The sequence below is a fragment of the Myodes glareolus genome, chromosome 22 (assembly GCF_982192425.1).
Source record: "Myodes glareolus chromosome 22, mMyoGla1.1, whole genome shotgun sequence".
NCBI lineage: Eukaryota > Metazoa > Chordata > Mammalia > Rodentia > Cricetidae > Myodes > Myodes glareolus.
In genome coordinates, this window is record NC_142047.1 from 17916771 (window position 1) to 17988859 (window position 72089).

The 72089-nt window shown below is 47.1% G+C and overlaps 1 long non-coding RNA gene across 1 annotated transcript; it reads left to right on the forward strand.

Annotated features, from left to right (window-relative positions):
• Nucleotides 1-5415: 5415 nt before the first annotated feature.
• LOC125395397 (uncharacterized) lies at nucleotides 5416-43611 on the forward strand. Its single transcript, XR_015735997.1, has 4 exons — nucleotides 5416-5591; nucleotides 5701-5827; nucleotides 11698-11785; nucleotides 43480-43611. It is a non-coding gene; the product is annotated as an uncharacterized LOC125395397 (long non-coding RNA).
• Nucleotides 43612-72089: the final 28478 nt, after the last annotated feature.

A 72089-nucleotide genomic window follows, 5' to 3' on the forward strand; every position in this document is an offset into this window, starting at 1 on the left:
GGAAGACTCTGGGATTTGAATACTTAGTCCCAGTTGGTGGCTCTTTGGGATAGATGATGAGGCGTGGCCATACTGGAGGAAGTATGTCACTGGGGGTGGCATGCTTTGAGGTTTAAAAAGACTTGTGCCATTTTGAGCTAGCTTTCTGTGCTTCCTATTTGTGGTTCCAGATGTGAGCTCTCACCTGCAGCCCCAGCTGTTTGCCACCTGCTACCTCCATTTTACTGTCATGGACTCTAACCCTCTGGAACCACGTGCCCCATATAGTGTCTTCTCTATGTCGCAGAAGCAGAGAAGTAACTAGTACAGGCCAACGACACCTTCAGTCACGGTCTTAGTGTTTCTGCTGCTGTCATTAACACATGGCCAAAAGCACCTGGAGGAGGGAAGGGTTTATTTGGCTGATAGTTCTGTATCACAGTCCATCACTGAAGGAAGTCAGGACAGGAACTCAAACAGGGCAGGAACCTGGAGGCAGGAACTGATACAGAGGCCATGGAGGGGTGCTGCTAACTGGCCTGCTCATCATGGCTTTCCCAGCCTGCCTTCTTATAGAACCCTGGACCCCAGCCCAGAGATGGCCCCACTCACTATGGGCTTGCCCCTTCCACATCAATCAAGGAAATGCCCTGTTGGCTTGCTCGTGGAAAGTAGAGACATTTTCTTAGTTAAGATTCCTTATTCTTAGATATGTCTAGGTTTATATCAAGGTGATAGAACACAGTCATCACAGTCACTAAATAACCTAGCTTCAATTGGTCCTTTCTGGTTGGAAGTTGTCTTTGTCATTTGTGTCCCCCTGTGAATGTGGGCTCTGAGTCTTGCCTTGGAGCCATTGCAGAAGCAGCCTTGTTATTTGCTTTTCCTTGCTCTTCTCTGGGGTCCTGATGCACTTCCTCCCATTTCCCTTCACCTGCTGCCTTTCTCCTTATTACACCAGCATAGGGACATTTTGCTGTGGGGACACAGACTTTGCAACTTTCCACGACATTTTCCTAACTGGATAAATGGACAATGAAGACCCGGGATATCCATGCTGCTCCCTCCCCAGATGGGTGAGGCAGGAGGCTCTTGCCCACCTTTGTCCATGACTACTTCAGTGGTTGCTGTCATTTATTCCAGTAGAAGGTGGCCCCCAGATCCCCTGTTAAGTTCAAAGTAAAGTACACCTTGGGAATGGACTGTCTGTGTCCATTGTATAAGTGAGCACTCTGGGTTTAGGGCCTGTGTCCCTCCTGCACAAGGACTGGTCTAGAGGGTATGCTTGATGACTGCTAAATGAATCACAGATGGTCAGAAGAAGGTTCTAGAAAGATTGGGGGCTACATGAGGTTTTGCCAGGTGGAGCCTGTGGAAGGCAGAGGGGAGATGAGGAGAGAAATGATGCTCAGAGGGCAGGGCTCTGTTCAGCTCACTGTGGGTGTCTTTCTTGGTTTTAGTTCCACTTTGAATTATGTGGAAAGGTCATTTATTCATTCATTCATTCCTCCATCCATCTATCCATCCATCCATCCATCCATCATCCATCCATCCGTCATCTATCCATCTATCCATCCATCCTCCATCCATCCGTCATCCATCCATCCATCCATCCAACATCCATCTATCCATCCATCAATTGAATCCATCTATTCATTCAGTGGGTTTAATTGGATGGCTTATATGGACCTGGCTTTGCACTAGGCACAAATTTCAGTCACCTACAGCTACAATTTTAGTGTGGAGGAGACAATACTCAAACTGTCTTCTAGCGTGTTGAGGGGTAAGAAGTGGCATGTGGAAGGGGTGGGCACCACTGCGACTGTGTCAAGCATGCCAGTCTTGTTTTTGCACCTTGTCACGAGGATCCCTGTTCCACATCAGAACCCTCTTGTGAAGTGCTGCAGAGAGTTAGGATGTTCTGAAGTCGACTTAACTGCATCCCTCATCCCCAGCCTGCTTCCAGGGATGATCTGCAGTCTCGGATGCAGAAAATTTGCTCAGCATTCCCTGGCCTTGGCAGGATTTGTTTAGCAACTGCACAGCTCCATAGGTATCTCCTGATCAAAGTCAGTAGTTCATCATCACGAATAAGCATCTGACAAACACCGGTGCATGGCTTCTCTTCACTAGATATGTTTCTGGGAGATGGTGTCAATTCAAATCACATAAATATGAAATACTTCCAAGGTCACAACATTTAGAGCAAGACCAGCCGTTTTCCCATCTTCTTGTTGGACATTATAATTTTTACCAGTCTGAGGGATAAAAACAATATTCAACTGTTATTCCCGTGGGCATGATTTACATTTGATTGCTGTTTTATTTTTATTGATGTTTTCAGTTGGTTCTCCTATAGACACGTTTAGTCATGTTCAACTTCCTAGTAACACTTCCCTACCTATTTGTGTGGGTTTTCTTGGGGAAATGTGAGCAAACATGTATGTACTCCAGATAGAGCTCTGGCAATCTGCCAGCGAAAGAAGTACACCCAAGCCAGGAGCACAGGTGAAGGGTGACTTACAAGAGTGTGGGTGATTCAGAAGCAGATTGGCCTGGAAAGCCAACCCTAGTGTGAATTCATGAAAGCCCAGACCCTGGAGTTCCCTGTAAGGATGACATCCCTGTAAGGATGGCATGCAGTTCCATTGGAGAATCCCTCTCTCCCAGCAACAGAACCCTGCTTATATAGTTTTGTGGAAAAGCTTTGGAACTTTGTAAGCTTCCCCATCTTGTGAGATTTATTCCTGAGTTCTATAAACTCGGTAGCTGAGACTCAACCTCCCTTCTCAGCTCAGGAAGGAATGATTTTACCAGAAGGAGGTGGCTGGCTGCACAACCACGTGTTTAGTAGTGCCCGCCATCTTGCTTTCTTGGACCTTCCTAGTGTTTGCCAGTGTCTGCTGCTGGAACACGTTTGTATCATGTTCCTGATTCACCAGCGCACTTTCTGAAGTGGATTTTTGTTTATAAAACAGAAACTAACCAGGTGCAGAGAGCATAAATAACATTCCCTAGCTGGCACAGCAGGTGCAGGGCAGAGCTGGCTCAGTATTCACTCCTGCGCAGGGCAGTCCATGCTTATAACCGCTGGGCATTTAGTGAGAGAGGAAGGGGGAGGGATCTGCTTGGCCTCAGAAACCTGCTTGCGTGGCACACAAACCTGTTGGTAGGGAGAGGAATGCAGGGCCACTCAGCAAGGGCTGGTTGGAAAGAGCTGCCTCTCCAAGGAACACAAATGCTTCCTGCGGCAAGGTGCTCTGCTAACTCTAAGGCACTTGCCCCAGACACGGGGTAGAGGGCAGGCAGGCCTCTGGTACCACTGCCCATCCTCAGCCTCAGCAACCACAGCTTGAAACCTGGTAGAAGTAGAACAGGGCTGTGTTTGTTCTTCTGCTCCTGGATTCTTTAACTTATACATGTCCAGCTTTATTCTTCTTAAAGGCTGAGTACCATTCAATTGCGTTGCTGGCCCCATTTTAAAAGTCCACTCAGTGATCATGGACACTGGAGTGGCTTCCACCTTGTGGCCACTGTGCTTACTGCAGCTGTGCGCAGGTCCCCACTCTGAGTTCTTTGGGGTTTGAACCCAGAGGAAGAATTGTTGGCTCCTTATGGTAATGCGATCTGGAACCTAGACGGTGTTTTCCATAGTAGTTAAGCAAGCGTTTCCTGGCAACACACAGGGCTCTGATTTCACCCTTGCTGCTTTCTGATAATGGCCCTTATGGCGAGAGTGGTGGTATGCCAACGTGACAGCGTAGGTTTTAATGTTTTTGTTTACATCGCAGGATTCACAAGCTGTGGTAAAATGTGAGGCTGGGTCACCTGGATCACTCCTACTGCTCTCTTAAGGGCCAGACCCCCGAGGAACCCCTTCTGCCCGGCGGTACAAGGGAACCTCGGATCTAAGAACCGAGGTGAGGAAATGGAGTAGGTGTTGTCCTGTGTGGGCCCAGACTCATCTCTTGCTCCAGCATGTGCCTGAGCCTCGGCTGGGGACAGTTACTGGAACACCTATGGTCTTTCTTCCTGTTTGGCTCCTTTGCAGCACGGCAGCTGGACTCCTCGGGAGGGAAGCCGGTGGGGCCAGCAGAGGCAGTACTCTCCTGTGCCCTGTGAAGTCACACGACGTCCTTCCTTCGGTGGGAAGAGAGACTCGGGGGAGCAGACTCCAGCTCCCCCAGCTAATGGAGCCCAGGGAACTGAAAATACTTAGAAATAGCCAACCTGCCACCCCTGCCAGAAGGTGGCGGTAGCGACAGTGAGGCCATTGGTGCAATTCTTTTCTAAACATTTGTCTTCGGGGTCTCATCTGCAATCTCCGTAAGCATCCTGTTGTGTGTACAGTAGTCACTTGTGCTGATGTGGGGGGGAGGGGCGGTAGACAGCCTGGCTTGGGGACAGATCTCTGAAAAAGGAGAGTAGGAAGGTCAGGGGAAGTGAACACGCAGAGGGTCGGACGGGGCAGGGATAAGCCCCCATTGTCTATATACCTCGATGAGGCTTTGGAGGGTGGCCCCGTCTGTGGCTGTGGTTGTGACTGGGGCTCTGTGTGGAGGACTGGCCGAATTGAAGGTCTCCTGGGCTGGGCAGGCGCTCCGCATGAAGGCTGGGGGAAAAGTGGTGGGCATGAGGAGACACAGTGGAGGCCATGAAGCTAAACTGGAACAGACGATGTCCTGCCGGGGCACTGGGGAGCCATCGCAGGTGTAAGAGCAGGGTTGGCCCCGATGTGCTTTCCTGTTCCGGAGGGGTAGTTTCAGGGTAGGAGAGAGCAACCGAGATTGACCCCTGGAAGGTCTAAAGTTAAAATTTTCAACTAAGCTTATATCTCTGTACATGTCCCTCTGTCCCTCGGGGGTCCAGAAAATCTTCGGTCTGCTTTAGATGTGGATCCCATTACTTCTCGGTAAGTTTCACCCGGACTTCTGTTTTCTGTACCCCGTGTGCTCCTGCCATGGCCCTCATCCTGGTTGTACCTTACCTTCTAACTGCAGTTCACACGCCAGGAGCTGTCAAACCCCCTGGGGCTGGGACCCAGTGGCCCAGCCATGGCTGGTCCCGCCTTCTCTCTCTAAATTCTCTCCCAGCTTAAGAACCTGGCTCAGGAAGTGACTTTCAGCTGCATGTTCCTTGTGGGCTCCCTCTCTTTCTTGGGAGACAATATACGTTGAGGTATATTGTCTGAAGACTTGCCTGTACGTGTATGGCAGACCATGTGACCCCAGGGGGTTAATCAAGAAGCTGCTAGCTGTCTAGAAACGGTGATTGGTCAGAAGCGCACATGTGATTGAAGGGCTGCCTAATGTGATTGGTCAGAAGCGCACATGTGATTGAAGGACTGCCTATTGTGATTGGTCAGAAGCGCACATGTGATTGAAGGGCTGCCTAATGTGATTGGTCAGAAACACACAGGTGATTGAAGGACTTCCCTTATGGGTCTTGCTAGGATGGGGGAGCTTCTGAAACCAGAGGTTGTGAGGCATGTGGTTAGATTGTGAACTGTCCCCCAGAGACTCCTGTGTTTGGACACTTGGACCCCGATTGGTGGTGCTGTTTGGGAAAGCTATAGAAGGTTAAGCTTCTGTGGAGGCAGTGAATGGCTCATGGTGAGAGCCTTGAGGTTTTATAGCGTGGTCCTTCTTTCTGTTTGCTTTTTTTACTTCGAACATCACGTGACCAAGCAGCTCATGCTGACCCTTCTGCTTTCTCCACCAGGGCAGCTTGTACCCCAGACCTGTAAGCCGAAATCAACCCTTCCTCAGGCTGATAACTTCTTCCCAGGTGTTTGTTCATATCAACAGGAAAAGTAGCTGGCGCAGAGACCACAGATGCCATCTTTCCGGTAAGTTGACCAAGCCGCCTGCTTGCGATTGGTGGGATTCAGACCAGAGAACAACAGGACGGAGTGGTCGCTGGACCGTCTGTGTCTACCCATGATGGGAAGTGGTGCAGGGCTCTCGCTCACCTGAGGCAGTCAACCTCCTTTGCATTGGGCCAGTGTCAGTTCAGAGTCCTGACGGCCCTAGGCCACATTTGGTGCCTCTCCTGCGTGGCCCACGGTTTCTGGCCCTTCCTTTTCCTAATCCAGTGTTTGTCCGCGTCCTGATCCTTCGCTTTGGTGCAAGCTCTTCATGTGCTTCCTTCTGGTGGCCACAGAATCTGAGAGGGGCTGAGGGGACAGAGTGGGTGCATTGTCAGGCCAGGGAGCTTGAGGACCAACAACCCCACCTGAAGCACCCTAAAAGCAAGCCCAGCCCCCACTGGCCTGTTTATTTTAAAGAAGAGAAAAGCAGGCACAGAGAAGTTAGGTGATTCGTTCAAGCTGCACAGTTAGGAAGTGGCTGAGGTCAACTGGGATCTGAGCCCTTTGTAAGCGACTGTTAGTAAACCTACTCACAAAACCTTGCCTGTCAGGAGGGAAGGGCTGGCTGTGACAAAGACTTGGCTCAAGGGATGGGAGACGAGGCCCTTGTTTTGCAGTAGAGTAGTGATGGCGGGGTGCATGCACACGTGTGAAGGTGCACACACACACACAGACACAATCACCCCACCACTCTCTCAGTCCTCATCCTGGCCCATTTTTGCTGAGGTCAGATAAGGGATGACTAAAACCATTCTGGGTGACAGGGCTGGGTGGGTTAGTTGCTTGGTCAGGTGCATAAACGAAGGCTCTTTGATAGAAAGCTTTTTTTTTTTTTTTTAAGAAGAAGGACTCTATGTGACTCCCACTGCCACTCAGGGCTGCTCCCCAGGGGCCTGGGGTTCACTTTAGCCCAACATCTCCTAACCACCCTCCACTCTCAGTAATGCCTGTCTACTGCCAGGACTTCCCAATTTATCACTTTGGGTGGCGGGTGACTGTTAGCTTCGTGCTGTGATCAATGGAAACATAGCTCTGGCTCCCACCCTGGCCAGACACCTCTACTAGTGTTTTCGGGGCCTTTGAGGATTAGTTCTAACTCAGAGGTTGATGGAAGCATCTCCTGCAGCTCTGAGCCCTTCCGGGTAAAAAACTCTTTTCTAGACCTGTCCCACAGTTCCACAGGTCTCCCTAGGGACCAGCCAGCTAGCAGGGTCATAGGCCCAGGGAACTCTTATCCCATTACTGTCCCTTCTCTGAGGTTCTGTACCTATCTCAGGCATTGCCATGCCTTGCAATACCCATCCATAACTTGCTCCCCACCCCCACCCAGCATTTCACTGTATAGCTCAGGCTCATCTCCAACTCATGAAGATCCTCCTGCTTCAGCAACCTGGGTGCTGAGATCTCAGGTCTGTGTGACTAGACCAGCTTTCCTGTCTGTTGTGTGGCTTCTGGAATCCCAGGGGCTAGCTGTTTCTGAGGTCCCCCTCTCTTCTCCCACCACCATTTGAAAATAGCAATGGCTTGTAGCTGCTGGTCTACCCCCATACTATCATCTGTCTTCCCCCTGTTATTGTAAGAAGAGGAAAGTAATCAGGATATGGTGGTATGGGTCTATCTGTAGACCCAGGACTTAGAAAGTAGGGGCCGGATGATCAGAGCCATCTTTGGCTACATAAGTCAGTTGGAGAACGGCCTGGGCTATACGCAACCCTGTGTCAAAGCAAAACAGCAAAACAAACAGAGGGGGAGGCACAGCACTTGTGGAGCCATCACACACCCACACTGGTGTCAACAGCCGCAATCCAGGCAGCCTGGCAGTCGGCAGACACTCAGCGCCCTCCCCTATACCTTGAAAGTCTGAACAATGAGGCCCTTTGTGGGCTGGTCTCTTCTGCTGGGCCCTCTGAGTCACCGCATATTTTTATGTGTGCAGTCACACAACGGTGTGACTCATTCTCCCACTTAGGGCATTTGGGGACTTGTTCTGTTTTACTTACAATTGCTGAAAAAAAAATCAGATATTACAGAGGTGACAAAATAAAATACAGCAAAGTCATACAAGCAACCTGTGCCTGTCCTAGGCTGGTGGGAAGAGCGCAGGCCTGAGGTCATTGCCAAGGGCTTCTGGATGTGGAGGTTGGGCCAATCTTGGCCCACTTTTGCCAAGGCCACATAAGAAGAGGGTGAACCATGTAAGAAAATCCATGGGAAAGGCAGAGGCAGTAGCTTTCTCGGAGAGCCAGCCGTGGCCCAGGAGTGCAGTCCGCTGTGGGGCTGCTCTCCAGCTAGACTACCATGGTGGTGGCCAGAAAGTGGAGTGTGTGGAGTTTCTTTTTACTCACATGGACCATGACCTCCAGTCTGCTGTCCCTCCAGAGCTGGGTCTCCGGGACTTGGTGGCTAACAAAGCCGATAATCATGGAGAAACCGAGTCACAGCTGAAAGGCTCCAGAGAGGTTACCTCATGTTATAAGGCCAATCCTTGACAGAAGTGGGCATCCCCTTCTCCCACCTGTGGGCCCCATGACTCTGTGGCCTCAGTGCCACACACCTTGGACAAATTGCTTCGACACTGTGGGCCCAGGACTGCTGCTGTGGCCTTGATCTAGCCGATTAACTGAGGCCCAATCGGCCCAGACTCTGTGCCATTTGTACCTGTGCCCTCTGGAGACTCTGGGTCTTGAAGGCCAGGATCCCAGCTCCAAGACTGCAGGTCAGTGGGGGAAGGGAGGGTGCGGGCGTGGCCAGGTACTGGGGCTTCACGGAATTGCATTCGGAGCACGTGTCTCCTCTCTGAGCTGCGGGGCCTGTCTCTTTCTATTAGTTTAACAAGCCCTGGTATTAATGAGATTGCTCTATAATTGAACCTTTTCACGGGTCCCTCGGTAATGAAATTATGCTAATTTGCATTCAGCACCACCAGGCATCCATCACGCGGGATCAGCCGGGAGCGGCCGGTGAGGCGGCGTGAATGCACCGCTAATTATCACCGAAATGAACAAACCCGGCAGGATTATGATTTCATCTTCTGCCCTTCTCACTACCGGCTCCGCCCCAGTCTACGTGCGTCTTTTCATGGAGATGGCTGTTGGTGGAAAGCGCTCAGGAGGCTGCGGCCATTGGCCGAGTGGCATCTCTGCAGGCACTTGCAGGCTGGGTGCTGCTGCTGGTGGTGGCCAAGTTGAGTGAGCAGTGTGGGAGCCCACTGCCTGCCTCTAAACTTATAGCCTGCTGTTATGTGTGTGTGTGTGTGGGGGGGGTGTTGTTGGATGGTGGGGTATTGTGAGTGTGTGGCTGGGTGTCGGGGTGTGAACCTATGTGTGTGTGTGTCCTCCTGCTGAGTAGCAGCAAACACTGCCTGCCTATGTGGGAGTGTGTATCTCACTCACTCTCTGGGCTGAGGGTGGCGCTGTGTGTCTAATGAGTGTTTGAGCCTATGTGCATGGCTTTGAGCCTGCGTGCTTGCCTGTTGGATACCTCGGCAGATATCTAGATATCTGAACCTCTGACAGCGGGTAGGTGGCCAGTGCATCTGTACTTCTGGTTGAGTGTGTGTGTGTGGGGGGGGCGGGGTATGGCTCTGCCACTGTCTGATTGTTGAAGTGTGTGGGGTCTGTACCAATGTGAGTAATTGCCAAAGTGCACACATCGGTGTTAATACTGTGTGGTAACATTTGTGCCTGCCTTTGACCATGTACTGGGGAGTGCTCTACTGCCCTGGTTATCTGGTGGCTCATGAATGGTGTCCTCTGATAACTGCTCCATTCAGAGACCCACTATGAAGCTGTAGGGTCACCACAATGGGACAACGTGAGGGCTCCCTCTTCCCATTGCCAGATCCTCAAGGCTTCTACCCAGCTCTTGGGGAGCTAAGGACAGTTGAGACTACTTTTCTGACCAGAACTGCAAGAAGAGGGCTTGGAAGGGATTCATGTGACTTGGCGTAAATAATACAATATTCCATGCTAAGCCAGGTGTAGGCAGTGAGTCATATGTCTTACCTGGAACAACATTTGTTGCTATTCCTTTATGTCAGGCTTTCTGGATGCTTAGGAACTGTGGGTGTGTGTGGTGGAACAAGGCCAGTGAGGTCCTCTCAGTGTCCCCTGCGGCTGAGATGAAGCTCACATGAGAACACGTGCCACCCATGCCCCTGGTCAGACATAGGCTTTGAACAGCACGCTCGCTTTCTCCGGCTTCTGTCCCCCCAGCTATGAATCAGGCATATGAGAGTCATTGACCACTGTGCTTTCTAGGAGGCTTGTACCAGTGTGTGGAATGTCAGAGTGCTGGGAGCTGTATGTTGGTGAGGTTCGCTGGAGCTGTGATGGGTAAAAGTCCATGTGTTTTACACACACACACACACACACACACACACACACACACACACTTTTCTGAGCTTCTGCCTCACTGTGTGAAACACATGTAGCAATCTGTGTTATGACATGTTGGTGTTGAAATAGAGACAGTAATATGAGAATGTACAACAGCTGACTTGGCGAGAACATATTGTAGCGCATTCTACAAAATCAGTAATTTACAAACACATCCTGTCTGACGCTTGTACGTTCCATACAGTCAACTGATTCTCCCAAGATGTTTACTGGCTTCTGCCACTTTTCTGCCCACAGACAGGCCGTGGGGGCAGCTGATGAATGGGTACAGTTCTGAAGTCAAGTTTGTTGGTGTTTCACTTTCATAAGTGAGGCTAACAGAAAGGGAAACAACTCAATCATATGCCAAAACTGCCAGTTTTCAGTGGTGTAAGAGGGTTCTTGTTCAACTGAGGAAAGGGTTTTGAATATCAGGAAAACACTTTCTGAATGCCTTGCCCTTCTTAGGAGTACAATGGCTTCGGATGCCACACACTTCAGTTTGAGAGGCATTACTGGCATTTTTCACTTTTTTTTAAGCCTAGGCAATCAATTAAACAATAAATTGGGTCCTGATTAGTGATGCTGGCTGATTTACTCCTCTAGTGACTGACTCTGAACTAGGAACGTGGTGCCATTGAACTGGGCAGTGACATACAATAGCATGCAAGAGAACAGTGACGTCGTGGCTTCATCTGGAGCTCCCTCCACAGGTTCACAGTCTGGATGCTAAGTCTCCAGCTTTCTGATGCTGTCTTGAGGGCTGTCGGACCTTTCAGAGATAGGGCCTGGCTCATGGAAGTTGCTCTCGGGCTAGGAAGGATACTCCCATCTCTGGTTCCACTTACCTTTTCTCTGCCTTCTGTCTGCCACCATGTGAAGCATCTCTGCTACACATTCCTGCAACCATGGATGAGGTTGTCACCGTGTCACCCCAGTGGTGATGCACCAAACCCCCTAAACTGTGACTTGAAGTAAATCCTTCCCTGCAGGGGTTGCTTCTGTCCAGTGTTTTGGCTTAGGGATCAGAAGAGCAGCTCACGCACCATGATGACCACAAAGATATTCTAGGTTAGTAACAGTGAGGGTCCAGATAACAAAATATGCAATTAGGAAGCGATAATGGGGATTTCTAAGTTGGTTTTTAATATGATCTTTTAACTATAATTTTATTATGTAATTTAGCTTTGAATAGAGAGCAATTAAGAGCCCGCTTGTATTTTCTCGGTAAATTTAGCTGGATCTTGCAAGCTGGATGTGCTGTCGCTAGTGAAAGAGCCGAGTAAGGTAGCATAACGCAGGGCCTTGTGTGCTTTGGTCACTCAACATAAAGCCGTAAACGTTCTTATTTATTCTCGCTAGTCGCGGTGCTGGCGAAACTTCTTCAGCAGTACGGGAAAGGCCACTTCTGCTCCACCAGCTCGTGCACTTGTTTGTCACCCGTGAAGCAGCTTGTACTCCATCATTTCCTAGAAGCCCGAGGAGGTGAAGTGCACGGAAGCACGGGGAACGCTGTTTGTCTTGGAAACTGAGCAGTCTCTGAAATATCTTACACAGAGCGGTAAGTCCCACCTTGAGTGTGGGAGGGCCTTGACAAATGTTTTCAGATGCTGAAGTAGAATGTCAAACACTGGAGGGCACAAATCTCAAAGCTGCACTTTGGGTTTGAACAGTGTCCCCCTCAGGCCCCACTGAAGGTAGATGGTCCCTGGCACTCTCTTCCAGTTCACCTTCAGCATGTACCATGGGTGACCCTTGTTCTGTTACCTATCAGTGTGGAGTCATTTGCCACTGTTAAACTTCTTGTAAATGAGACATGTGTGTGTAGTCTCGTGTGGTTGGTGTCCTCTGCTGACATGTGGGTAAGGCCCGTATTTACTGTAGACTGGAGGTCTGTTCATTTTACTTGCAGGCATGCCATCGTGTGCTTATGATTCTTTGTTTATGGCCATACGAGAGGGTTCTGCTTGGGGCTGTTGTAGTTTCCAGGAGCAGAAGTATGTAGAGGCTTGTAGCTGGGTCTGGGCAGACTCCGGTAGGTGCTGCTACTGCAGACACCTGTCTCCAATGCTGGCCCTGCTAGATAAAAGGGCACCACAGGTGCACAGAAGGAGCTGGAACCAAACTCCTGGAGACTGGCTTTGCTTGGGGAGTTGCAACATCTGTTAACCTACAGCCCTTGTAGGCCCTGAAGGGAAGAGCAAGTCTTCTAGTCTGGAGAGATCTTCCTCAGGAGACAGGAGTCACAGCTTGTTATGATTTAAGCTTTCCTTGGGCCTGTGTGTGTGTGTGTGTGTGTGTGTGTGTGCAGTGTGAATGTATGTGTGTGTTGTATGTGTGTGCGGTGTGAGTATATGCATGTGCTGTCAATGTATGTGTCTGTGCGTGTTCATGTGTATGAGTTTATGTGTGGTGTGAGTGTATGTGTATGGTGTGTTATGTGTTGTACATGTGTGTGTATTGTATGTATCGTGTGTGTGTTAACATGCATGCTGAGCTTGCAGCTTCAGTGGACAAGAAAACTGCAAGGCTGTAGTCGACTTGTTGATCAATGCTCTGTCTGGAGAAGGCTGCAGGGATTTGTGGCCTGTCTGGGGGAGAGGCAGCCAGAGGATCTGTGATCTAACATATTAGCCTACAGTCCCACCGACCAAAGGTTTCTGCCAATGTTTGGCGAAGTCTTTTTAACATCAGACCATCTCACTTGTGGTTTGAATTTGTGGTTTTAAAGTTTGATTGGTCTGGAGTTCAGTGCTGCTGAGCACTTTGTGTGTGTGCGGGAAGTCCATGTATGTTACCTTGTGTCAGCTCAAACTTTTGTGCCTGCTGTTTATTGGGCTGTTTGTGTCTTTATTATTGAATTGTTGATGATGTTCTTTATATCACAACAATAAGTTCTTTATCAAGTGTAGACTTTTCCTCCAGTCCATGGATAATGATGTCTTTTGAGGACCAGATTTTAACATTTTGAGATAGTCCCTCCCTCCCTCCCTCCCTTCCTCCCTCCTTCCCTCCATCCTTTCTTTCTGTCTGTATTATCTTCTCTAATAAACTATTGACAGCCCCAAGTAGAGATCTCCTCTTAGATGTTTGTGATGTTTGAACGTCCTCCATATGCTCATGTGTTTGAATACTTGGTCCCCAACAGGTTGCCTTGTTTAGAGAGGTTTAGGAGGTATGGTCTTGCTGAAAGAAGTGTCTCTAGGGGCTTGCTTTGAGGTTCCAAGTCCTCAAGCTGTTCCCAGTTCACTTTCTTCTGATGCTTGCTGTGGTTTGAGACGTAAATTGCTGCCCCAGCCATAGGCCCGCATGTGCCTGCTCCTTCCCAATGATGTGCTGGACTCTCACCCCTCTGGACTCATAAGCCCCAGTCAGCTCATGTCAGAAGCCGTTCCCTCTGGAAGCTGCTCTCGATGGCCATGGTGTTTTACTGCAACAATAGAAAAGCAGCGATGGATGAGCTTATTACCACAGCGTTTGCTTTCTTCACTATATTGTCTAGATGGCTTTATTGAGAGCCAAGTTCTTACAAGTGAATGAGGCCTTTTCTGGGCTCTCTGATATTCTATGATCAGTTTGCCTATGATTTTCATGACCGTACAGGTTTGATTACTAAATCTTGAAATCAATAATGTGTGTTGTCCCCTACAGGTTTTTTTTTTTTCTCTCTCTAGTTTTTTTTTTTTTTTTAACTATTTAAAGCCCTTTGAGCAGGTGTGGTAACACGTACATGCAAGTCCTAGTGCTGGGAGCTGAGGTACGAGTATATCTCAGGGCTAGCTTGGGCTACATAGAAAGACCCTGTCTGAAAAAGACAGTACTAACCCAAAACTCAAATGTAAAAATTCGTTTGCACTTATATATAAATTTTGAATCAGCATGTACATTTAGACAAAAAAATTTCTGACTGAAATTGTGTTTTATCTTTATTTTATTTGGGAGAGAACTTATACTTTGGTAGTATTGAATTTCTGATCCGTACACATACATCTCTTTATTTGCATTAAATTCTATTTTCATTTACAAAAACTTGTAGTTTTCAGTGTATAGACTTTATTTCTAATAATATTTATTAAAATGAGATATTTAAATGTTTTATTTTATAATTATAATACCTTTTAATACTTTCATAAAAGTATAAATTTGGAAATTATATTGGTATATAAATATCATATATTTTTAAAATACTCATGAAATGTTTATTTTGTACTTACAAAATAGAAACCCATCTTAAAATTTAAGTCTGTATGTAAAAATGTGGATGTTTCTCAAACATAGTTGCAAAAATATGATTGGTTTTTACATTTGATCTTATGTCACCTTTCTCAATTTACTTATTAATTTAGATAGCACTTTGGGGGGATTTGTTAGAGTTTCTCTAGGTGGGAAAGCATTGTCTGCACTCGTGCTGCTGAGGTCAAACACTGTTGGGGGGCTGCGTCTCAGGGTTCTCTTACATGAGGAAAGCAGTGCACCTCTGGGGGCTCTACTCACTCAGCGAACACTGTCTGAGGTTTCTGTAGCTGTGCCAAGCACCATGACCAAAAGCAACATGGTGGAGTTCCCAGTCCATCACAGGAGAGGAGCTGATGCAGAGGCCGTGGAGACATGCTGCTTGCTGGCTTGCTCCTCACGGCTTGCTCAGCCTGCTTCCTTGCAGCACGCATGACCACCTGTCCAGGGATGGCACCGCCCACAGAGAGCTGGACTGTCCTACATCAATCGTTAGTCAAGAAAATGTCCCAAAGTCTTGTCTTAGACAGGGTTTCTCTGTAGCTTTGGAGCCTATCCTGGAATTAGCTCTCTAACTCTTGTAGACCAGGCTGGCCTTGAACTCTCAGAGATCCACCTGCCTCTGCCTCCTGAAGTCTGGGATTAAAGGTGCGCACCACCACCTCCCAGCAGCCTCTTATGGAGGCAGATTTTTGGCTGAGGTTCCCTCCTTTCTGCTGACCCTCTAGCTTGGGGCAACTTGACAAAATCCAGGACAGGAACCTTGACATGGGGGCTCCACTTACACTATTCCACCCAGACCCAATCACCTCACACAGCCTTGTCTTCTCATATTATCACATTGAAGTTAAGGACGTCAACACATGAATCTGGTAAAGGCATAAACGTAACAGTCATGTAATCTGTATATAAATGCAGCATCTTCTCTCCTTTATTTATGTCTTTCTAGTCTACCTTACCTTTAAGGTAAGGTAATGCAATAATAAATGGCTCTAAAATGATATTAAGGAGAAATGTTGACAGCAGCCACCCTTGCCTTATCAATCATGGGGGAAATATTAATAATTTGCCTGAAATGTGATATGCTTGTTGTTCTCAAGAAAGGTTCCCTTTTTCTGAAAAGTTCCCTTATGTTTCTACTCTGCTTCACGGTTTTGAATGGGGGTTAAATTTGTCAAATGCTTTTTATGAACCTGTGAAGCTGATTATAACTTCCTCTTCAGTTTGCTAATGTAAGTTATATTGTTTGCCTTTCAAATATTACATCAATTGCACACACAGAGCTGGGTCCCACTTTGCTGACATGCATTATCCTTTTATACATTGCTAGATTACATGTTAGCATTTTGTCAATTATTTTGGCATTCATGTGCATGAAGGATATGATGTGTATGTTGTGCAATGTTCTTTCACTGTGGTATCTGTGTCTGGAGCTTTCTGTGGCTCCTTCCCACTTCTTTTTTTTTCATACTGGGGATTGAACTAGAGCTTAGTGCATGCTAGGCAAGTGTTGCACCAGTGAGCCAGATCTCCAGTCCTTGTGGCATTGTGTGTGTGTGTGTGTGTGCGCGCGTATCTCTGTGTGTGATGTGCATGTGTCTGTGTGTGATGTGTGTGGTGTGTCTGTGTGTGTGCGTGGTATGTATCTCTGTGTGTCTGTGTGTGTATCTGTTTGTGAGAATGTGTGTGTATGTATCTGTGTATCTGTGTGTGGTGTGTGTGTGTGTGTCTCTGTGTGTGTGTATCTCTGTGTGTGTCTGTGTGTGTATTGTGTCTGTCTCTGTGTGTGTGACTGTGTGTATGTGTCTATGTGTGTGTATGTCTGTGTATGTGTGTGTATCTCTGTGTATCTGTGCATGTGTGTCTATGTGTGTATCTCTGTATCTGTGTGTATGTGTCTATGTGTGCATATGTCTGTGCATGTGTGTGTATCTCTGTGTATCTGTGTGTGTATGTGTCTGTGTATATGTCTGTGTATGTGTATGTATCTCTGTGTATCTGTGTGTGTATGTCTGTATATGTGTGTGTATCTCTGTGTATCTCTGTGTGTGTGTGTCTGGGTATCTCTGTGTATCTGTGTGTATATGTCTGTGTATCTTTGTGTATCTGTGTGTGTATGTGTCTTTGTGTGTGTTTGTATGTGTATGTGTTTTACTGTGTGTATTTATGTCTCTGTGTGCATGTCTGTGTGTATCTCTCTGTGTGTATCTGTGTGTGTATGTGTCTATGCATGTGTATGTGTGTGTCGTGAACGACATATGACACATTGTGTATCATTTTGAATGCTTTGAGGAATGGTTTAGCATCAGTTAGTACAGGCTGTGTTTCTAGCTACCACTGTTGTCTGATTCTAGAATGTTTTATCACCTCCAGACCCCCATTTTTTTCTGCTTCCCTCTCTTAGAAACCAGTGGCCTCTGTGTCTGTGAACTTCCTTACTCTTGGTTTTGCCTATTTTTAGATTATTCATAAAAGTTAATTGTACAATATGTGACTTTTGTACCTGGCTTCTCCCATTTAGCACAGCAAGCGAAGCATCCATCCACCCTGTAGCAGGCACAAGAACTTCCTTCTGTTTTAAGACTGAACTCCATCCCATACATATATAAACCATATTTTGAATACCAATTCATTATTTTGTGACTGATTAGCAGTCATGCCTTCATAGCCATCATGAAAAGGACTTCTGTGAGCATTTGATCACAAGCCTTTGCTTGCTGGGTGTCTTGGTCACTGTTCTGTTACTGTGAAGAGACACCATGACCACCACAATCCTTATAAACGGGAGCAGTTATCTGGGGGCTGGCTTATAGTTTTAGAGGTTTAGTCTGACATCATCATGGTGGGAGCATGGCATGGCAGTCATGGTGCTGGAGAAGTAGTTGAGTGCTGTATCCTGATCTTCAGGCTGAAGGAGACACTGGGCCTGGTGTGTGCTTTTGAAACCTCAAACATCCCTCCTCAGACCCCACTTCCAAGGTACATTCCTCCAACAAGGCCAAACCTCCTAATTCTTCTCAAATAGTGCCACTCCCTGATGCCTAAGCATTCGCATATATTGGCCTGTGGGGGCCATTCCTGTGGGGGCCATTCTTACTCAAACCAGGACACTGGGACACTGACTTTAAGTTTTCCTGAGTATTTGCCTGAGAGAATTGTTAGGTCATATACTAATAGCAGGTTTAATTTGCTGGGGGAGCTACCAAACTGTTTTCCACTGAATATTCCCAGCATGTCTACAGGCACCAGCTTTGGTATGTCTTCATGGATATGTTATTTTCCATTCATTTTACTGTATTTAGGTTATACTGCTATAGGTTGTTGGTTTGACTTTCATTTTCTTTATGAAAAGTGCTGCTAAATATGACTCCACGTGCTTGTTGAGAGTTTTGTGCATTTGTCTACATTTCAATTGAATTATTTGTCTCCTGGCCATTTCATAAAAGCAGACATTAGATTTCCAAATCTTAGCAGATATGTTATTTACAACATTTTCTTAGATTTTGCAGAATCTTTGCTCACTCTCTTGATAATGCTATCAGTGAAATAAACTATTCATTTTTTACTCCTTGAGCTTTTGGTATCATAACTAAGAAGTAATGCCAAGGTCAAGGCCATGAGAATTTTGCTATTTGGTATCCCTCATTTAAGTCTTTGGCCCATTTTTAGTTAATGTGTGTGTGTGTGTGTGTGTATAGTATGAAGCAAGGATCCATCTTTAATCTTTGCCTGTAGATATGGCCCAAGGCTTCTGTAAAAAGACTCTCCCACTGAAGATACTGGCACCTTTGCTGAAACAATTGAACACAGATGTGTGGGTTATTACCATATTTTTATGTGAATGTGTGTACGTGACTGTTAATGTTCATTTGTATATGGGTGTGTACATAATCACAGATCTGTATGCACAAGTGTACATGTTTGGGTGGAGGTGAGAGGACAGCCTCAGGAATTTCACTAGTCTAGAACTTACCAAAGTGGTTAGGTTTGTCTGACTGGCAATTCAGGTGTTAGCCTGTCTCTGCCTCCACAGCACTGGGGTTATACTGACCACAGCACTGGGGTTATAGTGACCCCCACAGCACTGGGGTTATACTGGCCACAGCACTGGGATTATATTGACCATAGCACTGGGGTTATAGTGACCCCCACAGCACTGGGGTTATATTGACCAAAGCACTGGGGTTATAGTGACCATGTATTGGGGTTATACTGACCTCCACAGCACTGAGGTTATACTGACCACAGCACTGGGGTTATAGTGACCACAACACTGGGGTTATACTGACCCCAATAGTCAACTTTTTTTTGGCATGGGTTCTGGAATTGAACTTGTTTTTGGATTTGTGTGACAAGAGCCTTATCAACTGAACCACTGTCCCAGACCTCCATGTTTATGATTGCAAACAATTCATGGCTTTAGTCTATTTATCTGTAGACTCACTCTGCAGAAATATCTACTGTTAATTTCCAGCTCTATAGCTTCATATTGAAATTTTGAGACTGAGCATTCCAAAGCTACCTTTTTAAAAAAGATTGTTTTGGTCATTTAGGGGTTTTTACAGTTACCCACAATTTTTAAACTCACACTGAAGGTTTGCTTTGTTGCATAAAAGGACACTGGGATATTAACTGAATCTGTAAGTTACTTCAGGTAATTATGTGATGATATTGTCTCTTATCCTACAAGCACAAGATGGCTTCCCACTTATTTAAGACCTTTCTTATTTTCAGCCATGATTTATTGTTGGTTTCATTGCTCCTCTTGATTTATTTACCACAGAACACTTTATTTTTTATGCTACTAGACATGGGCTTATCTCTTATTTTCCTCTTTCAGTTGTTGATTCATTCAGTGTACAGCAATACCACTTGTTTTGTATGTTGATCTTTTTTAACCACAGTGTTGTTGAATTTTTATTTTTTAGATATTTTTAAAATTATACATTTGTGTATGTATGCATGCGTGCACATGAGTGCAGGTGCCTCTCTCTGTGTGTGTGCTCATGAGAGCAGGTGCCTGTGGAGGATAGCAGATGGTGTGGTTTTCCCTGGAGTTAAAGTTATAAGCAGTTGTGTGCTGAGCATTGTGGGTGCTGGGACCCACTTGGATCCTCTGGAAGAGCAGCATCTGTTGCTAAATTAAAAAAAAACACTACCATTTCATATTCTTATTAGAAGCTTTCTGTGTAAGACAATGCCATCTACAAATAGATATTTTTACTCTTTTTTCCCCCAATGCATATGGTTTTGTCCTATTTTTTTTTAATTAGTTCTGATAGACCTGTTTAGAAGTTAACAGAAAAGGCGAAAGTGAAATCCCAACTTGTCCCTGGTCTTTTGAGGAAAACCCTCAGCCACCTTGGCTTTTTCTGTCTTGCCACTGCTGACATCTCTGGGTGCCTTTGGGTAGGGGGAGCTCTTCTTATTTTGAATTATGAAAGGATACTGGGTTAAACCGAACGCTTTGTTCTGCATCCATCAAGACTGCTGTGTATTCCAGCAATACTGGAAATCAACAATGCAATCTGCTACCCCAACAGAGTGAAGGGTAAACCCACACAGTGGTCTCATATTTGTTGAGGGTATTTTCATCTATGTTAATAAGAAGTCTCAGCCTGTCATTTGGCTTTCTTGTGATTTCTTGGTCTGGTTGTAACAGTAGAACGGTATTAACCTCATAGGATAAATAAGGAAGTGTAACCTCCATATCCAAAGCCTCCAAGAGATATGTTGAGAAATACCAGGGCAAATTCCTTGGTGGAATTCCCCAGTGGATCCATCTAGTTCTTACCTACATTTGTTGGTTTATTTTGATTAATGACAATTTCTTAATTTTTCATGGATCTTTTAAAATTTCTATTTGTCATCCATCTCTATCCACCTCTATCTATCTCTATCATCCATCCATCTCTCTGTATATCTATCTATCTATCTATCTATCTATCTATCTATCTATCATCTATCTATCCATTGATCTATCATCTATCTCTATCTTTTTTGTTTGCTTGAATAATTTCAGGCTGTTATGTACTGGTCTATTTGTCCAGGTTACCTGTTGGCCTACAATTGCTTTCTTTTCACGTATTTCAGCTCATTTCTCTGTGAAGTCATCAGTGAGAGTCCCATTTCATTTTTATCTTAGTTCGTGTTTTCTTTGTTATTTCATGTGTCAGCCTAAGGTTTTTCAATTTTGTTTTATTTTCTAAGAATGAGTTTTTGGTGTTTCATTGTCAAAGCTCTCTTCTATCCATCTTGTTCTGTCTTTAGAGCTACTTCCTTTTGGTGTCATCTCTATGCCTGTTTTCTCCTCCTTTCTGCCTCCAGTGAGGAGGTTAAGATGGTGGTTTGGCAGGTCCCTTTTGTTTAGTCTCGGCATGATCCACATGTGTAAGTTTCCCTTGAGCCTGCTTCCCTGTGTCTCACAAACTTTGATGTTATCCCATATAGTTGTGTGTTCGATTTTACAAATTAATGATTTCCAGCTTTTTTGAGGAGGGGTGACTTTTGTTTTTTGTTTTTTTGTTGTTGTCATTTGTTTTTTTTTTTTTCTTTTTTGAGACAGGGTTTCTTTTAGTAGCTTTGAATCCTGTCCTAGAACTTACTCTGTAGACCAGGATGGTCTTGAAACTCAAAGATCTTCCTCCTCTGCCTCCGGAGAGCTGGGATTAAAGCATCACCACCATCCTGTCTGATTCCCAGTTTTATTCCATGTGGTTGAGGGTGCGTCGTATAACTTTGATTTTATTTGTTTGTATTGATTTCTTTTTTTATTGATTTCAATCTTCTTTAAATGGTTGTTGCTGCTGAATCTTTGCCTGGTTCCGTGGACAGACCTCACTGGGGAGGCAAGGGTATGAAACCAAGACAGACAGATGGATACTCAGAAATAGATGAGGTTGGTTTGCCTGTGCTCTCTGGTGGAGAAAACCCAGCACCCCAGAAATTTAATGTGTTTACTATATACAATTGAATAAACAAGGAGACGGGGTTATTATATACAGATGAACAAATATGTGAGGTCTATGGTGTACAGCTGGATCGTGGAGGCGAGTTTAGCTCATCTAGGTAAGAACAGTCTCTGCAGGGGAGTGTATAGGCAGAGGCTGCTTGTTCATTTCCCGGTTGCCCAGACCTGAAATATTTACACAGAAACTGTGTTAATTACAACACTGTTTGATCAATAGCTTATGCATATTTCTAGTTAATTCTTACATCTTAAATTAATCCATTTCTATTATTTTGTATTTTACCATGAGGCTCATAGTTTACCGGTAAGGTTCCTGGGTATCTGTTTCCTTTAGCAGCTATATGGTGTCTCTTTGACTCTGCCTTCTCTCTCTCTCTCTCTCTCTCTCTCTCTCTCTCTCTCTATCTCTATCTCTATCTCTATCTCTATCTCTATCTCTATCTCTATCTCTGTTTGAATTTTACACCTGGCTTTACTCTGTTAAGCTATTAGCTGAAAGCAGATTCTCTATTAACCAATGGCAACAAAACATATTCACAGCATAAAGAGGGGAATCCCACGTCAGGAGTGACCTTCAGACCATGTGTACCAGGGCACAGAAAGCTATGCTGGACATTTTCTGCACACACTGTCAACATTTACACTTGGACCAGAGGAAGTTTTTGCCATTTCCTTGAGGCTCACCCTGGGAGTTTCGCTGTTTTCTCATGAGTCTGAGGCTCTGAAGTCCTTGACATGGCTGTGCCCATGTCAACAGCACACGTTCACCCAGGACTTTACAGTCAGGGCTTCCTCCACTCCCTACATGTTTCAGTATTTAAAGTGTTCCTTTTGTAAGAACAGACTTGGCCTTGCTTGTCTGACTCACAGTGTCAGCATCAATTTTTTGACAGGAGTGTTTAGAACATTTCCGTTTAGTGTAATTATTGATATGTGTGGGCTTAATCCTGTCATTTTTATTTTTCTGTTTGATCCACCATTTCTTCATTCTGCCTTCCCTTTCTGCTTTACTTTGGGCATGTGTAAAACTTTCATATTCTATCCAATCTCCTGTCTTTTTATTTGTAGTTATCATGTTAATAATCTCTACTCCTAATTTATATTTTACCAATCCACCTAAAATTTAGAAAGCTAGAACACTTCCATTTTTTCCTGTTCTTTGTGCTCTTTCATGTGTATTATTTCTGCATATGCAAGAATTTTGTAAAGACAATGCTCTTATCTTTGCTTTAAATAATTTGTTTTCTATTAACAGAACTGAAGAGAAGGAAAAAACAATGATCTCAAAATCATTGTTACCATTTCCAGTGTACTCATTCATTTTTTTTAACATACTTGAATTCTCATCTATTTTAATTACTCCTTCACCAAAAGAATTTTTCAATGCATTTATTTTTTAAGTCTTTGAGGGGCAAAACTATTGGCAACAAATAATTTGAACTTTTGTTTATCTGAAACTGTATCTATTTTGTTCTTTCTAATAAGCCAGGATCTTGATGCATCCTGAAATGTTCAAACTAGCCTATGCTAGCCTGCAACTCTCAATTCTCCTGCCTCAGCCTCCTACTCCCCCTTATTTTTCTATATACAATTCTGAACATGTAATTTGTATATGCAGTGTATATACAATCCTGGTTACAGCTCTCTCCTCCCTCTCCATTTTTGAACATCAATATTCTTCTCCTGTATGTATTACATATTTGTCTCTGACTGATTTTATAGAGCTATATTTTATCTTTTTTGAAAATTAGCATATAGCTGTGAATGGGTGTCTTTTTAAAATACTGATTGCTTTTGCTCTTTGAGTAGGTTGAGCTCGGCTGTGCTGGTTAGGTTTTTGTCAGCTTGACAGGAACCTAGACATATTAAAAAGAGGAACCTCAGTTGAAAACATGCCTCCATCAACCTCTTCTGTGGGCATGTCTGTAGGATATTTTCTTAATGATTGATGTGGGAGGGCCAAGTCCACATGGGTGGTGTCAGCCCTAGGCAGGTGGCCCTAGGTTCTATAAGAAATCAGGTTGAGCAAGCTGTGTGAAACAGCCAGTAAGCAGTGTTCCTCCATGGTCTCTGCTTCAGTTCCTGCCTCCAGGTTCTTGCTTTGACTTTCTTCAGTGATAGAGTGTGTCTCAGTTAGGGTTTCTATTGCAGTGAAGAGACGCCATGGCCGTGGCAACTCTTATAGAAGAAAACATTAAATTGGTACTGGCCTACAGGTTCAAAGATCTAGTCCATTATCATCTTGGTGAGAAGCATGGCAGTGTGCAGGCAGACCTGGTGCTGGAGTAAGAGCCAAGAGTACTGCATCTGAATCTGAATGCAGCAGGAAAAGAGAGAGAGAGAGAAATGGGACGTGACTTGAGCACCTAAAACTTCAAAGCCCAACCTCAATGATACACTTTCTCCAATAGGCCACAGCTGCTCCAAGAAGACAGCATCTACTTCAACAAAGCCACACCTACTCCAAGCCACACCCACTTTAACAAGGCCACACCCCCAATAATGCCACTCCCTATAAACCTATGGGGGTCATTTTCTTTCACATTGTGTGACCTGAGAGTCTTAAGATGAAACAAACCTTTCCTCTCCATGTTGTTTTGGCCATGGTGTTTATCAAAATTCTATGAAATTTTGCGAGTATTTCTTCAAATACATTTTCCTGCACTATTCTCTCTCCCTTCTCTGTCTGGGATTCTAATACTGAGCATGTTGAACTACTAAGTATTACCTGACAGTTGCTGAGCTCCTGCCTATTTTTAAAGCGTTTTCTTTCTCTCTGGGCACTTTCAGCAGGTGCATCTCCAAGTTCACTGTTTTTTCTTTGTATTTGTTTTCATTTTTTTTTTCAACAGCATCTAGTCGGACTTCAAGAACACCTAGTGGCTATTTTATTTCAGACATAATGCCAGTTCTTGAATTTCTATTTTGTTCTCTTGGATTCCATGCTTCAGAGTCTTTGTATTTTCAATCATTGGCTCTGTTTTCTCTATATTTCCTTAACATATTTATGGCAACTGTTTCAAAATCTGTGGATATTAATCGCAACTTCCGAACCTCAAGATCATCAGCTCTTTCTTAATTTTTTATTTTTATTTTTGTTCTGTGTACTAATCTTTTATTCTATTCTGACTTTTTGTTGCCCTTAAGTGGTGTTGAGCCTTGTTCTGGCAAGAGCAGAATTCCTGGTGGTTTGTATTGGTTATCCTGGGCTGTGTCTGGTTATACTAGGCTGTGTCTGGTTATATTAGACTATGTATGGTTATATTTAGGCTGTGCCTGGTTATACTAGGCTGTGTCTGGTTATATTTAGGCTGTGTCTGGTTATCCTAGGCTGTGTCTGATTATACTAGGCTGTGTCTGGTTGTATATGGCTGTGTTTGGTTATACTAGGGTGTGTCTGGTTATACTAGGCTGTGTCTGGTTATATTAGACTATGTATGGTTATACTAGGCTGTGTCTGGTTATATTAGACTATGTATGGTTATACTAGGCTGTGTCTGGTTATATTAGACTATGTATGGTTATATTTAGGCTGTGTCTGGTTATTCTAGGCTGTGTCTGATTATACTAGGCTGTGTCTGGTTGCATATGGCTGTGTTTGGTTATACTAGGGTGTGTCTGGTTATATTGGGCTATGTGTTCATTACTTTTCTCATCATTGTGACCAAATATCTGACAAGAAACAACATAAGGGAACAGGGATTTCTTTGGGCCTAGAAGTTAAGGAAACACAGTCCATTATCATTGGGAAGTTGCGGGGGCAGGAGTAGCTCGAAGCTGTGGCGGCAGGACCATGAGGCTGCTTGTGCACATCTTGGTAGAACAGGAAGCAGAGAAAGCAGAGTTCCAGCGCCCAACCATCTTTCTGCTTCTTTACCATTTTCTTCAGTCTGGGCACCTCAGTTTATGAAATTGTGCTGTCCACATTCAGGATGATTTTTTTGCATCATGTAATCCTCTCTTGAAATGACGTCATAGATAACCCAAAGGTATTCCTCATTAACGTCCTGTGAATTCAGTGATGTCTCTTCATTCTGGCTGGATCAGCACTCCCACCACGTATAACTTCTTGAGTTATCAATAGCAGCGGCAGCGGCAGGGGCAGTCCTGGCAGAGGGCGGCAGCAGCGGTGGTGGCAGCGGCAGCAGCAGCAATGGGAGCAGCAGCCGCAGTGGCAGCGGCGGCAGCAGCAGCAACAGCAGCAGTCCCTCTTTGTCAGCCCTGTACACTCTTGCTGTGCGTGTGCACAGCACATCCATTGGGCAAGGATACTCAGTGAGTTGATTCCAGAGATGTCTAAGTCCTAGCCATTGAGGGTCTCCTCTAGTTCAGAGTCTGCCCTGAAAGCCTAAAGGGGTTCATGCTGGTGGAGTACCCACAGATCTTGGAAAAGGAGAGACATTAACTGCAACAGGCTTCCCTGATGTGTGGTCAGGACTGCTCATTTCTTCTCGCATTAGTTGCATTATCAGAAAAATGCAGACAATCATAGTATCTCATGAATAGGGTCATAGCGAGAATTAAAGAAGAGAATCCATGCAGTGCCTAACACGCAGTGTGTGCTGTTGGAAAATAAGACAGTTCAGTGGGAAAGAACACTTGCTGTGTAAGCAGAAGGACATGAGTTCCCATGTAAAATCCAGGCATGGCAGCACATGCCTGTAACCGAAGCACTGCAGAGCAGAGATAGATCCCAGAGCTTTCTGGCTAACCAGCCTAACAGAGGCAGGGGATTTTCAGTTAGTCGCGAGGCAATAAGGTAGGAAGATAGAGGAAGACACTTGATCCCTTGCCCTGGCCTCTGCAGGCATACCTACCTACTCATGAAAACAAGCAGGCAATCAGGCTACTGCTTTTCCCCTTGGCCCCCAGAGTTTGTCTGAGACTTATCTCTAGTATTTGAGAACAGGACTCTGTGATAAGAAACTTTTCCAAACTTCATGAGGAGTTCTCTGGTTACCTGTCAGCTATAACGATGTCTTAGTCTGTCTGTGCTGCTGTAACAGAACACCTGAGGCTGGGTGCTTTAGACAGTAGAAATTTGGCACAACTGGGAGGCCAGGCAGAAGGTCTGCAGTCTTAGAGACTCTGGTCTATGCTTTAGGATGGCTTCTTGCACTCTGCATTTTCCAGGGGCTATGAGTGCTGGGTCCCCACAAAAGAAACAACAGCAGCAGCAAGGACTGACTTCCCCATCAGTAAAAAGGCCTCCGCATATAGTGTGTGCATCTTTTAAGGACTGTGTCTCCAACGTGGGGGCACTGGGGATTAAACTTCAACATGGCTCTTGGAAAGGAACAAAAACATTCAAACTTTGACAGACGGAACCTTACCCTGTAAGAATTCTACTGTATGACTGCGCTCCTCACCAGTGAGGTGACTGTCTTCTAGAGAGACTACAACTGTTCCCAAAGCTATCCTCAGGGTCACTACTTTCAAGAAACCCTCTCTGATTTCACCAGTCAGGCATGGAGAGGTAAGGGTCAGGCCCTTCCCACTCTAGCAGTGGAGGAGTGTTCCCCTTACTCCTCGTCCTCTCCAGCATAAGCTGACATTAGTGTTTTCAATCTTAGCCATTCTGGCTAGTGTAAGATGGTATCTCAGAGTTGTTTTGATTTGCATTTCCTTGATGGCCAAGGATGTTGAAGGATATTCTTTAAGTGTCTATTGGCTGTTAGATATTCTACTATTGAGAATTCTCTCTTTAGGTCTGTACCCCATTTTTAAATTGGATTATTTGTTATTTTGATGTCTAGTTTCTTGAGTCCTTTTTTAAAAATTTATTTATTAAAAAATTCCACCTTCTCCCCACCTCCCTTTTCCCTCCCCTTTCCCCCCCACCCCTCCCTCTCCAGTCCTAAGAGCATTCAGGGTTCCCTGTCCCATGGGAAGTCCAAGGTCCTCCCCCCTCCATCCAGGTCTAGGAAGGTGAGCATCCACACAAACCAGGCTCCCACAAAGCCAATCCATGCAGTAGACAATCAAAACCCAGTGCCATTGTCCTTTATATATTTTGGAGATCAGCATTCTGTCAGATGTGGGGTTGGTGAAGATCTTTTCCCATTCTATAGGCTGCTGTTTTGTCTCATTGACCGTGTCCTTTGCCTTCAGAAGCTTTTCCGTTTCAGGAGGATCCATTTATTGATCTCAGTGTCTGCACTACTGCTACCGTTCTATTCAGGAAGTTATGTACTGTGCCAATGCATTCAAGACTCCTTCCTACTTTCTCTTATATCATGTTAAGTGTAATTGGATTTATGTTGAGGTCTTTGATCCATTTGGACTTGAGTTTTGTGTAGGGCAATAGATATGGATCTATTTGCATTCTTCTATGCTCTGACACCCAGTTATGTCAGCACCATTAGTTGAAAATGCTTTTTTTTCCATACAATTTGGGCTTTTTTTTTTTTGGTCAAAAAATCAGGTCCTCATAGGTATGTGGGTTTACATCAGGGTCTTTGATTCATTTCCATTGATCCACCTATCTGTTTTTATACAAATACCATGATGTTTTTACTGCTATAGCTCTATAGTAGACCTTGAAATCAGGTGATACAGGATTTTTGTAGCTACCCTGATTTTTTTTGCTTGTTTGTTTGTTTTTCAAATGAAGTTGAGTATTGAGCATTGAGTATTGTTATTTTGAAGTCTGTGAAGAATTGTGTTGTAATTTTGATGGGGATCCTGCATTATCTTCTGTTCTTAAAGTATGCTTGTAGGGGCAAGTTCCACTTCTGTAGGGGTGTGGGAGTGCACGTATGTGTGTGCATATGTGTAAAAGTATACACGTGGATGTGCATGTCTATGTATGCAAGTAGGTGTGGGAGTGCATGTGGATATGGATGTGCATGTGTGGGGTTGTGCATGTGAGTATGGATGACTATGCATGTGTGTGGGCTGTACATTAGAGTATGGATGAGTATACGTGCATGAGGGGCTATGCATGTGAGTATGGGTGTGTCTGTGGGTGTGGGCATACTTGTGAGTATGGATGAGTATGCATGCATGAGAGGCTATGCATGTGAGTACGGATGTGAATGCACGGTGAGAGACAATGCATGTGGATGTGGGTATGCATGTGATAACAGATGTGTATGTGTGTATGTGTGTTGCATGCATCTGTTTCGGTTTAACCTTTCAATTTTCAAAATTGAAAATAGTTTTTTATACTATTTTCATATATTTTGACTATGGTTTCTACTCCCCCAATTCCTAAATCACCCCAACTCCCCACACCTATATCCACAGCCCTCTTTTTTATTTCTCTTTAGAATACAACTAGGCATCTAAAAATAATATAATGTAAAATAACATGAAATAAAAACAAACAAGCCGTAACAGGACAAAACAAACAAACTACCAGGAGAAAAGCACAGAAACCCACAGAGATGCAGAACCACACACATTCACACATGCAGAAATCCCATAAAAACACAACGCTTGAAACCATAATATGTACACAAAATACTTGTTTAAAAAAAAGAAAAAATGAACACAGAAAAGTAAGAAAAGTAAACAAGCAAAGAAACAAACAAACAAAAAAACCCAAAAACAATGCCCTAACAAAGCACTATGAGACCAGGAACCTCCAAAAAGCACCAATGAGTTTGTCCTGTGTTGGCTATCACCTACTAGGTACGGGCCTTGTCCTCAGGAGGCATCCTGTGTCCCCAGTGAGATCCTGTGGGAGATAGTAATTTTTCCATTGTAAGTGGCTATCAAGAGGAGATAGTTTCAGGATTAGGGATGGAGGCTTGTATGCACCTCTCTTGGCTGTGGGACTCTACCTGGCTTAGACACACACAGGTCTTGTGCATGCCACCATAGGCATACATGTGTCAGTTCTGCTGTGTCTTGAAGGCCTTGTTTTCTTGGTGTCCTTCATTACCTCTGACTCTTGCAATCTTTCTGCTCCCTCTTCTACAGGGTTCCCTGAGCCCCAAAGGGAAGGATTTGATGGAGATGGCCTATTTAGGACTGAGTGTTCTAAGGTCTTTCTTGGTCTGCACATTGTCCAGCTGTGTGTCTCGGCATTCATTATCATATTATTCAGGAACAAGTATCTGTGATGATGACTGAGCAAGAGTATTGCGGAATGTCACTAGGAGTCACTTTATTGCTCCGTCCCCCTTAGCACCTCAGTAGTATTGGGTTTCCTCTTAGGTCCCTGGCCTATCTAGTCTCAGGTTCTTGGCTCCCCAAGCAGGGTCAGTTATGGGTTCCCGCTCATGGAACAAGCCTTAAATCAAATCAGAGAGTGGTTGGTTACTCCCACAAGCGTAGTGCCACTATTGCATCAATGTCTTGCAGGCAGGTTACCATTGTAGACTGAAGGGTTTGATCTTTACCTTTCTCCACTGGTAGCATGCAGAGTATCTTCTAGTACCATAGACACTAGTTAGTAGAGGTGAAAACACTAAGAAGGTACCAACTTGACTTCTCTGTGTTCAGTGAATTGTGTGGGTGCCTTCAGCAATAGGACCTTCCAATCAGTTTGTGGAGAGCATTCAATAACCTTGGCAATAGCCTGGTTGTTTATGATGTCCAGGGGGCCCCTTTAGCTAACAATTCAATGAGGTGTAACCTATTCCTAGAACTCAAAGTATTATTTGGCGATGAGAGATATTTAGTTGGGGCTTTACTTTTTATTTGGTGAAAAGAAGCTTCTGTTGTATTGGGTTTCCACGTGACCTCTGAAATTGCCCTTAGTTTTAACTATATCCCCTTCCTTACCCCCTTTTTTTCTCTCCTTCTCCACCTGATCCTCTTGGTCCTTGCCTTTGCCTACTCCATAACTATCCCTTTTCCTTCCCCCCTTTGTCACTGTCTCTGTACCTAACCACTGCGAGTATACGTTTTATGGCCTGTTTACTGAAGACTTAACAGCTATCATTCCCATATAAGCAAATACCTTCCTGACTAACAAATACATACCACTCAGGTTGATTTTTCTAGATTCATCCATTTACCATTTTAAAAATTTCATTTTTTAACAGTTGACTATTTCCTTGTATAAATGTATCACATTTTCTTGTTCCATTCTTCCACTGATAGATATTTAGGCTCTTTCCAATGCCTAGCTATTAATGAGTGGAGCAGTAATGAACATAGTTGAGCAAATGTCTCTGCAGTAGGATGGATGTAGAATCCTTCAGGTAGATGCACAGAGTGAATAGCTAGATCTTGAGGTCAGTCTGTTCCCGGCTTCCTGAGCAACAGCCACACTGATTTCCATAGTAACTGTACAAGTCTGTACTTTCACCAGCAGTGGATGAGTTTTCGTTTTTCCTCACACCCTTGCCAGCCTGAGCTGTCACTTGTTTTATTGATCTTGGCCATTCTGACTGGTATGAGATGAAATCTCAAAGTAGTTGATTTACATTTCCTTGATGACTAAGGATGTTGAACATTTCTTAGTGTTTCTCAGATATTTGTATTTCACCTTTTGAGAATTCTCTGTTTAGATCTGTACCCCATTTTTAAATTGGGTTATTTGTTTTCTTGATGTTCTGTTGTTTGAGTTGTTTATATATTTTAGACATTAGTATTCCTTTGAATGTGGAGTTGGTAGAAATCTTTCCATTCTGCAGGCTGCCACCTGAATAACGGTGTCCTTTGCCATATAGCTGCTTTTCAGTGTCATAAAGCCCTGTTTATTAATTGTGGATCTTAGTGCCTGTGCTAATGGTGTTCTGTTCAGAAAGCTTTTCCCGTGCCAGTTGAGTTCGAGGTTATTCCCTACATACTCGTATATCAGTCTCAAGGTATCTTGTCTTATGTTGAGGTCTTTTAATTCATCTGCAGTTGTGTTTTGTGCAGGGTTGTAAGTATGGATCTTTTTGGACTCTTCCACATTCATTCACCCAGTTTGACCATTTATTGAAGATGCTGTCTTTTTCCAGTATGTATTGCTGGGTTCTTGATCAAAACTCAGGTGTCTGTAAGTGTTTATGTCTGGGTCTTCAATTTTGATCCTATTGATCAGTGCGTTTATTTTTGTGCCAATACAATGCTGTTTTTATTGTTATAGTTCTGCAGTACAGCTTGACATCAGGGATGGTGATACCTCCAGCAGTCTTATTATACAGAATTGTTTTAGTTACCTTGTGTGTGTGTGTGTGTGTGTGTGTGTTTTCATATGAAACTGAAAATTGTCCTTTCAAGTTCTGTGAAGAATTGTGTTGGAATTTTGATGGAAATTGTGTTGAATCTGCAGATAGCTTTTGTGCAGAAGACTAGCTGTGGAGTGAGCCTCCACAAAACCGAGCAGAGAGCCAGAGGCCCTTGGAGGTCATTGTGTCCAACACTCTTGTGTTAGCAAGTGGGGAAACTGAGACCCTGACACCACGCTGGACAGAGTCATCAATTGTTTGGCTGTTCTGGGCTTAGGGCTCCCTGGGAAGCTGCATTTAGGGTCAGTGGAAGATTCTGAGCCCGACTTGTGAAAGCAGAGCCTTTGAACTGGGACTCGATATCTCCTCAAGTGGCTCTCGCAATGGAAGCAGAGGGATCTCAGAGCGGGGTAGGTGGGACAAGGGTAGGGATGCCCAGCACAAAGGCCTTTCTCCTTCCCCAAGGCAGCTGCTGCGTCTGTCTGGTTTACTGTTCCTTGCTTCTGTTTGGATCTTCCACGTCCCTTGGGGCTCATGTGAGGAAGGAGAGTCTCCAGCAGATAGCACTGTTGGGAGGTGGTGAGCCTGTAAGACCACTGGGGTGTGTCCTCAAAGGTGCCATCCTGTCTTGGATTCCTGCCACTGTGAACTGAGCAGCTTTGCTCTGCAAAGGCTCTGTCCACCATGTCCTACCTGACTGCAGGCCTAAAGCAACAGGCTGACCGACCATCTCTGAGATGTGGGCCTAGCCAAGCTTTCTTTCCCATTTGAAGTAATTGTCTCAGTATCATGCACCAGTGAGGCAAAACCGACACACTCATAAAAATACCACCTGCTCGGTGAAACAGGGCCCCGCGGCTTCTCTGCTCCCCAAGGGGAGAAAGAAGTGCCTGCTGCAGCGTCAACACACTTGGGACCACGGGCACCCAGTCCCGCCTGCCTCTGGCGTTGAGTGCCAAGTCTTCAGCCCTGCTAGCCAGCTTTCTCTCTGCGCATGCGCAGCTGGCTCCGGCTGCAGGCGGGTGTCCCTGCACCCTGCTGCTTGCTCTGGGCGCTGTGGATTATCCAGCATGACTGGTGGTCACTGGGCAGTTTAGTATTAAGATAATGTAGGGGACTGTGAGCTGGGGAGGGGAGGGCAACTGACGTCTAATTAGCCTTCATTTGAATCTCCACGCAGCAATTACGACTTCTGAGCAGTGGGCGTTGTTATGGAGGGTCGCCTGTGAGGCGCGCCTAATTATTATAATCACTGTACGCCTAATGATGCTAATGGGGCGCAGTGTGGCTGCACACCCCGGTCAGTGGCAGGCCACAGAGGGCGGAAAAGGAAGCTACTAGAAGGGACAGGCTGCAGCAATGGCCTTAAAAGAGGACTTTAATTCCTGTCAGGCACTGCACACAGGTCACCTCGCCTGCCCTTCTTCCAAAGATCCCCGCAAGTGATTCCATCATGTCTGCCTTCTCGCTGAGTCTTGTGCTGTAGGATGCTGTGACTGAGAGGGAAATGCCTGGCCAAGGAGGCCCAGCTGAGACACTGCAGAGCCAAGATTAGCATTCAAGCAGCTTGATACTCTCTCTGCAGGCTCCCTCTCTTCCTTTCTCCCCCCTCCCTTTCCTTTCTGACCAATATTTATCAACTGGCACATGTCGGGCACAGGCCACTGAAGATCACACTCCAGCTGGGGGAGGCCAAGCAAAATCAAATGAGTGGCCATGCATGCACACACATACACTCTCTGTCTCTCTCTCTCTCTCTCACACACACACACACACACACAGATACGAATGCACTCACACTTATAGAGGACTCAAAATGGACCAGACACTTTACTGATTCCATTTAATTTTACATTTAATATGAGCCACAGCAAGGTTTCTTGTGGGAAAGCAGGGTAGGGAGATGGACCGCAGAAGGGTGAGAGAGGGAGTGATCTATTAGAAGAATAGGTGGACATATCAATTCCGTACAGGACGAGCAGATATGACTGGAGCCAGAGGAGGAGCTATGTAGGACTTTCCAGAAACTGTTGCGGGAGTTAACGCCCTGCTGGTGCGAGGGCAGGGAAATGTAGGCAGTGGAGAGAGCAGAGAGATGGCGCAGGTGAGCAGGGAGAGGATGAGACGAGGGGAGGCCAGAGCCATGGTTGGGGACAGGGCTCTGTAAGGTTTGTCATGGCAGTGTCTTGGCGTTTTATTCCAAATGTGTTGGGAAGCCATAGGAAGGTGAGACTGGGTGAGGAAATGGTGCAACCCCTTCCCCCATTATCTGGACCAGATGCTAGTGTGGCAGATCTCATCAGGGCCCCGACAGAGGGCTGCTCCCTGCAAAGCTCTGTGGCTCTGCCCAGGGTTGACCTTGTCACCTGATCCCCTCTCTCACCCCCTAACTCTATTATATCTCACCAAAACCCCCAGCAGAACAAACTCAGAGCCTCTGTGCACAGACACACTGTACTGATCTGCATGTCTCTGGAGAGGGATTCTGATAGGCTCATTCTGGGCTAGGTGACTCCTCCCCTTCTACAAGGTCCCATCCGTGGAGGCTGGAAGTTGAGCCCAGCTAGTGAGTCAGGTCTTCTCCACCGCAGGTGGGGCTCCCGCTCCCGGTGACCCTGTCTAGTTTCTATAGGTCCTCCCTCATTCATCGAGGTTCTGACTTGACTGTCCAGTACTTAAGCTGGGCCTGGTAGACTGGGTGCTTAGCAGAAGTTTAACGCAGATGACCTCGGTGCCTGTCTACTCCTCCACCTGCCAGATGGACGGCCGGGTCAACCACCTGGTTCTCTGTCCTCTTCCAGTCTGCACGAGAACAATAAACTATTCTCCTGCAGTTGGCAGGAGGAGGCCTCCCATTGGCGACTAAACAACAGGAGGCTGGTATACTGCGCCCGTAGGAAGAGATAGAGCCTGTTCCATCACCTACCTTCTGGTACCATGAGCTGTCCTCCTCGCTGTCACCCCTGTCCAATGTCAGGAGCCAGTTCTCTCCCTGTCACGTGCTTTCTAGTGTCAGGAGCTGACTCCTATCTTGTCACTGGGGCTGGAACTTGGTGGTGGGACATTAACCTAGCTTGTACAAGTCCCTGTGTTCACAGCCCCAGAATAACAAAGACACAAAGCCCCACCCCTGTCATTTATTTAAAATTTTTTGTTTTTGTTTCTGTTTTTCGAGAAAGGGTTTCTTTCTGTAACTTTGATTGTCCTGGAACTAACTCTGTAGACCAGGCTGGCCTCGAACTCATAGAGACCCACCTGCCTCTGCCCTCCTGAGTGCTGGGATTAAAGGCATATGCCACCACTGCCCGCCTCCTCTCTCTCTCTCATTCTTAAATGGATTTTTGTTTTGTTTTGTTTTGAAATACTAGATTTTTCAAGGCTGGTCTTGCCTTTTATAGTGTAACCCTTGGTGAAGGCCATCCCCTGTGGGAGGGACAAAGGCTTATCCATTCTCCACAGGCCCCACTGGTTCCTATTCCTTCCTGCTATGCTCTGTACCTTGCCTAGGCGCTGTATAGGCCTTCGAATCTGTGACACCGGAGGGCAAGTGCCCTGGGGGTGAAGGGAGCAAGGTCTGGCTTCAGGAGCTGTGGGTGAGTCCCCTCCCTGCTGTCTCTTCCTGCGCTTGGCTCCCAGGCTGCCTGCTGAGGAGGCATCTCAGCAGGGGAGACCAAGGCAGGGCACCCGTGGGGACGCTTCGAGGAAATAGAAAATATTTTCCCAGACAAAGTCAACACTGCTATTTATTTTAGTTGCTTAAATTATATGTGTTATTTATTTTTTAAGTGGTCTGTCATTATTGGTGAATGGGGAAGGCACCGGTCTCACAATGCAACCAAAATTCTCAATATTGCTATGTAGTCATTAACAAATGAACATCTCATCTTTGCGAAAGCTCTGTGCGTGCGGCCCTGGAACTGGGAGTCTTGTTATTGGCTAATTACAGCCATGAAGAGGGCATGACTGGGAAATTGGCTTGGGGCGTTGCTGTATTTGCTGTACCTTGTCTCCCCGGTCCATTTGTGTTCATACGGTCATTCAAAAATACACCTAAGCACCGAGGGAGCTTTGGCAGTATGCGCGCCCAGCTTGTGAAAGCTCTGGACCCTGAGCATCCTACATTGTACTTTACGTGCCTGTTGAAATGTCACACTGAAGCGTCCGGCTTTGCACTACTCAAGCATAACAACATCTTCAGAAAACTGCGTGTATCAGGTCCTCCGCGGGAAGTGCTAGTCCAGACAGAACTGAGAACAATAAAATGAAGAGGGAGAATGAAGCACTTCCAAGATGTTCGCTGTTTAACAGGTACCGGTAAGGGCTCTGTGCCGGTCAGCACACCCCTCCAGACAGCCCTGAGAAGCTGAATTAGATGTAGATGTGGAAACTGAGGCACAGAGGCACACAATATGCAGGCTTCCAGTAAGAATGAAAAGTTTCTTGTTTAGAAACTTTTCTTGTCAGAGGTCCAAGATAAACAGGACCTGGGAGAGGCCAGCAACAACTGGCTGGATGACCAGGAAATGCCGCCGAATGCATCCCAGAAAAGTCCTAGGAAAAGAAGAGCATGTGTCAAGGTCCTGAGGTAGAATGAACGTGGTGGAGAGAGGTGGGAAGGGATAGGAAAAGAGGGGAGGTGGGTGGGTGAGTGGGGGTGAGTAGGCCTTTGCTGTAGAAACCTGATTGAGCTGTGATTCCGGTGCTCCCCAATGGAGGTTGGCAGGGGTGGGAGTGGGTGATCCCCTTAGATGCTTGAATTCAATCTTGTGTGTGGATGTCTGACTAAAGAAGTGTTTGGATGGAGGCCGGGTTTCTCAAAGCAGAGGTGAGGCTGCCATTCCTTCCTACTCCTCTATCTTCCGTGGTGCCTTCATGCACACACAGATGTTAGAAGTTTGGTCCCCAGTTGGTGACACTATTTGGGGAGGCAGGGCCTAGATGGAGGGAATGGGACACAGATGGCATGTCTGTAAGGGTCATCCCAGATCTCAGTCCCCTCCTTTCTCTTAGTTTCTTCCTCCATAGATTTCTGCCACCATTGAAGCATTCCACCCAAGCACATCCAGCCGCACCTCCATGCAATGACTTCTGAAACCAAGAGTAGCAATAATCTTTCCTTGTCTACAGCATTTCCTTGTACACAGTAGTCAGGGAGAGGACAAGATAAACCAAGGAGCGGAGACTCCCATGTCTTTATGACGGTGAGTGCCTGGGTGCGGAGTCATAGGATTCCCGTTCCAGTGGGAGTCACAGGATGCAGCAGCCCAGACCTCCTGAAGAAAGGTGAAGCTGGGTGGTGGCACACACCTTTAATCCCAGCACTCGGGAGTCAGACACAAGAGGATCTCTGTGAGTTCGAGACCAGCCTGGTCTACATAGAGAGTTCTAGGACAGGCAGGGCTACACAGTAAAGCCCTGTCTCAAATCCCCTCCCCAGCAAAAAAAGAATTTCAAGTCAATGGATTGTTAGAGCATGTGAAGGGATGGACCTACAGATCCAAAACAGCAGGATCAGAACACAGGACAGCAATGAGACAACCATGAGGAGCCCAGTGAGAGCTCAGTATTGGTGGTGCAGTCAGACCAGTGACTCCTGGCAATAAACACTAACAAGTAAAGCTGACTAGAGGGTGAACTGTGTGACTCGATGGGCCACACAACGCTGCCATGACAAGACTTCTCTTTATGGTTCATTTTCTTTCTTCTAAATTTTTTTTTTTTTTGCATGGGAGGTTGCAAGGGCAGAGGGCAGATGGGAAGAGATGGTCAGAACGCATGATGTGAAACCCACCAAGAATCAACAAGAGTTAAAAGAAAGAAAGAAAAGTGAAGGTGGCATCCTCTTTCTGTCTAGGTCAGGGCCTGTTCAGAGGGCTCCTGGCATCCAGGATTTGTATATGGGACAGTTCATGGTAAGGTGACCAGGCTAGAGACGCTCTATGCCTTGGGATGTTTAGTGACAGTTTTGGTCTAGAAGACATTTGAAGCTGAAGTCGCCTCCTGCAGCAATGTCTCTAGAAGGGAAGGGACATCTGCCGGGCAGCTCGACATGCAGAACTCTGACCCTGGGACCCAAGCCAGGACGATTTTAGTTCAACACACGAAGGAGTTTGTAAAGGTGGGGTTGACTGACAGCTAGTGATGGAGATGTGCACGGGGTGGACAGGGCAGGGCCTTTCTTCTTGGTCATCAAAGCGAGGATGAGGTGAGTTTATCTGTGGAAAGCACCAGAAGCCTGCTGACTGACACACGCTCGATGTCACCTGTGCTCTCTCTAGTCTTTGCACTCACACGGGAAGGACTCAGCCAGTCAAGGCTGGGAAACTCCTTCAGTGACAGAGCTGATGCCAGTGCTCTCCAATGTTGACTTGAGGAGCCTTGGAAACCGCTTCTGCCTTGAAGTGCTGGTCTCATTGGTTTGCCATTGGCTTAGGATGAAGAGGCAATGTCTCTATCCCAGGGTCACTTAGTGCACTGTCATGGCAGTGTATGTGTGTAACATGAAGGGGCCTGCTTGGTGGGGTTTCTGTCCCGCCCGGTACCCCACAGCCGGCAAGCTCCAGAGAAAATCACACAGAGATCTCCATAAGTTATAAAACTGATTGGCCCATTAGCTCAGGCTTCTTGTAGCTTATATTAACTCATTATTCTTGTCTATGTTAGCCACACGGCTCGGTACCTTTCTCAGTGCGACAGATTACATCTTGCTTCTCAGTGGTCTGGGCAGTAATGGGAGGAATCAGCTTTCTCTTTCTTAGAATTCTTCTGTTCTCATTGCATCACCTCTACTTCCTCTCTGGTTTTACCGCCTATACTTCCTGCCTGGCCAATCAGCGTTTATTTAAAACATGATTGACAGATTACAGACAATTCTCCCGCATCATGTGTGTATGTATGTGTATATGTGTGTTACTGTGTGTATATGTGTGTGTGTAAGTGTGTGTATATGTGTGTGCATATGTGTATATATGTGTGTAAATGTGTGTATATGTGTGTTGTGTGAATGCATTTTCTTAGTTGGTTACATATCACCATGTTCCCTTGAGCTCTTTCACCTTTGGCAAAGGATATGCCATGAAGAGAGATAATGTGGGCTTTACTGGCACCAAAACTCTCTGAGGAACACTGAGACTGCGTGTCTTACTCCATGATCTCTCTGAGGAACACATTGAGACTGTGCTTTCATCCCTGAGCACAGCTGAAGCCAGTTCGGTCTCCGGAGACCTGGGGGTGACGACTTGACCAAGTGCTGAGGATATCAGTGAAGCACGTTTGTTGGGAGCCAAGCAGCCTAGCTTTGGCCCAGCATATGAGTACTTGTCCAATGGGTCTCCAGATGAGGCAAAGCCCAGGGGGACAGTGTCACTCGGCAAGGACCAGTGGACTTTGGGGACAGTGCAGAATACAGTGGGGACTGTATGCTCTTTCCTCTCTTTTAGTGATTAACGATCCTCTTTGCGACAACAGAGTGAGAGCCTAAGTAAGCATTGAGACATTCCAAGGGAAATGTCCTTTTCTTCCCCAAGGTCACACTGCTGTGTTCTTGGTAACTCCCCCTTTCTCAGCGCTGGACCATGAGGTGGTGATAAACACTGGGTTTCAGCTGAGATTGCTTGTATATATATATTTTTTCCTTTCTTTTCTTTTTCATTTTTTCCCCCTGTTCCCAACTGGGCTCTCTCTTGAGACCCCGGTGTTAATGAAATCAAACAAAATGAAAATGGGTAAATTATTGCATGGCTTGGAACACCTCCGAGGGCCATGGCTCACTAGTTTCCAATAGCACCTCATTTGGGAGGCTGCGGCAGAAGCCAAAGCAATTCGGTCCCATGGGCGAGGTGGTGGAAGGAAGGGGACAAAAGAGACAAGATATTGCAATCAGGGGGTCAGTGACCCAGGCTTTTGTATAATTATAGAATTTCATTTCGGGCCAAGCAGACTGACGCTGGGACTTGTTGGCAAATTAGCGGTGAAAAATAAAGCGACTTTTAGCAATCCTTGAAAGGGTCTCCACCCATTTGGGTGCCAACAGCCCAGAGAGCCAGGAACGGGCAGGTGGAGAACAGCGACCCTGGCTGGAGGTGGAGAGTTGGTCTCATCCATATAGCAGGAAAGGTTTTTATCTGGGATCTGGGACAGTGTGTTCCACTGGGGCAAGATTGTGGCCCACATCAGCCTCTTCCTAGAGGGCAGGGGATTCCCTTTTCCCAGGCAGCAGCCAGTCCAGCCCACCGGACACACCTGGCTTCCTTTGGGCCCCTTTGCTCAGCCTGGTTTTCTGTAACGTTCATCTCTTGAGAGGACCGTCCACCCCGCCTGTCACTGACGACTCTGAGCAGCGACTGAGAGTTCGTGCTCCTGCTATTACTGTTTTCACCAAGCTCGCATGATGAATGTTGCTTTTAATTTTTCACGGCTAGACTTGAAAATAGATTTTGCTCTTTGTGTTGCCTCCATCCGTTTCATTTTACTTATTTTCTTGTCCTGTCTTCCCGCGTATTTAACTGTGCAGTTATGGGTGTGGACAGTTTTTAGATTTTCCTATCTTATTTTATTTTATTTCACTTAGATACTCCTTCTGGTTTTATGTCAGACAAGCAAACAAATGCGGATCTAGTGTGCCCGTTACATGTTTTCTAAAGCAGGTAGAAATGATCCGCTATCATCTAAACTAAACGCCTATTTCATTTTCTCGGGTGTCACTCAAACCCTGTGACAGAGGGATTTTACCCTACCTGGGTCTGATGATCCACACATCCAGGCACCATGGGTTTGCCATGTGAGACTAGCGTGTGGCCTCCAGTGCGTGCTACGTGCAAGGCGAATAGTTCTGTGTCCTGCTGCGAGCAGCGAGTCCCCTGTACGTGCACTTGGCTGCTCTGGCAATTCTAATTCTTAGCTCCTAAATGTTCACTTCCGTTTCTGAACTGTTCTGCCACAAATTTTCCCAGAAACTCTGGACCAACACTATCTCAGCTAGTTGGGCAAACCCTCTGGGGAGCATTGACCTTGCAGAGTAAGGGTCATAAGAAGAGGCAACAGATCCCGTCCACGCTGCTTTGTGGCTCCTTTGCTTGGTCTGCCCATCTGTACAATGGGTTGGTTGAGGTGATGCCTTCACAATGCTCCAGCCTGCTGGCACTCTCTTGAGTCAAGGACCCGGCTCTTCTCGGCAGCCTGTTGTTGAGGGGTCCATTGTAAGGGCTGAGCGAAACAGTGTGTGAAGCCAGTGCACTGCATGGGGGGGAGGGAGATAACACGGCGAAGATTTATGAGATATTTGCGGAAGTTTTCTGGCTGCTCCCAGAAAAACACTGCTTCTAGCCCGTAGCAGTCTCAGGGCAGCCCAGAACTCCTTAGGACAGCTGGGCAGGTGGTGGTACATGTAAAGGTTCTTCTCCCTGAGACATATGATGAGAGCAGATAAGGAGGGAGCGTGCACAGGAATCCCCCACCCTGTCTGTTTCTGTGGGCTGCACAAGTAGCAATGGGTAGTTTATAGCCTCTGAATCAGGGTCTCTGGGTGACTGAGCCTCTCTTGGGTGGGGGCACATCTCCTGGGCAGGATGCCAAGCCTACCTGTCCTACATACCAGCTCTCCACTCAGTGACTGTAGGGTTAGTTGTCTGATCATCAGAGAGTGGAGGTGAAGGATACTGAGCTGAGTGTGATGGAAAACCCAGGAGACTGGGTTAGGAGGATAGCTCAGGGCTAGCCTGGGTTACATGATGTGTTCCAGGTCAGCCTAGCCAGGGCAGCAGCACCCTGCTACAGGACAAAACACATGAAAGAGGCTGGATTTTGCCTGTGAGAGTCAATTTCAAAACCTCCCTGGAAACTTAGTGGATCTTAGAGGGCCGATAGAAATGGCAGATGGTAGTGGTCCTGCTCTTAATAAACCCGCTTTGGAGAAAACCCTCCTGAGACTGGACTGGTATAAGACTCGTCTATGGACACCTAGCCAGGTGGTGAGAGCCCCATGACACGACACTGAAAGGAAGGGAGACGCTAGAAAGTCAGGTGACCTGGGACCTCTCTGGGAGAGGCGAGACTTGATCAGAGATTTGGGCAAAGGTGCTTCAGTCAGGTGCGAAGACCAGAAAGTCATTTTCAACTTGGTTAAAGGAGAGAGAGTATTCTTCTTGTTGTTATTGGTAACTTGCCCCTAGGAGATACAGCTTACTGTCCTGAGTTCTCTGGCTATGATCAGTGCACTGTATCTTTGTATGCGTTTCTCAGCTTTGCATCCCTTTGGGTTGCATGGTTTATTGAGTATGCTCCTTAGAGAGCTGGCAGTTCCAGCTTCAAGGTCCTTGCATCCTGCATCTCAAAGTGTGGGAATTTAGCCTGTGAAGTAGCTGAGTTGTGAATGAAGAGGCGATCGTCATGGAAGAAAGATTCCAATTGTCTTTCCTACAGTTCTTGGAATGGCAATGAGACATGCTACACTGTGCAGGATCCTTGGGGAAGCCCTGTGTTGGTCTCAGGCAGGAGGAACAACAGGAGAGTCTAGGGTCTCCAGGGGAAAGCAAGACATGTAGCGAGAGGATGGATAAGTATCTGAAGCTGAGAATTTTCTAGTTTGGATCATTCTGGTGACTTTGGGTTGGGGGCTCACCTAGTATTTGGGGAGAAAATTGGTGGAAGGTGAAAGTTTGATGAAGGAGACACTCAGAACTGGCTGACTTGTATGTGGTAGAAATGGACAAGTTCTCTCTGGTCTCTAGAGGCCTGCTAGTCCTGGGGGAGCATGTCTGAGTCTCATCACATAGCATAGATACACAGCCCCAACATCAGTCAGATATGTCCCCGGCACCACAAACAAAACACTAAAACAAAATCAATGTTAACCTTAGAAAATCCACTACCACAAGAAAGAAACAAACAAACAAAAACAAACAACTCCCTCCCTACACTGAAAACCAGAACAGAAAACGAAAGTCAAGAAAAAATATATCCAATGTGATTGGCCTGCTGAATGGAAGCCAAACAGCTGAATAAGGAATCTCTAAAGACACAGGACACCCTGTGAATTACTCTTCCTTGAGTGCTCTGGTAGGGCAGAAACCTCTAGTTGGTGTCCTGAGACATGTGCTCTCCCCGGCAAGCTAAGCATCCCCCAGGAGGTGCAGGAGCAAGTAACCATAGCAACCATAAAATGGGCAGAACGGTGCTCTGCTCCGTGTGGAGTCAGAAAGAAAGTTCCTCCTTGGGACAGAACATAAGGTACCTTGGAGCTGGGGTAGAGGAGGCAACCCTCACCCAGAATTGCTTCTGATTCTTGTCCCCTGTTCTTTGCTTCCCAGTCTTAATTTTCCTGATAGCGTTGGTGACTGACTCATTCCTAGGTGTGGAAGTGTCAGCTTGGGTTCTGTGAAAGTCCATTTGCAGCCTGTTCTTGTTGCCTTCCCTTTGCTGATCATAGACTGACGGGGTCAAATGCACATGGGAGGGGAGCAAGGGAGTACACTGTCTGTCTCTGTACCCCACCTTTCCTCCTTATCCTCTGCTGCTGGGTGCCCTGTCTTCTGTGTATGAAGCCCCAGATGGGAACACGCCATAGCCAATAGGCTGCTTATAGGGTAAGCACAGGTGCTATCGGAGAGTGGTATTTAGTTGATTTTGATGGACATTGTGGCTCCCCCAGGAGGGACCTCTGCTTGATCAAGTTTCTGGATATGAGCTGTGTCCTCTCTGCCTGACCCCAAGACTCTGTGGTGGTTTGAATAAGAATGGCCCCCATAAGATCATTTATATGAATGCTTAATTACTAGGGTGTGGAGCCATTTGAAAGGATCAGAAGGATTAGGGGTTGTGGTCTTATTGGGATAGGCGTGGCTTTGTTAATGGAGGTGTGTGGCTGGGGCCCTGAATCTTTCTCTTCCTGTTGCTTATGGATCTGAAGGTAAAACTCGCAGCTACTTCTCCTCTTCCTTGCAGGACACCACAAAACTGACAGAAATAGTATCTACAAAGAACCTTGAGATGGCCCCCTCCCTTGACTTGTACTTGACCCAGAAGAAACCCTTTGTTACCCTGAGCCGAGGTAGGATGTTCTGCCTTCTGATGCCCTGTCTCCACATTTGGAGGTAAAAGGTGGTCTAGCCTGTTTGTCTCAGTTTGACCAGAGCAGAGATAGCCCTGAGCCTGTGTGTATGCATACAATGTTGCAGGCATATACCTTAGCCTATAAAATACCCCAGGGCTGTACCTTGCTTCCTGGGGATTTCCTTTGTGCTAATGGTTTAGCTCCCAGTGGCAGGGGAGTTGACACCACTGGGAGGAGCTCTCGACCAAAGAGAGACAGAAATTGATGGATTACCTGCCAGCACCCTTGCCTACAGGTAGGATAAGATGCTTGTATGATGCCCATGGGACCGCCCATCTGAGATGGTGTCCTGCGGTTCCGGAATGTGTTCAGGACCTTAAACCCTATGCTGTGAGAGATTCAGCTCAGAACTTGAAAGACCCCAAGTTCCAGTTTGTAACTGATACACAGACCTAGCAATTCCACTTCCAGGCACGTACCAAACGGCAGCGTGGCATAATCAAACACATGTACAAGAGTGTCTGTAAAGCAGTGTTGTTTCTAATATGGCAAAACCAGAAAGGCACCAATGTCTACAAAGAGTAAAAGAGATGATTAAAGTGTTGTTATACAGTGGGTTACTACACAGCAGTGAAAATATGTAAATGCCATGTGACAATATGGATGTGGCTCACAGGCATGAAGTTGTGCCAAAAAAGACATACAAAGGAAGATGTTCTGTGTGGCTCAATTGGCATTATGTTCAAAACCAAGTAGAGTTATCCAGTGACACAGAAGACAAGCTAGTACTTAATCTTACAGGGAAGGGAGTGATGGAGAAATACCATGAGGAAGCTTCTAGAAAGCTGCTCATATTCCATTTCTTGGTCTGGATGATGGCTGGGTGTGTTCACACCATGAGAATTAATGCATCTTTACAACTTGGAATTTGCGTATCTTACTATATACAACAGGCTTCAGTTCCTTTATAAATATGTCAACACCGTCCCAGTATAAACCTGCTGGGGGCAATGGGAAGAGAGAAGATATCATGTTCTGAGGGGTATATTAGCAAGTGTGTGCTGGTGGGAGCCGGAGAGGAACCCGAGGATAGGATTTTTAGAGTGTCTGGTCAGGGGAAGCACAATTTATGACTGAGCGAGCGAGCATTCATTACGGGCACTCTCCTGGAACAGAGGGACTTTGGCAAGGGCCTCGACAGTGACTGCTCTTAAAATCTTAAAGAGAGCTAGGGTCTGCATGAAGATGGAGCAGCGCTATTGCAACAGATGGCAGAAGAAAGAAACTGTAGATGAAAGTGGACAAGCAATCATGAAGTCAGGAGAGTCGTCCGAGGATGATGGTTTTAGTGAGAGATGCAAGCATGGCTGTTCCCTGACGATACTGGGAACACACGGGGGAAGCGCACCAAGCATTCTAATGCTTTCAGGGCTTTCTTTGCCTTGCGTTCGAGGCTGACAGAAAGAAAAGTGTCAGTGGAACGGGGCTCACTGGCACATCCGGGAATAAATCAGAAGCTGTACTGATTGCCGCGACTGGCAAAACCATGTGGCTTGATCTGAAGGGAGTCCCTAAGGCGAGTCAGGGATCCTGGGGTCCCTGAGGCAACTTTAGTCAGGCAGATAATAAGAGAGGAACAGCTCTGAACTTCTGGCCCTAGATAAGATACAGCAGTAAGCTTTAGATTTTCTCTTGGCTGGTATCTGTTGGCTTCTGAGACACCAGAGTAAAAGCAGCAATGGGTAAAAGATTCCTGAGAAATAGAAATCGGATGTAGGGAGCCATGTGTTTGTCCCTGCTTCCTGTCACTGTACTGGAAGAGGAAACTCAGATTGATGTTCAAAAGGAGAAAACGGGGTTGAGAGTTGGGGGTCTAAGCTAACTGGTTAGTAGGGTGGTGTCCTGGAGGGGAGGGAGATGCAGAGAGGAAACTCTGGAGCTATCCTGAGGAGTTTTTCAAGGGCATGTATGTTCCAGTATGTGAGGGCCCAGCCTCATACTGTGGGAGAGCCTGAAAGGTCTGTAGAGAACAGAAGGACTTCCAGACAGCAGCACTCTTCCTGGGAAGAGCGTTAGACCCTATCATACAGTAGAAAACCCTGGGATACCTGGGAGAAGACTCTGGAGCCAGGATGCGATGGGATTGAAGAGATTACCTGAGGATGAGTGGGGCTTAGCTCCTGCCTAGCAAATCCCAAAAGCATCAGCCCCAGAGAAGCAAACTGCACCCCACAACTTAACTGAAACAAAACTGAGGAATGTCAAGAGCTCGCTGCATAGCGAAGCTGATATTTCTACTTGGCTGGGGAGGGAACGTAGGGGTCGAGTGCTTGCACAGCATACACCAAGCCCCCTGCTCAATCACAGGAGCCCCTCAACTCCCCAGATCTGTGTAACATAAAAACCATGAGAACAATTCTCACCATGGGGAAAGGAACCTGTCAAATGAAGCCGACCTGAACAAAGAAGTTAGTGTTGGTAGGCAAGGTCATTAACTTGTCATTATATTTATAGTCTTCGCATTTAAGTGTTTAGCAACTGTAAGGCAAACACGAAGAGGGGCCAACTTGGACTTCTGTGTCTCACAGAGTGTGAGATGAAAATGCAGTATGTGGGAAGAATGGTAGGCTGTGTATTGCAGAAAAAAGAACAGCTAGTCCTCTCAACCAGAGGCTTATTTTCTATGTCGGTTACCTGTGGCTAACTGTGGCATAAAGGCATAAATAAAAAACTTGCAGAGATGAACTCTTCTTAATTGGATTAAAGGATTCTGTTACTGTTTTCCAATTTCATTTTTAGAAAATTTTTAGAAACTAGATACCAAAACTCTAATTAACCCAATTAAAAAATGGGGTACTGAACTGAACAGAGAATTCACAACAGATGAACTTCGAATGGCCAAAAGACACTTAAGGTCATGCTCAACCTCCTTAGAGATCAGGGAAATGCAAATCAAAACCACTTTGAGATACCATCTTACACCTGTCAGAATAGCTAAACTCAAAAACACCAATGATAGCCTATGCTGGAGAGGATGTGAAATGAGGGGAACACTTATCCATTGTTGGTGGGAATGCAAACTTGTGCAGCCACTGTGGAAATCAGTGTGGCGGTATCTCAGGAAACTGGGAGTCAACCTCCCTCAGGATCCAGCAATTCCACTTTTGGGAATATACTCAAGAGAGGCCCTATCATACTACAAAAGTATTTGTTCAACTATGTTCATAGCTGCACTATTTGTAATAGCCAGAACCTGGAAACAACCTAGGTGTCCCTCAATAGAAGAATGGTTTAAAAAGGTGTGGAACATATACACGTTAGAGTTTTACTCAGCGGTAAAAAAACAATGACATCTTGAATTTTGCATGCAAATGGATGGAAATAGAAAACGCTTTACTGAGTGAGGTAACCCAGACCCAAAAAGAGGAATATGGTATGTACTCACTCATAAGTGGATTCTAGCCATAGTTAAAGGTCTTTGAGTCTATAATTTGTGATCCTAGAGAAGCTAAATAAGAAGGTGAACCTGAAAAAAATCATATAGTTATCCTCCTGGATATTAGAAGTAGACAAGATTGCCAGGCAAACTTGGGTGCATGGGGGGGGTGGGAGGGTGGGGGGTGGAAGTAAGGGGAGATGGTTAGGGAGAGGGTAGAGGGGGAGGATTGGGGATGGCTTGGGGGAATGGGGGGGAGGAAGGATGGTTATGGGAGCAGGGAAGTTTATATCTCAACTAAGGGAGCCATTTTAGGGATTGCAAGAGACTTGATTCTGGAGGGGTTCCCAGGCCCAAGGAGAGGCCCCCAGATTGTTCCCTGGGCAGCAGAGGAGAGGGTGCCTTAACTGGCCTTGGCCCATAACCATACTGATGAATATTTTGCATGTCACCACAGAACCTGCATCTGGCAAAGGATGGACATAGAGACAGAGACACATATTGGAACACTGGACTTAACTCCCTAGGTCCAAATGAGAAGCAGAGGGAGGGAGAACGTGAGCAAGGAAGGCAGAACCAGAGGGAACCTTCATCCGACAATGGATGGAGATAGAGACGAGACCCACATTGGAGCACTGGACTGAGCCCCCAAGGTCCAAATGAAGAGCAGAAGGAGGGAGAACATGAAAAAGGAAGTCAGGACCGCGAAGGGTGTGTTCACCCACTGATACAAGGGGACTGATCGAATGAGAGCTCACCAAGGCCAGCTGGACTGAGACTGAATGAGCATGTGATCAAACCGGATTCTCTGAATGTGGCTGACATGGGGGCTGACTGAGAAGCCATTGACAATGGCACTAGGTCTTGTTTCGTCTGCATGGACTGGCTTTTTGGGATCCTGGCCTGTTTGGATGCTCACTTTCCTGGACCTGAAGGGAGGGGGGAGGAACTTGGACTTCCCACAGGGCAGGAAACCCTGACTGCTCTTGGGATTGGAGAGGGAGGAGGAGAGGGAGTGGGGGGAGCGGAAGGGTATTGGGAGGAGAGGGAGGAAGTGGAAATTCTTATAAATAAATAAATAAATAAGGAAAAAAAATTTTAGAAAATCCGTCTTTCCTGCGATGGTTTTGCAAGTTGGGCTTCGTACAGGTATGCATTAAAACCACAGCATGAAGCCGGGCGGTGGTGGCGCACGCCTTTAATCCCAGCACTCGGGAGGCAGAGGCAGGTGAATCCCTGTGAGTTCGAGGCCAGCCTGGTCTACAAGAGCTAGTTCCAGGACAGGCACCAAAAACTACAGAGAAACCCTGTCTCGAAAAATCCAAAAAAAAAAAAAAAAACCACAGCGTGCTCCACTATACAGAGGATCCTCAGGGTTCCTAGCATGTGGACCCCGTGGGTGAAGGAGGGATCCCAGAGAGACCCTGAAGACACAGTGATAGAAGCCATCTAAATTGAATCATGTTGGAAAGAACAGGGACAAATACAGCACCAGGAATCTGAGGGGACATCAGGCAACCAAGAACATGCGCTCCCAAAGGAGAGAAGACATAGAAAGGGATTTATGCATTCTTTTGAAGAAATAAAAAATAATATATTTTTCAAATTTGAAGAACTCAGAGGCCCACAATGCTCAACTGGATCTAGCAAAGCCCTAGAACCAGGAAGACGTCCATGCCAAGGATGCCGGCTGGCCACGCTTGATTAGTAAGATGAAAATTTGAAGCTAGAGGAGGAAAAGTAAAGGAGGGAAAACTAGATGAAATTTTTGTATAAATAAGGACAATGGAGGATTTCTTCTTAGAAACAATGTAAGAGGAGAGATGGGGGCATTTTAAGAAATCAAAATGGGGTTGGGGCTGTGAGCTTAGAAACATTCTGGAAACTTATTTGAAGTCTTGGGCAGAGGCCGTGGGCAGCGCCCTGTAAGGAGAGAACTACAAAAAGGAGGATGTAGTAGAGACCCAAGGAGACATACGGAACAGCAAACACCCTGAACACATTTCAGAGACTTCCCTGCCTGGAAATCCCACCACAGCAGGGGACTGAGCACCAGAGTGGATGGGATGACTCTTTACCCTTTACCCCTGACCACCAAGTAGAGGGGGGTCACAGTTGCCTGTGAGCGATGTCATAACTGTGGAGATGAAGGCTGGTACAGGTTCTGTCTCAGGAATACTATCACAGAAGGGCACTTCAGTTACTGCTGCCCCTGGAGGCCTGGCTGGCTAGCACTGAACTCCTTGACTGCACTATTCTTCTGGAAATCAATATACCACTGGTGGACAGTTGTCTGTAGCAGGTCCCTTCTGGAAAGACCAGTGGTTCCCTTATAGGAGTAGATTCCCATTGGAAAGTGAGTCTGCTGTTTCTGGGTGCATCAGACTCTGGATGCCCAGGGACAGTGGGCAAGGGAAGTGCTGTGGTGGCAGAGCTAGCTGATCACAGCTCAGAAAGGGCTCAGGCTACTGTTACACGGTGGGGGTGCAGGGACACATGGGTGGGAGTGGGTAATGTATCTTCCTGCCACACCCTTACCGTACTGTATCTGAGAGGATAACCAGAGAAGCCCAAATATGCATGGTTGTCAGTGGCCCTGACTCTTCAGTAGTAAAGGGTTTGCTTGTGGCACCAAACAAGCCCCACACATTGACAAGCATGAACAAAAGTGAAGGGGAGAACTTGGGAGGTGACTTGATGGTTAAGGTGCTTTTTGCACAAACACAAGGACCTAAGTGTGGATCTCAGACCCATGTAGATTCCAGGTGGAAACATGGGATCCCCAGAGCAAGCTAGCTATTGAGACTGATTCCATCCGTGAGCTCTGGGTTTCTGGGTTTGAGTGAATAAATGAATAAGATAAGATAGATGAACAAGCTGATACGATTCCTAACATCAACCTTAGACCGCCACATTCATGGGCACACATGCATGCATGTACGCACACCACACACACACACACATGCACACACACACACATACACACACACGCACGCTCACATCACATTCATGAGTCACGTTTTATATTGCTGTGAGAAAATATCTCACAGAAGCAGCTGGTCACAGGAAGTTTATTTTGGCTCCTGACTTCAGAGAATTGCAGTCTGTCGTAGTGGAGAAAGAACAATAGAGCGCCCCCCCCCCCCGGGCTTGATCTGTGGTTTTAGAAGTGTGCAGCAGAATTTGTTCATACAGTAGCTGGCCAGGAAGTCACGCATGCAGACTGGGACCAACGGATGTATAACTATCACAGGTTGACCTCTTGGGGCTACTTCTTCCAGCCACGCCCCTCTTCCTAAAGACAGTCTACAAAATAGCTCTGCAAGCCGGGCTCGTCAGGTGCTTAATACAATAGCCCATGGGTACATTCCAGATTCAGTGCACAGCCTAGAGGAACCCAGCCACCTAGTGCAAGCTTGCTTTTCCCTGAGAGGGGACACCTTTGTCACTGTCATCACCTGTGGGCACCAGCTGTAGCTCACCCTGGTGACTGTGCAGGTTCTCTAGATCTCAGCCTTGGGCTGGACTGCATTCCTCCTTTGGGGCATCCAGCTTCTTGGGCTGGGCTGCCAATCTTTGACTCTCCAGCTTGTAGAAGGCCATGATGGGACTGCCCGGCCTCCCATTACGCGAGCAAGCTATGCATTCTCTTTTATAACTATATACACTTTGTTAGCTCAGTTCTTCAGAGTTTTTCAGCTCAGCTCCCCAGCTGCCCTTTCTTTTTCTCTCCTTTCTCGGGCATATCAGGAACGTGCTTGGACCTGAAGGTTTGGCTCTCCTCCTCCTGTTCCTTTCTTTGTGAACACCCCCGCCCCATAAACTCTCACCCATCCTCTCTTGGCTTAACCATCTATCTGCCTCTTGGGAGAGCAGAATTTCCACAATTTTTCTTCCCGGTGCCCTCCACACCCTCCCTTCTTCCCTTACCTCAGGTTTCTTTTATGCCTCTGGTTCTAATTAATAATCCTTTGTATTTGGGTTATCTGTGTGTGGTCTGCATCTCTCCATGGACTCTGAACCTTGTTCGAATTGGGTGCTGTTTAAGGTTCCCATCCCGTCTGCTGTTCTGCCATGCCTACTAGCTGGCACAGGACAGATCATCACTGACACGTCCTAAATAAATGTTCAGGAAGCAGGGGAAAATTGAGGAAGCTGCAAACATCTGGAAACGCTGATGAGAAAGCCAATGCTCTGCCATTCAGAGGTGCGGACTGAAGACCTGCTGTTGCCTCCACGTGGAGCCCCAGACTCTCCATGATTGTCTGGAATGCATGCCAGTTTCCAGCATGGCGATGCCGCCAAGCTGGGGTGGGTGGGTAGGGCCAAGTCCCCTAGATGGATCCTACCAGAACCGGTGCAGAGTGTGAGTCCAGGGCAGAGCTGCCTCCTGCTGCAGTGGGTGCCACTGCCCTGGAGTGTGGCCCTGAACTGAATGCCTAGTGAAGTGTTTGCCCAGAGTGAGGAATTCATGACGGGCTGTCCTTAACCAGCAGGAGTGGGACCAGTGATGGGTGTTGTCTTCGAAGATGGAAGTCATCAGATTTCAATGGAAATCTAGGAAGTAGCATCCCACTGACAGCAGGGCAGAGAAAGCAATTGATAGCATGATTGATAATAATATGATGGCAGTAATTGTGGAGGGAGAACCTGAAAATAGTTAGGTCAGAAGGAAGCAGGCCATGTGTCAATGGTGTCTCTGATGGGCCAAATTTTCTTGTGCGTATCTTTTGGAATTTTTGTTGTTGTTGCTGCCACTGTTTTGTCTTTTCCCAGGAGAACCCAAAAATCTCTGAGAGAGGTGTTGTCGGAGGCTGCTCATTCGTTTCCGGCTGTCCAGACCCGAAATAATCACTCAGAAACTGTATTATTTGCAATACTGTTTGGCCAATAGCTTATGCGTATTTCTAGCCAGCACTTATATCCTAAACTAACCCATCTCCATTAATCTGTGCATCACCATGAGGATGTGTCCTATCAGCAAAGCTTTGGTGGATCCCAGTGGAGGCATCTGTCTCCTGTGCTGGCTATATAGCTTCTGCCTGACTCCCCCTTCTTTCTCCCAGCATTCAGTTTAGTTTTCCCACCTAGCTCTTCTCTGCCCTATCCCAGGCCAAAGTAACTTCTTTATTCATTAACCAATAAAAGCAACACATATACAGAAGGACTTCCCACATCAGAGTGGGCCATCCTAGAACCAGTGTATCATGGAACCACACACCCCAGCAAAACACCAGGGAAGCACAGCCCTAGGCTCCTTTGGGTGAGCCCTATGACTGCAGCTCCTGCAGTTGAGGATGAATCAGCGTTGCTGATGTCTAGGACGCTGGCAGACTTGCAACACTTGCCTGCTCTCTCGGGGATGGTTTGTTGCATAGCATGAGCTTCCTGAGGCAAGTATGTCTCCCTTTTTACCTGCCCAGCAGTCTTCATCAGCACAGAAGGGCTCATCGCCCCTGCTTCTTGACTGAATACCCAATGTGACCTCATGTTCCTGCCACAAAAATAGACTGTACCCTGGAACCGTGAGCCGAAACAACCGCCCCCAAGGTAGAAGTGCCAGACAGTTAGCACTGCCAAGGAACAGATAGGTAAGATAGATAAGCCCTCACTGTCCTTCCATCTCAAGTGGATAAGCACTGAGGTATCCTCTACAGACTGAATCTCCAAAGGTCTCCAGCAGGCAGGCCTGAGCTCCGGCTGCCCACTGCTTGTGGACACGCCCACACTGTCTGCCTTCCTCAGCTCTTTTCCTCCTGCTCACTGTGGAGTGTGATGGTTGGTCTTGATTGACAGCTTGAAGTAATTGAGAGTCACCCTGGAAACAAATCTTTGGGCATACATGGGAGAGAATATCTAGATTAGATAAGTGGGGTGGGGATACCCAGTGTAAACGTAGGCAGTGCCTACATGGGCAGGGAGCCTGGACTGAATAAAAAGGGGCAGGAGAGACACGAGAGCACATCCCCCTCCTCCTTCAGCTTCCTGACAGCGGGCGCAGTGTGACCGGTGGCCTGAAGCTCCTGCCTCCATGGTGGACTGGACTCTGGAACCGGGAGCAAAATAACTCTTCGCTCATTAAGTTGGCTTTGCCAGGTAGCAGTGTGTAAAGTGACTGCCACGTAAGGGATCTCTACCCAGACCTCAGTTCCCATGAGATTACTACGTGCGGTTTCTGGGTCATTTTGCAGAATTTTAACCAATTGTTTGTCTGGGTGCTGAGCCATCTGATGAAATGTCGACCACCACAGCAGGCTTCTCTGACCCCCATCACTCCTGTGGGAAGGCACAGAGGGGGCGTGTTGGTCAGTTGGCACAGAGGGGCCGTGTTGGTCAGTTGGCACAGAGGGGCCATGTTAGTCAGTTGGCACAGGGGGACCGTGTTGGTCGGTTGGCACAGAGGGACCGTGTTGGTCAGTTGGCACAGAGGGGCCATATTGGTCAGTTGGCACAGAGGGGCCATGTTGGCAAGTTTTTCATTGCTGTGACAAAATCCCTGAGAAAAACACCTGGAGAGAGGAAAGATTTATTTGGCTCGTGGTTTTAGGGTATCGCAGCAAGCAAAACAGCTCACCTCAGGACAGCCATGAAGCGGAGAGAATGTCCAGGTTTGGGGATTTCTTCTTCTCCCCCTTTATTCTACAATGCACCCCGCCCCCAGTCTAGGGTATCACCCACACTCGGCTTGGTTCTTCCCCCTCAGTTATCTCTCACAGATACGCTCCAAAGAGGGCTTTACTGATCGACTGGGCCCTTTCCATCTAGCCAGATTGACAGCAAAGATCAAACAGCAGGGGTACGGAGATCACAATCCCACTGCCTGAAAGTGCCACACCTCATGGTGGGCATCAGGGATGCAGAGGGGGCATGGGGCACTGGCAGAGGAGAAGGCTCGGGTGTGTCAAATAGAACTCTGCTAGCCTCTTGCCTGCTAGAGCTACGTTGTGATTGCTGCCCGCCTCTCACCCTTGAGTATTTGAAATGTATAAAATTCACCCAAGTAGTTTCAGAGTGAGGAGGGACAGGAGCGAGACAGGCCAAGCGTAAACCAAGCTTAGCCTGCTGGGGGACATAGCTCAGAGGCAGAATGCTTGACCGACACGAATGGGGTCTTAGGTTCAATCCCTAGTAGGGGCAAACAAGCAGATCCTTTAACTGTGGAGTTGAGGGTGCATTGGCAATTCTTTGAGAGGACCTTAAAAGGGGAGGGGTCATGGTGGGGTTGCCTCGAGGGGTGGGAATGGAAAGTTGGGAATAGATACATTGAGCACATGTGTGGGATTGACAAAGAATGAATAAAAGATTTAAAAGAAGGTCAGAGGCCCTGTGGCTTCCCGGTTCCCTTTGACAAGCAGTGGGACTTTGTTCTCGAGAGGAACATCCCGCACAAGCTGAAGGACGGTTAGCTGCCACGGTGGGTGTTGGGGCTCACTGAGTGTGGGTTACAGAGACAGGACTGCCCCTGCCTTGCTGGAAGAGGTGACTATCTCTTATTCTGACCAGCAACACTACTGGGAATGGGACCCAGGGACTCAAGCATGTTCAGTAATCTACCACTGAGCTACACCCAGCCTCAGTAACTTTTTTTAAGGAACCGAGACTGGCCTTGAAGTTGTGTTCCTTTTGCCTTAGCTGTCTGAGTGATGAGGTTATAGGCCTTTGCCAACATGTCTGACCCAATGTGTGTGTGTGTGTGTGTGTGTGTGTGTGTGTGTGTGTGTGTGTGTATACATATATTTGTTTTTTTGAGCTGTTTCTCTGTGAAACAGTCCTGGCTGTCCTGTAACTCACTCTGTAGACCAGGCTGGCCTCAGACTCACAGAGAACCACTTGCCTCTGCCTCATTAGTGCTGGGATTAAAGGCGTGTGCCGTGATGACCTTTGGGTCACAGCTCGGGCTGCACAGTCACTTGTTGGGGCACCCTGGAGGAACACCCGCCCTGGGGAAGGAGCTGAGACTCTCTAAGGACAGGTGATGGTGTGGCACCTTTCTCTGGTCACCATGCACAGAGCTCCAGGAGAACTCCTGCAGGCAATCTGGGGGGACTTCTGCTGTTGTCCCTGCCTGCTCTGTCTCCCTGCCTTGTAGAAGCCCAGCTTGGCAGCACCTGGCATAAGGAAATCCTCAGTGCCAGAGCTGCCTCCTGAGAAGCCTCCCAGGCCATTTGCTCCTTTTTCGTCAAACAGGGCCTCTGAACTCATGGGCAAGTTTTGTTTCTCCCAGTTCAGTGAGGGCCGCAATCTGAGTGGAGACTTTTAGCCTAAACGAAGAGGCAGGCTCTGTCACAATCTTCTGATTTGAGGAAACTTCAGGGGTGAAATGTCTTGACTTATACCCTTGGATGGGGTTAACCCCATTTCCTCAGGTTTCAGAGGTCCCACAAATTTTTGCTTGCCAAGCGGTTTGTAATTTTAGGGGACAATAATCAATTCCAAAAGAAGAACCAGTCCAAGAATGACAAATAGGGCTCATTATTTGTGTTAATTCTGACTATGTACCTGAAGTGCACTGTTAAGATGGATCCTGAGGCTATATCTGGGCCAAGGGAAATTAGAAACGGGATTGATTAGTAATGCCTGCCACAATCTCAAGATCCATGAGCACTGTCATTCTTGCTGAGGATTCGGTGTTCCTGGGGGTTCACACTTTTCTCATTGCCCCCTGGTCAGTGTTCACAGCTCTGCTTTCGTAATCTCTAGAAATTCCAACGGCCATCTCGGACTGGCGGAAGCTGAGGACACAGTGACAAGAATATATGACAGCAGTTCTCACACAGCCGGGGCGTCCCCTGGGGACCCCAGGACCTGCAGCTTTCAGCACCGCCATGAAAGCCACACTCGCTCTGCCCTGTGCTGACCTCTCTTCCTGGTGGAGCTCTTTAACATGGCTCTAGTTTTACTTAGACGGATTCACTTCCCTCCCGCAAGATCTTCCAGGGCTGGAGGGCAGCCCCGGGGAAGGATGCCTGTGGAGTGCACACAAGGCTCTCAGTTCAGTCTCAGAAATTTTAGGAAAAATCAGCTAACCATCCAAACAAACAAACAAACAAAAAATACTCAATTGGAGAGGAGTGTCGTCGAATTACTATAAAAAGCAACAAATCATTCTTCCGCCACTAAACATAAATACCTGGAGGAAAATTACGTAGCCCCAAGCAGAATACACATTCAGAACTTAAAACCAGACAGCCAGGCCTACAGCTTGCATGACTTTGGGGCTGACCTGACTGGAGCAACAAGGAATGAAGAAAGGACAGACACACAGACACGTGTATAGATAAACTGGAATTGGGTAGGTTTTGTGCTGTGATAGACATATCACAGCAGCAGCACCCTGGAGATTCAGTGTTTATTTTATATATCTGAATCAAGGAGGCCGGTGTATGGTATATGGCTGAGTAAGAAAGGGGGTTTGTGCACAGCAGGGCAGCTTTAGTCCATCTAGGTAGGAATTCTCTCCAGCAGAGCAGATCTCGGCTGCGACATGCAGGGGGAGGAAGCCACAGTCAAGCCCCCTTTCTGTACACATGTGAGTATCCACACATGGACCAGGGAGAGGCGTTGCCAATTCCCTGAACCTGGCTTGGAGAAGGCTTTGCCATTCCAGGATCCTTGGCATGGCCGTGCCCATGTCAACAGTACACATCACTCAGAACATCATGCGCTCTTCCACAAGACAATGTAAGAGGGAAGTAGGCGTGTTCCTGACCCTTCTGTCACGTCAAGTTGTGAACCTGGGTGCTAATGTGCAGGCTAGCCCGCAGCCCTGGCCACAGGGATGAAACCATGTGTTGGCTTTGCAGGCAGTGCTAATGACAGGTATTGAGAGGTTCCATGAGCACAGGAAGTCCCGCCCTCACAGGAAGTTTGGAGCTTCCTGAGAGTGCTGGAAGGTACCTTGTGGTCTCAGGGGAGCAGTTCTCAACCTGTGGGGTTCGTGACCCCGTTGGGGGGGTTCACATGTCAGATATCCTGCATATCAGATGTTTACACAGCAATTCATAACAGTAGCATAACTGTTATGAAAAAAACAAGGAAATAATTTTATGGTTGGGGGTTGCCACAGCATGAGGAACTGTATTAGAGGGTCGTAGGGTAGGAAGGTTGAGAACCACTGTCTTAGGGAGAGACAGGAAACTTCTCTACCTGCCATGGCTTGGATATGAAGTGTCCCTCAAAGACTGAGAACACTTTTGAGGCTTGGTCCCCACCTGGGGCCACTATTGAGAGGTGACTGGGTCATCAGGCATTAAGCTCATCAGTGGATTAACCTACTGATGGGCTGTCCTATCAGGAGGTGGGGCCGGGTGAAGGAGGTTACTGGGAGTGGAGGCCTTGTCTCTGAAGGGCTTTTGGGACCCTGAACCTCCCCGCCTTTGAAGTTGTATCAGTTACTTTGCTGCAGCAGAGAAAGGCTAACACTCTACCCAGCACTCACTGTGTGGTGGAGTTCATATGCCCGTGGCATGGAGTGGAACAGGGCTTAGCAGCTCCTCCGGCTTCTACTTAGGAGGACCTTCAGGACTACAGAGGAGTGTGGTGCCGTTCTGCCTAAGGGGTGGCAGCTGGGCCAATTGACCACCTGCTTCAGCAGGGCCCATTTGCTCCTGTTCGGAGATCACACACAACCCTTCTTAATTCAGTTCCCCATGGCACGAAGGCGTATAGATGCAGGAAAATTCAAACACATGCACAAGCCAGTCTCCCCATCAGCCATTCTGTCTCTAACTGTCATCGTCCTTGCCTGTGCTTCCTGTTTTGGGGTGTATCCCAGAGGAACAGGGCTCAAAGCAGGCTGTGGATGCCATTCTAGGGGTGCCTGATCCGGTCCGCAGGCAGTTCTCTGAAAGGTGAGGGTTCCCTGCTGTCCCAGTGAGCCCTGTGGAGCTCTGTACTACCTGGTTTGGACCACAGGTGTTGCTAGGTGCTCATCCAATGAAGACAACTGATTTGTTGTCTCATTGTTTGCTCATCATTTGAAAGCTAGATGAGGGACAGGTGTGTACCCCAAAGTTGCGATCCATCTGCACTGCCCAGGCCCCTTTTCAGAACCTTTTTTTTTCCTGGAGACCTGTCACACTGGGCACTAGAGTGGCTTTGTCATAAGTCTGCAATTAATTGGCCTGTGAGTTTGGGCAGTCCTAGTTCCTCGTTGGTCCAGTGTATTAGCTAGCTCATTGCTGGCAGACTAGAAAGCCCATGGGCTGGGTAGGTCACCTGGAGCAGAGAAAGCAGGGCTGGGTTGGGCAGTGTGAGGAGACTTGAGCTGTCTTCAGAGATGCTGCCACAGAACTGTACAACCACTGTGGCTTGGCCTTCTAAAGCGTTTAGAAGAATTGTGCTTTTTGATATAAAATCTTGTTAAAAATTTATTGGCAGATAATTTAAAAATTCTGCCAGTGGACTGTGATTTGAGGCTGAGGACCCAGAATTCTTTAAGTCAGAGGTCCTGGGATGTGTTCTTAGGCTTGTGGCTCTCATTTCGCACTGCAGATCCCCATTCCCACTGGAGCGTTATGGTCCCAGCCCATCCTGTCGAATTCAGGCGGAGTGTTATGTGGCTCTCTTTGGCCAATCGAATGGGAGACGAAGCCTGTGCCACGAGCAAGCAGAAGCATGCTGAGCTAGCAGAAGTGTCCCTGGGCTCTCTGGATACCACCAGACTACTGCTCCAGATGCCGGCTGTTCTGTCCACCTGGCTCCCAGGGGACAGCAGTGCAGACCTACAGAATGAGGAGCAACGGGAGCGCACGTGCGTGTTACAGCTGCAGCGCTTGGCCGATGCTGACCCTCACTGTGCCCTTTCATCCCATCACTGGGCTCGCAGCCAGCCTGCCAGAGCTTCGCGACTACTAAATAGCAGAGCAGACGGGAGAGGCAGCTTCTCATATGGGTTGTTTGGGTCTCTTGTGTGGCTCCGTTGTGTAGCATGGGGCTCAGCGGGATACAATAGGTACTCAGTATTTGCTGGATGGAGTGACTGGCACATCAGGTACGGGAGGGGAGGAGGCTCAGGCACCTGAGTGGGTGGCCCCAAGGTCCAAGAGAAGTGGGGATCTTTCCCACTTTCCTTTTGGGTGCAGCTTGGCCAGGTCCTTGCCAGTCTTTATTTGGTTTTAAATGTCTCCCAGGATGCTGAGACAAACAAACCCTGACGGGAGTCTGTGATCTTCACTCACAGCAGAGAGGGAAACCAGAGAGGACCTTGTGGGGATTCTAGGGCAGGTCCTTGGCATGCTGAGAAGCTGGGGCAAGTCCTCTGGACCTTCTAGTTCCTGTGTCCTTGTGCTGACCGCCACCCAGTCATCCCTGCGCTGCCTTCAGAGATGTTGTCACATGAATGCGTCACCTCCATGGTGATTCACGCCAGGCTGTTTGCTTCCTCGTCCTTTCTCTCTGGGCTGCGCAGCGCCTGTAATCACACTGTGATAAATCTATAGACAGGAGGCAGTCTATCATGCTTAGGCCCTCGGCTTCCTGTATTTGCCACGTGCGATGTCAGTTCTGCCAGTGTTGACTTCGGAAGCACATCCCTACTTTGTGTTTGTCTCACGGTCCCCATACTGAGCCACTATGGGTCACCGTCCCTAAGTTTCCTGGCTTCTCTCTGCCAGGCAGGCCTTCCCCTGGAGTGTCACTCCTCCTCTGACCGCAGTGTCTGAAGTAGGTAGGTCCCAAGTCTTGTTGCTCTGCTTCATTAACTGCCCTCCTTGCTGCTGCCTGCAACCCCCTTGTTTACTATCCATGCTTCTCAGCATCAGCCCCATTCATCTACTTTTGGCGGGGATAGAGAATTCTGTGTTGTGGGGAATCATCTTGTGTCTCAAAGGACTTCTGTCAGATTCCCACACCTATATCATGAGGTGCCAGGAGGCACCAAGAATGTCCCCCTGCGGGGCATGTGACTGAGACCCCCTGTTGTGGAGGGTGAAGGCCCTCATGGGAAGGCCTCAGCACCCTGCATGTCTAGGGCCAGGAAGGCAGTCCATAAGTAATCCATGAACTGAGGCAGAAATCATCACAACAGAGGTGAATTTGCATTCCGGAGCCACTTCTTAGAAATGCACACAGTCAGGGGTAAGGTGGCACCTGGCCTAAAGGAGTGTGGGATTCTCCCCAGCCAGGGTCTCTTTGGAGAGCCTGTAGGCCCAAGAAGGGAGACTGTAAGCGCTCTGACAGGCTGTCAGCTTTTAATGCAAACCTGGAGGAAAAGTTTGCAGCTACACCACGCACGGGCTGAAGGAGATAAATCACAGTTACTCACAGTTGGCTGACAGCAGTTTAAGCCACTGCAATCACCAGGCTCCGAGGGGGAAGCGCCTTTTATCTTACTAAATGCAAAAAGTAGAGCTGAAATTGGCAATATCTCGGCCCGCTCCGCGGCCCGGCTTTTTCCATAAATATCAGCAAGCGGTAAGTAAATTCTGTTGACGAAATGTAATAAAACAAAGACTGTTTCGAATATGACCATTCCCCGATGCATTCCGCAGCCTCTCCCACTCACTCATTGCTCGCTGCTGAGATTATAAGGTTTGCTTTTATCTGTCAGAAATCAATATTTCAAACATCGGATAAAAGAGGAAATTGAACTGGGAATAGGCTGAAGTGCTGTAAAAAACTACAAAGCACAATTATCAAAAAGCACTTAAAGTGCTTAATAGGACATACATATAAAAATGCTCAAATTAATGTCAGGGAGCCATAATGAGAACTTTTCCTATGCTTTTTCCTCCCTCCTGGTGTAATTTGAAAGCTGGCCAGTCCATCAATATGGTTTTCAATTTCTACGACGCCCCGAGGACCCTGAGCCATGCATCTGTTGGAAATGAACCATTCCATATGATTGGTTAATATTTCAGTTTATTGGAGATACATTATTTTGTATGGAGTGTTTAAGCTGTTGAGGTTTAACCATTACAAACAGTTATGACAAAAATAGATCTTGGAGTAAACAGCCTCCACAGTCATGCTTTTAATAAGCAACGCCATAACTAGGAAATTGGATTTCCAGGAGCTGGGGGGTAGAGGGTGGGAAGTTGCATGAGAGTGAACAGAAGTAGGGAGCCCCCTCCCCATTCTTCTCCACACCAGAGCACGTTGGGAATTGAGGATAGAATTTCGTTTCTTTTTCTTTTTCCTTTGGTGACAGAGTCTCTCTCTGGCTTTGGCCTTGAACTCCTGCAGTCAAGTGATCTGCCTGTGCTATATTGTCCAGCTGTCAGGCTTATGTATGTATGATATATGATGAGCTTTCTCTCTCTTCCTCCCTCTCTCTCTCTCTCTCTCTCTCTCTCTCTCTTTCTCTCTCTCTCTCTCTGTGTGTTTGTGTGTGTGTATGTGGTACTAGGAGCTCACTGAGCTATATCCTCAGACTTTTTTTTTCTTTTTTGAGACAGGGTCTTACTAAGTTGCCCCAAGTGGTCTTGACCAAACCCAGACAAACCCTGCCATAATATTCCTTATTTTTTTAATATTTTAATTTGATTAATTTATTTGCATTGTACCTGTGTGGACATGTTTTCACTGGTATGCGTGTGTACATGCCTGTGTGCATGCATACATACCTGCATGTGCACGAGAACCAGAGAGTGTTGGATCCCTCGGAGATTGAGTTACAGGCATTGTGGGACACAACTGAAATTGTTATGTGTAAATTCGAACCCCAGGCCTCATGATTGTGCAGCAAAAACGTAACCCGTGAACCATCTCTCCAGCCCCTTTGGTTTTTATTGTTGTTGTTTTTCTTCCAGTTGAGAGAAGCTTTATTTCCCCCAGGTTGTTCAGAAATATACTCACTTCTCCTCTTCCCTTCCTGAGGCAGCTGGGGATCAAATCCAAGGCTCTAGGAATTTGAGACAAGTCTCTACTAAGTGACGCCCCCAGACCTTATATTTGCCCCTTTCTAGATAATAATTGCTTATCTGGAGTTCTAAATTGGGAATCAGCAGCCTTTTCCTGATGAGCCAGGTGTGTTACAGAATGTTGAAGAATCTGCAGAGGCTAGTTGCTGGAACTTTTGAGACCATCCAAGCCCTTCTCAGCTAGTGACTGCAGGAAATCTGGGCACCTCTTGCACCCCCCTCACAGGGCAGAAGGCATGTCTACATGACTTACCCAGCTCCATTGTGAGGTCCCTGTGGAGGCTGAGAATAAAATTCACAACCTCTTGGTTTGCTTGGCTTATGACAGGCCAAGGTACCAAGGCTTCTTGCTCTGTGCCCATCTTGGTTGGCACTCCAGCCCCAGGTCCCCTCACCCTTCTGTTTTCTGTCTGCGACTTGCATATGTTTCTCCTTTCTCCTGGAATACTCTCCCTGTCTGCTGGAACTTGTCCTTGGTTATAATGCCCCTTCTTAGGAGCTGCCAACACACACACACACACACACACACACACACACACACACACACTATATATATATATATCTCACACATAACTCACACCACACACATATAACACACAATGCACATACACACCACACACACACCATACATAATACCACACACACCACACATACACACCACACATACACACCACACACACATAACACACAGCACATACATACAACACACAACACATAGAACACACATCACATACATACCATACATAAACCACAAACACACACACCACACACATAATTCATAACACACATACACACTACACATAACATACCCCCCACACAACACATATTTTATATATATATATATATACACACTACACATACACCACAACACACATATAACACATACCACATATACACACCACATAACATACACCACAGTATACACCACACACACACACACACACACTCCACTGGCTTCTCTTCATCCTCCAGGTACTCTGTTCTCAAGATTTTCTGGGCCTTGTTTCTCATTTCTTTTCCATGCATGTCCCCGGGGACAAGAGCACCTGACAGACTCTTCAGTGGGCTCAGCAAGAACAAAACAGATCTAAATGCAGCTCCCAACATTCCAGGGGCCCCAAGGCTCTTTCACAGTTTGGAGCACATGTTTGGATGAGTGGGTAAATAAAACCGCCAACGGAAAGCTTCCGGTTCCCTGGGAAGCTGGTTCCTACAGTCAAAAGGTCTTTTTTTTCTTCCACATCCTCCACCCTGTGTTTCCCACTGAAGAAGATAACCTTCATTTTGCTTAGACTTTTCCTTTAGCCTGGGCTACTCTCTTCCCTTACTCTCCTCTTCTTCATCCACAGCTGCTCGCTGTGTCTGGCATAGCTAAGTGTGCACTCCTCCACGAAGCCCTCTTTGATCTGCAGGTCATGTTGGTGCCAGCCCTTAGAGCAACTGAGCCACACACCCCTGATTGGGCTTGGCTGGGGACAGGCCCCACTTGCCTCTGTCATGAGATGTGTGCACGCCCCAGCCACACCAGTCGCTACACAGTCGCTACATGACCTGGAGATCATGGTGATCTCCAGAGTCAGAACCTGACCTCAGATGGGGTCCGTAAATAACAGACCCGTGTGGTACAGTGGCTCTCGATCCTGTGCCACTCCATAGTCCTCAGTCCCTGGCAGCTCCCTGTGAGAGGTAGGCGGGCATCTACATAGGAAGAGAGTCGGGGGGCTGGAAAGAGTGTGCATGTGTGCGTGTGTGTGGCAGGGGGAAGTAGCTCCATCCTCTTGACTATCCAGCCTTCCCAATTGCTCTGCTCAGTAAGGTTTGGGGGCAAGCCTCAAATACACTGGTGCTCAGAACAGTGGGAGCAGGCCATTGCCTTCCACTACTCCCATGGTGCAACCAGAACTTGCTAGGTGCCCTCTGCATAGCTGGGTATCTGCTATAATTTGAACGTGTTTGAGTACGCAAAACAGCATGGCCCTCACGGTGAACAATCAGCCTAGATATGTTCACTTTTCTGGCTCCTTCCTTCCTGGCCAGGGGTTTACCCTTTGTGTATTCAGGACGGAAGAAAACCGATAGTTCTCAACTGCCGGAATACTCTCCGCTCCCCGCTGGGCGGTGGTGGTGCATGCCTTTAATCCCAGCACTCAGGAGGCAGAGGCAGACAAATCTCTGAGTTTGAGGCCAGCCTGGACTACAAGAGCTAGTTCCAGGACAGGCTCCAAAGCTACAGAGAAACTCGAAAAACCAAAAAAAAAAAAAAAAAAAAAAAAAAAAGGAAAGAAAAGAAAAGAAAAGAAAATTCCCCCAAAGACTTGACCAGTGGATAGTCTTGTGGAGGCATTCTCTCAATTGAGGCTTCCCCCTCTCCAATGACTCTAGCTTGTTTCAAGTTGACGTGACTAGCCAGCATAGTTGACCCCTTGTCAACTGGAAACGCAAACACATCACTGCTTCATCACAACCTTTCCTTTCTCATTCGTCCCCAAGATGTCGTATTAACATCATGATATGAAACTTAATATAATTTTAAAAGTTCCACAGTCTTTAAAAAAAAAAAACACTTTTCAAGTTCGATCTCTTTAAAAGATCCAAGGTCTCTCTAAAATACACAAATAAGACGCCAAAATCTCTCTAATGCTCTAAATCTCTCTAAAATTCTAAAGTTTCTCTAAACTCTTCAAGGCCTATTAACTCTGTGCTCCTATAAAATAATAAGTTATGTACTTCTTATTTCAAAACTGAAGAGTCAGGGCACAGCTACAATCACATCAAAGCAAAACGAAACCCAACAGTGTCAAACATTCAGAGCTTGATATCTGGGCCCTATTTGTGGTACTCTGGGCTCCGGGGGGGGGGGTCTTGGACAGCTTCGCTTCTTTGCCTCTACCATCTCCAGCACATGGAGCTTGTCTTGTGGGCTCAGGCTGCCTCCACACCATACCTGTTGCCGTCCGTGGTTGCCCCATGGTACTGGGGTCTCTAATATGCCGGGGTCTTCCCTGGAACCCAGAATACACGCCTTCAGCAGCAGCCTCTGCTGGGCTCTCTTCGGGAGCTCTGACCCTGCCACATGGTGCCAACCCTTAATCGCTCTCCATGACTCCATGATCTAGGGGCTTCTACTGCAACTGAGATGGCACCTCCAACCAATGGCCTCCCCTGGCCTCTCACAGTGCCAAGCTGTTCTCCATGATCCCCTCATGTCTTCAAAACCAGTACCACCTGAGAAGTGCTTACACATGACCAAGTTCAGCTGCCAGCACAAGGTACCTCCTTGGTCCCTGGTACAAATGTCTGTCGCAGGGTTTATAGTGCTGTGATAAAACACCATGAGGAAAGGAAATTTGGGGAGGGAAAGATTTATTTCAGCTCATAACTCTCAGGACACACTCCATCACTGAGAGAATTAAGGGAGAACTCAAAACCGACACCCAGAAGCGGGAACCAAAGCAGCTGTCCTGGAAGAATGCTTCTTCCTGGCTTACTTCTCCTGGGTTGTTCAGTTTTTTTTTTAATGTCCTTTGTTCCTTTCCTATTTCTGTGATAAAACACCAAGGCAAAGGCAGTTTATAGAAGAAAGTGTTTAATTTGACTTTCTGTTTCTGAGGGTTAGAGCCCATGATGGCAGAGCAAAGGGACTTGTCTGTGTTAGGGTTTCTATTGCTGTGAAGAGACACCATGACCATGGCAACTCTTATAAAGGAAACCATTTAATTGGGAACTGGCTTACAGTTTCAGAGGCTTAGTCCATTATCATCATGGTGGGACATGGCAGCGTGCAGACAACCATGGTGCTGGAGAAGGAGATGAGAGCTCCACATCTTGATTGACAGGCAGCAGGAGACTGTGTGTCCCACACTGGGCGTGGCTTGAGCATATGAAGCCACGAAGCCTACCCCGCAGTGCCCCATTTCCTCCACCAATGCTGCACCTACTCCAGCAAGGCCACACCTCCTAATAGTACCACTCCCTATGGGCTAAGTGATCAAACACAGAGTCTATGGGGACCGTACCTTTCAAAGCACTACAGAACTGTTGAGGTCTTTATCTACATCTTTTTCTACAGCCACAAGGCAGAGAAGAGCGGGTGCTGCAGATTATTTAAGTCTTTTGAGACCTCAAAGCCCACCCCCAGTGGCCACACCTCCTCCAACAAGGCCACGCCTCCTAATCTGGCCTAAACAGTTCCACCAACTGGAGACCAAGTATTCAAGCGTATGAGCCTATGAAAGCCGTTCTCACCCAAATCACGTTTATATATCCCAGGACCACCTGTACAAGCATAGCAACACCCGCAATGGGCTGGGCCCATCCATGCCAATGATTAATCAAGCAAACATCCCACGGGCTAATCTTATGAAGGCAGTTTCTCAGTTGAGGTTCCCTCTTCTCAGATGACTCTAGTCTGTGTCATGTTGACCAAAAAAATTTACCAGTACTAAGTCCAAACATTATACGTACATGGTTAGACCAATTGTTGAGGAAGAGTAGGAAATTGTGAAGCATCCTCTTCTTCATGTTGTAGATGTTAAACCGTGAAGGGAGTGATTTGTCCAAGGCTTCACTGGGAGAGGTGTGATTTGAACTCAACTCCTTGTGGGTGGGCAAGGTTGTGTTGGGGTTTGGAGTCGGGCATGAGGGTCTCCTTCTAGAGGAAGAGCTTCTGGTGTCAGCCAAGGAAATGGGGGAGGGGTGGTCTTGATTCAGGCTGGGAGGGGTAGGATTCAGCTTCGAGTGGGTCAGAACAAAAGTGAGAATTTTCCTGAGAGCCAGGGGGTCATGGCTTGTCTTCCATGTGGGTGACCCTCTGAGCTCCATGTCCACCCAGGAAAAGAGGCAGCGTACTGGAGACGTGGGGCAAGAGGGTGGCTCAGAGTCACTGTGCCCCACTGCAGGGGGAGAGAGTGGCCCACAAAGACCGGTGAATCACGCCTTTTAGCGTGGTAAAGTGGCTCTCGGCGCAGAAAGGATGAGAGAGAGGAGACGTCTTCTCCCCACAAAGGAGGCACATTACTCTAAGTAGAGGATTTTGTAATTATATTCATTTGAAATAACCGAGCATTTTCACCTATTAAGGGAGTCGGAAGGAGGTGCCGGGAGTGAGGTGGCCCCTTCCCTGGGCCGCTCCCATTGTTCCCGAGGAGAAGAGGGGCTGCATTACAGATTAGTCTCTTCTGTGAAAGAAGACAGTGAACAGAGACACAGACTAGCCTGGGTCACAGTGCCCTGTCAGCTCATTGACTGCGACAGGCCAGGTGCTTGGAAGGAAGGGACAGTGGGGTCCTGTGGGGAAACTCGGAACATGGCTGTCTTGGGGCACTTCCTGTGGTAATGGTCATGCCCTGTGCCTGGTCTCTAGGCATGTGTGACTATTGGGCACTTGGAATTGGGGAAAAGTGTTCAAGGACCTAAATTTTTGTTATGTTTCATTTTAATTCATTTAAGATTAAATTATGGTGGGTACCTGTGACTAGCGACTCGTCCCCTAGACAGCGCAAGGACATTCTCCCTCAGGGCATGAACTAGGTAGCTGACAAGCTTTCCCTTTTTTTTTTCTTGTGACACATTGACCTCTTGGACCAGCAGTGGTCTTTCCATCATTTGAGACCATCAGATAAGTGGTAACCCTGGATCTCGGAGTGGTGGCCCCAGGGCTGGGGACACCACAGGAGAGGTAGAGGCTCACACAGGAGCAAACAGAGCTTTTGTGTGGGCCAGTCTGGAACAAAAGGCCACCATGCAACCTTTGCCCTGGTCTGCTTTTTGTGTCTTTCAAATGAGGAACCTGAGGGTCAGGGTGGGCCAAAGACCTGAGCAAAGAAAGCAAAATTGAGTCCACTGGGGACTCAAACCAAATTTGTCCTCAGCCAAGGTCAAAGATTAAGAGTCGAGCATTGTCGTATACCTGGAGCTGTGGTGTCTTTAGTGGCTTCAGAAACTCTGAGGACTACGGAGTGCGCCTAGGTGTGAGATGCAGGCAGGCACCCGGCTCTGAGTCGGGACCTGGACTTCTGGTACAGCCTGGGTTTCCCCTCCAGCGACAACTAAGGTCCCTTCCTCAGGATTGCCTTTTGGTTTGACAACGCCATAATGAGAAGAACAAAATGGAACGTGACCCTGACTTGAGTGCTTCTAACCTGTGGGCCCCTCTGTTTCTTCCTCTGGAAACTGGGGTTGTGATTCCCTTCACATGGGGTAAATAACCCAGCACGTGGGAGCAGCTGGTGCAGCAGGTGCCCACGAATGTCCGAGGGCATGGCTTACACAGAGCCCATTTGCAGAGGCGCTGTGTGTTTCTAGCTGATCCCGTGTGTAGAACTTCTTTTAGAATTTATTTTTACTTTAGTGTATGTGTGTGCCTCTCTCTCTCTCTCTCTCTCTCTCTCTGTGTACGTGCATACATGTGTGGTGTGTGTGTGTGTGTATGTGTGTGTACGTGCATGCACGCATGTGTGTGTGCGTGCATGCATGCGTGTGTGTGTACATGCATGCATGTGTGTGTGTACATATGCATACGGGTGCCTGTGGTGGCCAGAAGAGGATGTTATCTCCCTGAAGCTAGGGCTGTGAGCCATCTGATATGGGTGCTGGAAATTGAACTGAAGTCCTATGCAAGAGCAGCAAACTAAGTCAGTTTAACCATTGAATCATCTCTCCAGCCCCTAGAGCCTCTTCTTACGTTGTTAAGATTTCCCTCCAAGTGAAGCTTCGAGGACAGATCCCACGTCCCCTGGAGTGGCCAACTCTTCCTACCCACAGTGCAGGAACAGAGGTTTGTGACCTCGTCCTGACCAATGATCTGCATTTGCCCGCATTCAGGTTGGAGCCAGGATGGCAGGGAACAGAGGTGGACTGTCCTGACAGCGTCTATGGCCTAGGCTGGTACCAGATTCAGCAGCAAAGACTGCACACTACCCAGCCGTGTTGTAGGCAAGCGTCTTCTATGCTTGTTGCAACCCTGGTCCTCTGAGGGAGTCTGGTCTGTAACAATGTTCTCTCTCAAGTTCCCTACTGCTTGAAGTGACTGGTAAATTCTGCCTTGTATCTAGGGGGGCGGGTACCAGGGGACATCTGTTCTTCCAGGTTCATTCCAAGAAGCCTTGTCCAGGCCAAGGGAGTCCTCACACATGAAAGTCTACCACCCAGCTCCCGCAGTTTCCAGGATGCAAGACAAGCCAGTATCATCCCTCTGTGGCATTAGGTCCCCCCCCCCCCCCCGAGAAGCCTGGTCTTCTCATTGACACACATTTATTAAAGCATAAATTACATTGTTCACAGCAATACCTGATCTCTATAAAGGCACAGTATCTCACGATGTCTATGGAAGTGACATGGGAGAAGCCTTATTACCCATGACAAGCCACTGGCAACTGACAATCTGCTGAAAGAAGAAACAATTGTCAAGGGTGATGGGCTAAGTGGTTCAATATTTGATGTTCAATAATTGATCGCCAAATCTTTAAATGGCAGAGACAGAAATGACTCTGGGAAAAGGATGCAGGTTTTGAGTAGATTGTTCGGATCCTGGGCTCAGTGCTGTGGAGACTCTCCCATCAGTGCAGAGGTGAATGCTACTGTTAAATTATTTGGGACATAAAAACATAAAATATTTGAAAAATAAAAAAAAGCAACGAACCAATACTTGACTCTTTCTTCTAAGAATTCACACCGTTGTAGTCCTTGCTGTATTTTCTTCCAAAAAACAAAAGATGACGTTGTTTTCAAAATGTTTAGTTTTGCTTTCAAGATAAGGCCCACTCCAGTGATTCACTTCCTAACAACTAGGAAATGCTGGCTCAGGTAGCCCAGGCCAGGGGAGGCCCTGAGAAGGAGTGTCTGTGCCCAGCCTGTCAGTGCCCCACTCAGCACACCTGTGGATGGGTTCCTCAGTCGTTTGTGAATCCCTGGTTTGTGACATTTCCCCCAACAACAGTACCCTGTGGAATAGACACTCTGCTCCGCACAGTACAAGATCTCACTGGGGCTCTGTTGCAGCCTTCCCCCATCCAACGCCTGTCCCTGCTGGGCAGGAGCCCTAGGCCTCAGCATCTGGTCTGCCGTCCATCACAGGTGGGAACTGGGCAGAATGGCCACAGCTGCTCAGCTGCCCCCAGCCGCCCAGGGATTCTGGTCACCATGGCTGCTCTAATTGCTTTTTCCTCTAGCCTCCTTCCCGGGCTTTCTGCATGCTGATAGTGTAGGCCTGGTCTCCACTGTATTGCAGTGGTATTTTTTTAGTGTCCCAACCAGTGTGTCCGGTTGACTGAGACATTTCGGGGAAGAAGCAGGTGCATTTACTTTTCAAGTATTATTTTACTAATCAATTGAAAAATTACCTTCATGAATGACAGAAGTGCAGAGCTGGGGAGCATTTCATTAACGGGCGCAAACATTAATTACGGATCCAGCCCGACCTTGCACACACGGAAATTATGGGACTGATCTATTTTCTCTGTGCTTAATTGCAGCCAGTGACTAGTTCTTTAAATCATTATCTGATAGGCCTCCAGTGAAAAGGGGATTTATGGGGTGGTACCCCGAGGCCTTGCTGGGTCCTCTGCTATTCTGCAGGGGTAAATGGAGATGGCCACGTCAGAGGACCCTCAGGCATGTGCCATTGCCTTGCAAGTGATGAAGAAGGGGACATTTTCTAAAACTGAATCTCTAGTAGCCGTTCTAAACTGGTGTCTCAGAAGCAGGCCTGGCTGCTGCTCCCTCAGGTCACTTGCTAAATGCTGTCACTACACAGTGCACAGGTTGCACAGGGTGACCGTGCTGTGGGTGGCACCACCTGTCCAGCTACACACAAGGCCCGAGGCAGGTGTCCATTGAGTCATATCCTGGCTATCTCTGATGATTTCTGTCATGGCTCTAGTCCCAGGCCTTGTTTAGTTGACCCACTGGTGGGCAAAGGTCCTTGGGCATATGGCCATTCAGGCCTTATCCTTGATTGCATGTCCTGCTTTCTAAGGCCATGACTTGTGTCTCAGAGCACATAGCTCTTGGGACTGTACACTTGCATCTTCTTGGCTACTATGGCTCCTGACTAGGGACGCCTTCTTTGGAAGTATGAAGCCCCCATACTGGGAACACAGAGCATTAACTCTGACAGGACATCCCAGGGGAGGAGACATAGTAAGAGGCGGTGATGATACAGGGGCCTTTCCCCAGCGTTTGGGTGGGCTGGGACTGCTGGACTGCAGCCAACCTCACTCTGTAAGGCAGGCATGAGTGTGTCTGTCATCCTAAGAGGGAGAGATAGACAGGAATTCCTGGGAAGGCCTCCCACGGCCCTTTCTACCTAAATGCAGCAGTACGTAACTGGCCGTTTTCTTTGTCCCCTCCAGCTACTGCCTGGAATCTGTGGACCACTTGGGCTATGCAGGAGGGTATAGAGCCCCGAGCTGCAGGAAGATGGGGGTGGGGATTCAGGCACTTTCCTATAACTTGTCAGATCCTGGGCAATTGCAGCTGCCTCTACTGAGAACTGAGGGAAAGAAGGGAGGCAAGGGTCTCACAGACCTGCACCATGTAGGTGGAACCGGCACAGCCCCGGCTACGTCAGAGAGCCTCTCCCTAGCCTGATTCCCATTTGGGGCCAGTTCAGACCCTCCATAACTGTGAAAGACTGGGGACTCGTCCTTTCTTCTTAGGCTCTGACATCACTGGTTCTGTGATGTATCCCTCAGTCATTTGTAAAAACTCCCTGGTCTGTGCCATTTTCCCCAGTAATGAAGATCTAAGGCCAGCTTGACAGGGCCCTAACGTTACAATATTCAAAGTTCTGTGCCAAGACACCCAGGTTCCCAGGGGTCTACAGAAACTCAGCAACATTTCAGTGCAGGTGTCTTTGACTGAAGGGAAGGAAGACAGGAAGATGCAGCCAAAGTCAATGGTCCTCTCAAGGTCACAGGGCAACTGCCTTTGCATGGGTTTCCGTTTTTTTCCTCTCATTCAGCATTCGTAAGTGAAAATGAGGGAACAGAGAGAATTTAATGCTGGGATTCCTCACCAAGGCGTGGGCAGGGTCTAAGGATTCCCACCCAGGGTAGATTCACCACAAGCTCCTGAACAGTGTGCGATAAACCAGGCTGACAGAGCCAGAGAAGGACTCATGACAAGACCGCAGGGTTGCTCGCACGATCCCCAGGGGCCGAGGCTGGGCGGCAGTGGAGTGAGTCTGTGGCAACTCTGGGAAACA